This window comes from Coregonus lavaretus (assembly GCF_964263955.1).
Source record: "Coregonus lavaretus genome assembly, chromosome: 31".
Classification (NCBI taxonomy): Eukaryota; Metazoa; Chordata; class Actinopteri; order Salmoniformes; family Salmonidae; genus Coregonus; species Coregonus lavaretus.
Window position 1 is genome coordinate 25,668,100 of NC_140018.1, and position 72,089 is coordinate 25,740,188.

General features: G+C 43.1%; 1 protein-coding gene and 1 pseudogene across 2 annotated transcripts; both read left to right on the forward strand.

Annotated features, from left to right (window-relative positions):
- Positions 1-23,342: 23,342 nt before the first annotated feature.
- Positions 23,343-39,268, forward strand: LOC311106820 (trace amine-associated receptor 1-like; annotated as a pseudogene). The gene is made up of 2 exons: positions 23,343-24,356; positions 39,056-39,268. The product of its transcript is annotated as a trace amine-associated receptor 1-like (transcript).
- A 1,023-nt stretch (positions 39,269-40,291) lies between these two features.
- On the forward strand, positions 40,292-41,317 carry LOC311106416 (trace amine-associated receptor 1-like; the record flags this gene model as incomplete). Its single annotated transcript, XM_084148744.1, has 1 exon — positions 40,292-41,317. The coding sequence occupies one exon, from the start codon at positions 40,292-40,294 to the stop codon at positions 41,315-41,317; it is 1,026 nt and encodes a 341-aa protein (XP_084004870.1).
- Between the last annotated feature and the right edge of the window lie 30,772 nt (positions 41,318-72,089).

The window sequence follows — 72,089 nt, forward strand, 5'->3', positions numbered from 1 at the left end:
ATATACTCCCCTGTGATCCCTGTTAGTTAATGCTTGTCTATGTTTACTTTACAATGTTTTCCTGAGTCAAACTCTGTCCTGCATGTGGGCTTGGGGTTCACAGAGTTTACTGACTGTGCTGCTGTTAAATGTGTGTGCAGCATAAACGTACAGTTTATGTAACCGTGGATGATGTGCTGCCTGACCCTTGAACATAGGCATAGAACACTTATTTAACGGGGGAAATCACTGTTGTATAAGGCAGATCAAGTTTTTGATTAACCATAGAACACATATTTATTCAGTGATGCAATAAACATAAAGTTGTCCAAACAACTTTCAAAAAGCCTTTGGGAAGCATCAGCCTCAGGAGTGAGACTAGATGTCTGTTCATTAAGCTTCTGTAGTACACAGAGAGCATTCAATTGTGTTGTATAAAATGTGGCTAATGCACCTGGTTGTCAAAACAGCCAGTTAGACATCAGGCTGTGTTAGGAGCTAATGAGTCCCCTGGTTGGGAAGGTGTGAACAGTATGACTGGTGAGTGCCAGAGGTTGAGTTTACCACTGGAGAAACTGCACACAGGGACTGACAGGAAAAGCAGTCATAATGAGTGGGCTCAAGTTACGGTCTGTCTAATTTGACACTTTCTTCTGCGTCAGACCATTACATTAGTCTCTGAATAACAAACACATATTAAGACTACGTTGATAGAGAAGAAAGAATACATAACATGTTTATTTCAAAATGTCATATGAAGGAGTTTACCTATACTGTACATATCAACCACTGAAGGTGTTTTAAGAATGTGTTCAATGCCTTTGGCATGTACAATGATGTAACTGTGACATACAGTACCAGTCAAAAGTTTGGACACACCTACTCATTCAAGGGTTTTCCTTTATTTTTACCATTTTCTACATTGTAGAATAATAGTGAAGACATCAAAGCTATGAAATAACACATATGGAATCATGTAGTAACCAAAAAAGTGTTAAACAAATCAAAATATATTTTAGATTTTAAATTCTTCAAAGTAGCCACCATTTGCCTTGATGACAGTTTTGCACACTCTTGGCATTCTGTGGAGTTCCCACATATGCTGAGCACTTGTTGGCTGCTTTTCCTTCACTCTGCGGTCCAACTCATCACAAACCATTTCAGTTGGGTTGAGGTCAGGTGATTGTGGAGGCCAGGTCATCTAAAGCAGCACTCAATCCCTCTCCTTCTTGGTCAAATAGCCCTTACACAGTCTGGAGGTGTGTTTTGGGTCATTGTCCTGTTGAAAAACAAATGATAGTCCCACTAAGCCCAACCAGATGGGATGGCTTATTGCTGCAGAATGCTGTGGTAGCCATGCTGGTTAAGTGTGTCTTGAATTCTAAATAAATCACAGACAGTGTCACCAGCAAAGCACCATCACACCTCCTCCTCCATGCTTCACGGTGGGAACCACACATGCAGAGATCATCCATTCACCTACTCTGTGTCTCACAAAGACACGGCGGTTGGAACCAAAGATCTCAAATTTGGACTCATCAGACCAAAGGACAGATTTCCACCGGTCTAATGTCCATTGCTCGTGTTTCTTGGCCCAAGCAAGTCTCTTCTTATTATTGGTGTCCTTTAGTAGTGGTTTCTTTGCAGCAATTCGACCATGAAGGCCTGATTCACGCAGTCTCCTCTGAACAGTTGATATTGAGATGTGTCTGTTACTTGAACTCTGTGAAGCATTTATTTGGGCTGCAATTTCTGAGGCTGGTAACTCTAATTAACTTATCCTCTGCAGCAAAGGTACTCTGGGTCTTCCTTTCCTGTGGCGGTCCTCATGAGAGCCAGTTTCATTATAGCGCTTGGTGGTTTTTGCGACTGCACTTGAAGAAACTTTAAAAATTCTTGAAATTTTCCGGATTGACTGACCTTCATGTATTAAAGTAATGCTGGACTGTCATTTCTCTTTGCTTATTTGAGCTGTTCTTGCCATAATATGGACTTGGTCTTTTACCAAATAGGGATATCTTCTGTATACTACCCCTATCTTGACACAACACAACTGATTGTCTCAAACGCATTAAGAATGAAAGAAATTCCACAAATCACTTTTAACAAGGCACACCTGTTAATTGAAATGCATTCCAGGTGACTACCTCATGAAGCTGGTTGAGAGAATGCCAAGAGTGCGCAAAGCTGTCATCAAGGCAAAGGGTGGCTACTTTGAAGAATTTGTTTAACACTTTTTTGGTTACTACATGATTCCATATGTGTTATTTCATAGTGTTGATGTTTTCACTATTATTCTACGATGTAGAAAATAGTAAAAAGAAAGAAAAACCCTGGAATGAGTAGGTGTGTCCAAACTTTTGACTGGTACTGTATCTAATTGTGACTTATAGATCACTGAGATTCACTAACATTCCCCCCACAGAAAATCTACTTTGATAATTCATAAGTCAAAATTCATAACATACCAAATGACTCTGTAGCCTAAATTTGGTCCCCATTTAAATTACGTTCAGCTTATAAAGGCTTTATAAAGCCTTCACAATGCCTTCATAAGCACTACATAAATGTGTTAAAGCATCTATAACCGTATGTCATGCTTTATAAAGGGTTCATAAATGTGTCTTAAATGTGTGACATAATCACCAATGTCAAATGTGACTAACATAACCCACTAGGTTGAATATGATATAAACATGTGCTTTATAAGGGGTGACATGTTGTGCTGAAGGATGGTATGCGCTCTAAAGTGAAGTTATGTTAGTCACATTACACCTAATTTCGTTCCCAGACACTTCAGCCCAAATGCACAGAAGGTCTGCTTGGCCTTCATTAGTTAGGGTTAGGTTTAAAATCACATTTTAAGAAGATACATTGTGGAAATGGGCAGGGTTTAGTCATAATTATGACTTTTTGACTGTGTTTACTGGTGACGATGACAAATACTTTACTCAGAAAGGTCACTCCTATAGAATTCTATGGTCACTCCCACTAAGGCCAACTTTTAATGGTTGAAAAAATGGAAAGTATTTAGACCCCTTGACCTTTTCCACATTTTGTAACGTTACAGCCTTATCCTAAAAGTGATTAAATTGTTTTTTTGCCTCATCAATCTACACACAATACCCCATAATGACAAAGCAAAAACAGGTTTTTAGACGTTTTTTACAAATGTATTAAAAATAAAAAACGGAAATATCACATTTACATAAGTATTCAAACCCTTTACTCAGTACTTTGTTGAAGCACCTTTGGCAGCGATTACAGCCTCGACACTTCTTGGGTATGACGCTACAAGCTTGGCACACCTGTATTTGGGAGTTTCTCCCATTCTTCTCTGCAGATTCTCTCAAGCTCTGTCAGGTTGGATCAGGAGCGTCGCTGCACAGCTATTTTCAGGTCTCTCCAGAGATGTTTGATCGGGTTCAAGTCCGGGCTCTGGCTGGGCCACACAAGGACAATCAGAGACTTGTCCCGAATCCACTCCTGCGTTGTCTTTGATGTGGGCTCACTCAGGGTCATTGTCCTGTTGGAAGGTGAACCTTCACCCCAGTGTGAGGTCCTGAGCGCTCTGGAGCAGGTCTTCATCAAGGATCTCTCTGTACTTTGCTCCGTTCATCTTTCCCTCGATCCTGACTAGTCTCCCAGTCCCTGTCGCTGAAAAACATCCCCACAGCATGATGCTGCCACCACCATGCTTCACCGTAGGGATGGTGCCAGGTTTCCTCCAGACGTGACGCTTGGTATTCAGGCCAAAGAGTTCAATCTTGGTTTCATCAGACTAGAGGACCTTGTTCCTCATTGTCTGAGAGTCCTTTAGGTGCCTTTTGGCAAACTCCAAGCGGGCTGTCATGTGCCTTTTACTGAGGAATGGCTTCCATCTGGCCACTCAACCATAAAGGCCTGATTGGTGGAGTACTGCAGAGATGGTTGTCCTTCTGGAAGGTTCTCCCATCTCCACAGAGGAACTCTGGAGCTCTGTCAGGGTGACCATCAGGTTCTTGGTCACCTACCTGACCAAGGCCCTTCTCCCCCGATTGCTCAGTTTTGCTGGGCGGCCAGCTCTAGGAAGTATTAGTGGTTCCAAACTTTTTCCATTTAAGAATGATGGAGCCCACTGTGTTCTTGGGGACCTTCAATGCTGCAGAAATGTTTTGGTACCCTTCCCCAGATCTGTGCCTCGACACAATCCTGTCTCGGAGCTCTACGGACAATTCCTTCTACCTCATGGCTTGGTTTTTTCTCTGACATGCACTGTCAACTGTAGGACCTTATATAGACAGGTGTGTGCCTTTCCAAATCATGTCCAATTAATTGAATTTACCACAGGTGGACTCCAATCAAGTTGTAAAAACATATCAAGGATGATCAATGGAAACAGGATGCACCTGAGCTCAATTTCGAGTCTCATATTAAAGGGTCTGAATACTTCTGTTTTTAATTTTTAATAAATGTGCAAACATTTCAAGAAACCTGTTTTCGCTTTGTCATTATGGGGTATTGTGTATATATTGATGATTAAAAAAAAAGAATATTTAATCAATTTTAGAATAAGGCTGTAACGTTTAAAAAATTTCAAGGGGTCTGAATACTTTCCGAATGCTGTGTATATACAGGGATCACCAGTACTGAGTCGATGTGCAAGGGTACGAGGTAATTGAGGTAGCTATGTACATATAGGTAGGGGTAAAGTGAATAGGCAACAGGATAGATAATAGACAGTAGCAGCAGTGTGTGGTGAGTGTGAATGTGAGTGTGTGTGTGTATTTGGCATCAGTCTGCATGTGTACAGTAAGTTAAGCCAGCTTGTGTGTGTTTCTGTTCAACCAAACAGGATTTTCTGGTTTATCTTCAAGAAGAATATGTGTTCCAGAGATGTGGTCGTTCGGTTTCTCTAGGCTAGAGAAACCAAACGACCACATCTCTGGAAACCGAACGACCACATCTCTGGAACACATATTCTTCTTGAAAATAAACCAGAAAATCATGTTTGTTTGAACAGAAACACACACACACACAAGCTGGCTTAACACAAGGTACAAGTTTGAAATTTGGTTGTACATCAGCAATTTTTCTCTTGTTATGTTAGTCATGTCAGCTAACAACGGGCTCGGGAGAGGCGAAGGTTGAGTCATGGGTCCTCCGAAACATGACTCGCCAAACCACGCTCCTTAACACCCACCCACTTAACCTGGAAGCCAGCTGCACCAATGTGTCGGAGGAAACACTGCTCAACTGACGACCAAGTCAGCCTGCAGGCGCCCAGCCCGCCACAAGGAGTCGCTAGAGCACGATGAGCGGCCAAACCCTCCCCTAACCCAGACGACACTGGGCCAAATGTGCGCCGCCCTATGGGACTCCCGTTCACGGCCGATTGTGACACAGCCTGGGATCGAACATCGGGTCTGTAGTGACACCTCAAGCACTGTGATGCAGTGTCTTAGACTGCTGCGCCACTCTGGAGGCCCAGCCAATGAATTTTACTCATGAAGAAGAAAATTATGACCAACCACCTCGATTCGTCCTATGTAGCAACATTATATATATACAGTGAGGGGAAAAAAGTATTTGATCCCCTGCTGATTTTGTACGTTTGCCCACTGACAAAGAAATTATCAGTCTATAATTTTAATGGTAGGTTTATTTGAACAGTGAGAGACAGAATAACAACAAAAAAATCCAGAAAGACGCATGTCAAAAATTTTATAAATTGATTTGCATTTTAATGAGGGAAATAAGTATTTGACCCCCTCTCAATCAGAAAGATTTCTGGCTCCCAGGTGTCTTTTATACAGGTAACGAGCTGAGATTAGGAGCACACACTTAAAGGGAGTGCTCCTAATCTCAGTTTGTTACCTGTATAAAAGACACCTGTCCACAGAAGCAATCAATCAATCAGATTCCAAGCTCTCCACCATGGCCAAGACCAAAGAGCTCTCCTAGGATGTCAGGGACAAGATTGTAGACCTACACAAGGCTGGAATGAGCTACAAGACCATCACCAAGCAGCTTGGTGAGAAGGTGACAACAGTTGGTGCGATGATTCGCAAATGGAAGAAACACAAAATAACTGTCAATCTCCCTCGGCCTGGGGCTCCATGCAAGATCTCACCTCGTGGAGTTGCAATGATCATGAGAACGGTGAGGAATCAGCCCAGAACTACACGGGAGGATCTTGTCAATGAATCCAAGGCAGCTGGGACCATAGTCACCAAGAAAACAATTGGTAACACACTACGCCGTGAAGGACTGACATCCTGCAGCGCCCGCAAGGTCCCCCTGCTCAAGAAAGCACATATACAGGCCCGTCTGAAGTTTGCCAATGAACATCTGAATGATTCAGAGGAGAACTGGGTGAAAGTGTTGTGGTCAGATAAGACCGAAATCGAGCTCTTTGGCATCAACTCAACTCACCATGTTTGGAGTAGGAGGAATGCTGCCTATGAACCCAAGAACACCATCCCCACCGTCAAACATGGAGGTGGAAACATTATGCTTTGGGGGTGTTTTTCTGCTAAGGGGACAGGACAACTTCACCGCATCAAAGGGTCGATGGACGGGGCCATGTACCATCAAATCTTGGGTGAGAACCTCCTTCCCTCAGCCAGGGCATTGAAAATGGGTCGTGGATGGGTATTCCAGCATGACAATGACCCAAAACACACGGCCAAGGCAACAAAGGAGTGGCTCAAGAAGAAGCACATTAAGATCCTGGAGTGGCCTAGCCAGTCTCCAGACCTTAATCCCATAAAAAATCTGTGGAGGAAGCTGAAGGTTCGAGTTGCCAAACGTCAGCCTCGAAACCTTAACGACTTGGAGAAGATCTGCAAAGAAGAGTGGGACAAAATCCCTCCTGAGATGTCTGCAAACCTGGTGGCCAACTACAAGAAACGTCTGACCTCTGTGATTGCCAACAAGGGTTTTGACACCAAGTACTAAGTCATGTTTTGCAGAGGGGTCAAATACTCATTTCCCTCATTAAAATGCAAATCAATTTATAACATTTTTGACATGCGTTTTTCTGGATTTTTTGTTTTGTTGTTCTGTCTCTCACTGTTCAAATAAACCTACCATCAATATTATAGACTGATCATGTCTTTGTCAGTGGGCAAACGTACAAAATCAGCAGGGGATCAAATACTTTTTTTCCCTGACTGTATATATATATTTTTTTTTTACATTGGATAAAAGTAGAGAGTCAGAGCTAGAATATTGTATATCATACACTGCAGTTGAGGAACAATGGGAAAGTAATTCTGCTTTGAAAGTTGATGAACTTGTAACCCCACTTTTGAGAAAATGGCCCTTGAATGTTTTGATGCACCTACTGGAGAGCTCTTCTTTGTCTACACCCATTCAGCATTGTTCACACCCTCTTAAGCCTTAGCCCCACCCATCTCTTTAAGGATTCACGTGAGGCCATGTGCTAAACAGAGTGAGTGAGGTAGTGTAGTAAACTAAACAACCAAAAATGTCAAGACTAAAAGTGGTGAAAGTAGTAGCAAAATGTAGTAGTAAAAATACACTTCATCTAGTCCTTGGCCTATATCCTAATCTGACTTTGGTGCAGGTCATGTTGTTCTTCACGTTACCGTTTCTGGTAAACACACACTATATCAAATCAAATCAAAGTTAATTTGTCACATGCACAGGATACAGAAGGTGTAAACGGTACATTGAAATGGTAACTTGCGTCGTGGAGTCTTTTGTTTAGACATGTAGCTAGCTAGCTAGCTAGCTAAACAATGAACCATAATCCCAACCAATGCTCCCTCTAAACTGTGCGCGTGCGCGGTCGCGCATGTCCTCCAGGACTGCCGCACAGAGGAAATGCCATGCCACGCAGAGACGAAAGAGATTGAACTTGACTGAGTTCGCCCCATTAGTTTGCACTATATCAACTTTTATTCTGTGATCGAATCAACATTATATCAGCCCCATTTCAATACAACAAACCAAACAAAATCTAACTTTGCAAAATTGAGTCTGGGATTTTGTTGTTGGCAGAGCCAGAGCGCAACGGAGTAGAATTCTATTGGTGGGTCTTTCAATAACCCGTGAGTGAATGCGTTTTTCAGATCAGTTCAGATCAGAGTGCAGAGCTGCGCGTGTGCACATTTGTTGATATTCCTTGCTAGTTAGCGAGTTATTAGCCTAGTTACAGATAAGTATAGGTCAGCAATGGGGAGTTACTGCTTAAGTAGGCTACAGTTCAAGCTGTCTTTGAAAACGTGTAGGCTACATTTCAAGCTGTCTTTGAAAAGCCAGTCAGGTAAAAAGCTAATGTCTTAATTAAAGGGGTAGTGTTGTATTTTGAGACAGGCTTGAACATGCAAATAAGCCAATAGGCAGAGAGGTAGCCTACTGTACATTGTCTAATTCTCTGTATGGTAATAATAATACATTTTATTTTTTAAAGTGGTTTCTTGCATCATACAACACAATACATTGCAATTTACAGTCACCTATTTGGCCCAAGGCATTACAGACCAAGTAAAACATCATTAATTAATGTCAAACCATTCATAATTGTCACGACTTCCTCCGAGGCTGCCTCCCTTCCTTGTTTGGGCAGGCTTCATCGTTCGTCGTCACCGGCCTACTAGCCACTGCCGCTCCATATCTCATCATTCCATTTGTCTTGTCTTGTTAATTACACACACCTGGTTCATATCCCCCCATTAGTATGTGTATAAGTGTTCCCTCTGCCCCCTTGTCCTTGTGGGTGATTGTTTTATGTGAGTTGAGTGTAGCTCGGTGGAGCTACCCGTACCTTGTATTGCCGGGGTATATTGTCCCCGTGTGCCTGTATTTTGTTGACGCTATCCAGCGCAACTGTGTACTACAGAATAAACTCTTTTTTCGGTGATTTACCCTCCTGCGCCTGACTCCTTCAAATCACACTCTCACAGAATCACCCACCTGCTATGGAGTCAGCGGGAGAGGAGCGCATGCCTGGAGTCGTGGTACGGGTCCAGGAGCATTCCACGATGCTAGCCAGCTTGGGAGAAGCGATGGATCGGGTTCTTCAGGTCGTCCAACGCCTGGAGAGGAGAGGACCCGGTCTGTCGAGACCAGCTGGCCAACCGGATCCAGCCACCCACACCCCAGCACCCGGAGGGATCCGAATATCCCGACCACGGGAGTTTGACGGGATGGCGGCTCTCTGCCAAGGATTCCTCCTCCAACTGGAGCTCTACTTCTCCAGCATCAGGCCGGCCCCATTGGAGCGGGAGAATGTGTCCGCCCTCGTCTCCTGCCTCTCAGGGAAAGCCCTGGAGTGGGCCAACGCGGTTTGGAACGAAGGAGGAGCCGCATTGGAGAACTACGGGGAGTTCGCTCGCCTCTTTCGGGCTGTCTTCGATCACCTGCCCGAAAGTCGAGAGGCAGGCGAGCGGCTGGTCCACCTGATGCAGGGGACAAGGACCTTCACTTTGGAGTTTCGGACTCTTGCAGCGGGGTCTGGGTGGAACGAGCGGGCCCTTATCGACCATTTCCGGTGCCATCTGCGGGAGGATGTCCGACGGGAGCTAGCCTGCCGGGACACCATGTTGTCCTTCACGCAACTGGTGGACATGGCCATCCGTTTGGACAACCTGCTGACAGCCAGAGGACGTCCTGGAAGGGGTCTGCCCGTTCCCACCCCGGCCGGCTTGGATCCCGAGCTGATGGAGCTGGGTGGAGCCACCATCCGAGAGAGTGGAGGACGACAGCGACAGTGTCACTCTGGTGGCACGAAGGGACAGTACACCACATGTGGTCATCAACGCTCTTTTGGGTCTGGAGGTGGCAGGCAGGGCACTCTTGCATCACCCCAGGTATCGAACACCCACACTCGTTCAGAGCCCTCTGCTGCGCACTGTACCCTACCCATCTACTTTCCCGATCACATGGTAGTTCCCCAGTGTAAGGCGCTAGTCGATTCAGGCGCAGCTTGGGAACTTTACGGAGAGGGCATTCTCATACCTTCTAGGCATTTCATTGGTTCCCCTATCCATTCCACTCCCCATCAGAGCACTTGATAGTCGACCATTAGGGTCCGGGTTTATTCAGGAAGTTACTGCATCAGTCACCATGATTACCCAGGAGACTCATTGTGAGCAGATAATTTTTTTCATTATTGACTCCCCTGCTTTCCCTGTGGTATTAGGTATCCCTTTGTTAGCACTCCACAACCCCACCTTCTCATGGCCGCAGAGGGTTCTCACGGGGTGGTCGCGAGAGTGTCAGGGTAGGTGTCTAGGTGTTTCCGTTGGTGCAACCATGGTGGAAAGTCCAGACAGTACCTCCACCGTGCGCATTCCCCCCGAATACCTCGATTTGGCGCATGTGTTTTCAAAAACGCAGGCTACCAAGTTACCACCTCATCGGGCGGGGGATTGCGCGATAAACTTCCAGGTAGATGCTGTACCTCCCAAGATTCATGTGTACCCCCTGTTGCAGGCTGAAACGGCGGCTATGGAAACATACGTCACCGAGTCCCTGCACCAGGGGTATATACAGTGAGGGAAATAAGTATTTGCTCCCCTGCTGATTTTGTACATTTGCCCACTGACAAAGACATGATCAGTCTATAATTTTAATGGTAGGTTTATTTAAACAGTGAGAGACAGAATAACAACAACAAAATCCAGAAAAACGCATGTCAAAAATGTTATAAATTGTTTTTGCATTTTAATGAGGGAATTAAGTATTTGACCCCTCTGCAAAACATGACTTAGTACTTGGTGGCAAAACCCTTGTTGGCAATCACAGAGGTCAGACGTTTCTTGTAGTTGGCCACCAGGGTTGCACACATCTCAGGAGGGATTTTGTCCCACTCCTCTTTGCAGATCTTCTCTAAGTCATTAAGGTTTCGAGGCTGACGTTTGGCAACTCGAACCTTCAGCTCCCTCCACAGATTTTCTATGGGATTAAGGTCTGGAGACTGGCTAGGCCACTCCAGGACCTTAATGTGCTTCTTCTTGAGCCACTCCTTTGTTAACTTGGCCGTGTGTTTTGGGTCAGTGTCATGATGGAATACCCATCCACGACCCATTTTCAATGCCCTGGCTGAGGGAAGGAGGTTGTCACCCAAGATTTGACGGTACATGGCCCCGTCCATCGTCCCTTTGATGCGGTGAAGTTGTCCTGTCCCCTTAGCAGAAAAACACCCCCAAAGCATAATGTTTCCACCTCCATGTTTGACGGTGGGGATGGTGTTTTTGGGGTCATAGGCAGCATTCCTCCTCCAAACACGGCGAGTTGAGTTGATGCCAAAAGCTCGATTTTGGTCTCATCTGACCACAACACTTTCACCCAGTTCTCCTCTGAATCATTCAGATGTTCATTGGCAAACTTCAGACGGGCTTGTATATGTGCTTTCTTGAGCAGGGGGACCTTGCGGGCGCTGCAGGATTTCAGTCCTTCACGGCGTAGTGTGTTACCAATTGTTTTCTTAGTGACTATGGTCCCAGCTGCCTTGGAATCATTGACAAGATCCTCCCGTGTAGTTCTGGGCTGATTCTCACCGTTCTCATGATCATTGCAACTCCACGAGGTGAGATCTTGCATGGAGCCCCAGGCCGAGGGAGATTGACAGTTCTTTTGTGTTTCTTCCATTTGCGAATAATCACACCAACTGTTGTCACCTTCTCACCAAGCTGCTTGGCGATGGTCTTGTAGCCCATTCCAGCCTTGTGTAGGTCTATGATCTTGTCCCTGACATCCTTGGAGAGCTCTTTGGTCTTGGCCATGGTGGAGAGTTTGGAATCTGATTGATTGAGTGTGCTCCTAATCTCAGCTCGTTACCTGTATAAAAGACACCTGGGAGCCAGAAATCTTTCTGATTGAGAGGGGGTCAAATACTTATTTCCCTCATTAAAATGCAAATCAATTTATAACACTTTTGACATGCGTTTTTCTGGATTTTTTTGTTGTTATTCTGTCTCTCACTGTTCAAATAAACCTACCATAAAAATTATAGACTGATAATTTCTTTGTCAGTGGGCAAATGTACAAAATCAGCAGGGGATCAAATACTTTTTTCCCTCACTGTACGTCCCTCCACTTCACCCGCCTCCTCGAGAAGAAAGACGGCGGTCTGCGCCCGTGCATTGATTATCGACCACTGAACAAGGAGACGATCAGATTTAGTTATCCTCTCCCCCTCATTCCGTCAGTGATCGAGTCAATGCATGGGGCACGCTTCTTAACCAAATTAGATCTCAGGAGTGCATACAACCTGGTGCGTGTTCGGGAGGGGGATGAGTGGAAGACAGCATTCAGCACAACCACGGGGCATTAGGAATACCTGGTGATGCCCTACGGTTTGATGAATGCTCCATCAGTCTTCCAGTCCTTTGTGAACGAGGTGTTTCGGGACATGCTGGGTCGCGGTGTAGTAGTCTACATCGATGACATTCTGGTGTATTCCGCTACGCGCGCCGAGCATGTGTCCCTGGTTCGCAAAGTGCTGGCCCGACTGTTTGAATATGACCTTAATGCCAAGGCAGATAAGTGTATGTTTTTCCAGCAGTCCGTCTCCTTCCTCGGATACCGCATTACCACCTCAGTGGTGGAGATGGAGGGGGATCGCATTTCAGCTGTGCGTAATTGGCCGACTCCCACCACGGTTAAGGAGGTGCAGCCCTTTCTGGGCTTCGCCAACTACTATCGGAGGTTTATCCGGGGTTTTGGCAAGGTTGCAGCTCCCAATACATCTCTGTTGAAGGGTGGGCCGTCCCGGCTCCGCTGGTCTGCTGAGGCTAACCTGGCCTTCAGTAAACTGAGGGGTCTGTTCACCTCAGCCCCGGTACTGGCCCACCCCGATCCATCACTACCGTTCGTAGTGGAGGTGGATGCGTCCGAGGTAGGGATAGGCGCTGTCCTATCTCAACGCTCGGGCACGCCACCCAAGCTCCACCCCTGTGCCTTCTTCTCTAAGAAGCTCAGCCCGGTGGAGCATAACTACGACGTTGGTGATCGGGAGCTGTTGGCTGTTGTCCGAGCCTTGACCTTGTGGAGGCATTGGCTCGAAGGGGCGAAACACCCTTCCCTCGTCTGGACGGACCACCATAACCTGGAGTACATCCGGGCAGCGAGGAGGCTGAATCCTCGCCAGGCCAGGTGGACCCTATTCTTCACCCGGTTCGAATTTACACTGTCATACATCCCGGGTATGAAGAACATGAAGGCAGACGCATTGTCACGTCTGTATGACACAGAGGAGAGGCCCAGAGACAACACCCCCATACTCCCGGCCTCCTGCATTGTGGCGCCGGTAGTATGGGCGATGGACGCGGATATAGAGCAGGCATTACGCACAGATCCATCTCCACCTCAGTGTCCAGCTGGGCTGTGGTACGTGCCTGCTCTTATCCGTGATTGTCTGATCTACTGGGCACACACGTCACCCTCCTCTGGTCACTCAGGTATCGGTCGTACAGTGCGCTGCCTGACCGGAAAGTACTGGTGGCCTACCTTGGCTAAGGACGTGAGGGTGGACGTCTCCTCCTGCTCAGTGTGCGCCCAGAGTAAGGCACCTAGGCACCTCCCAGCGGGAAAGTTACAACCTTTACCAGTTCCACAACGACCATGGTCTCACCTAAGTGTTGATTTCCTGACTGTTCTTCCCCTCTCCCAACGTAACACCACCCTCCTGGTCGTTGTGGACCGCTTTTCCAAGGCCTGCCGCCTCCTTCCTCTGCCCGGTCTCCCCACGGCCCTGCAAACTGCGGAGGCCCTGTTTACACACGTCTTCTGGCACTACGGAGTACCAGAGGATATAGTGTCTGACCGAGGTCCCTAGTTCACATCCAAGTCTGGAAGGCGTTCATGGAACGTCTAGGGGTCTCGGTCAGCCTTACCTCTGGGTTCCACCCCGAGTCTAATGGGAAGGTGGAACAGGTAAATCAGGATGTGGGTAGGTTCCTGCGGTCCTACTGCCAGGACCGGTGTGGTCGATGTTCTTGCCATGGGCCAAATATGCCCAGAACTCTCTCCATCACTCCTCCACTAACCTGGCGCCATTCCAATGTGTTTTAGGTTACCAACCGGTTCTGGCACCGCGGCACCAGAGCCAGACCGATGTTCCTGTGGTGGATGACTGGTTTCGGTGCGCGGAGGAGACGTGGGACGCTGCCCACGTCCACCTCCAACGCACCGTGCGTCATCAGAAGGCCAACGCTGACCGCCACCGCAGTGAGGCCCCGGTCTTCGTACCGGGTGATCGGGTCTGGCTCTCGACCCGGAATCTGCCCCTCCACCTGCCCTGCCGGAAGCTGAGCCCGCGGTTTGTGGGGCCGTTCAATGTCCTGAGGAGAATCAACAAGGTCACTTATAGGTTATTACTTCCCCCTGATTACCGCATTAACCCCTCGTTTCATGTGTCTCTCCTCAGGCCGGTGGGGGCTGATCCGCTCCAGGAGTCTGAGGTGCGGGAGGTCCCTCCGCCTCCTCTGGACATCGAGGGGGCCCTGGCGTACTCCATCCGTTCCATCCTGGATTCGAGGCATCGGGTGGGGGGCCTTCAGTACCTCATGGAGTGGGAGGGGTACGGTCCAGAGGAATGGTGTAAAAATATAAAGCTATTTCCATGTGAAAATGTTATGGGATTTGCTCCATTGGTTTTGTTGGTAGGACTACATTATGCTCAAATAGCCACAATAGCCTATTGGCTACTGTCTAAAACTGTAAGACTACATCCTCCGTGTTCACAGTAAATGAGCTCCGGAAGTTGCACAAAATTCTCACAATGTTCAAGTTTCCGCTCACGAGACCTAAAATTTGCTCAGTGCCCCCCAAAATTAGAGGGAACATTGATTCCAACCCATACTACCATGCACCATGCATGAATCTGCAGGTAGCTCAAGCTAACCAACTAGGTTCAATATTAGCTAGCTAACATTAGGCTATAACTAGCAATAAAAATGGCTTTCTGACATACAAATAATATTACTACACAGATCATACACAGATCATAGCGAGCCAGTCAGTCAATGTTAGCTAGCTAGCTAACCGTAAACTTGAATTTGCAATGAAAACTTTCTGACAAAATTTGAAACGTATAGTATCTGAAAATGTAGCTAGACTCTTACCCGTATACATGGATGAACGCTTCTCCCTCTCTGTCATGGATGCCATGGTTGCCCTTATTTTGAAGATGTAATCCATAGACGGGTGATTTATACAACAGCCTTCTGTGTTCTCTTTTCGACTCCCTCCACTTTTGCAATCATACTCTGCTTCCACAGGGCATTCCACTGATTTCAAAACTTGGAAAACTTCTTCCGTGACAACAACACTGATCGCCGTTTCTTCCCCATCACTGCCATCAGAAGACAGCTCCCACAATCTTTTTATCATCAATTTCTCTCAGCCAATCATCAGTCATTTGTGTAAGTGCCGTGCTTGTTGAATGTCCTTCTCTATTAGCGTGCTGAAAGTCTGTTGTCAATTTGTTTACAGTAAAACACAATTTAAAAAAAAAGTTTACTAAGGGTTGGTAACAGGCTGATTGGTCGGCTATTTGAGCCAGTAAAGGGGGCTTTACTATTCTTGGGTAGCGGAATTACTTTTTCTTCCCTCCAGGCCTGAGGGCACACACTTTCTAGTAGGCTTAGATTGAAGATATGGCAAATAGGAGTGGCAATATCATCCGCTATTATCCTCAGTAATTTTCCATGATAGACACAAATATTTTTTTCACCTCTTCCACATTCACTTTAATGAATTCAAAATTACAATGCTTGTCTTTCAGAATTGTATCAATTATACTTGGATGTGTGGTGTCAGCGTTTGCTAATCTTGCCCATTAAAAAATAATTAAAGTAATTGGCAATATCAGTGTGTTTTGTGATGAATGAGCCATCTGATTTAATGAATGATGGAGCTGAGTTTGCCTTTTTGCCCAACATTTCATTTAAGGTGCTCCAAAGCTTTTCACTCTCATTCTTTATATAATTTATTTTTGTTTCATAGTAGTAGTTTCTTCTTCTTTTTATTTAGTTTAGTCACATGATTTCTCAATTTGCAGTATGTTTGCCAATTGGTTGTGCAGCTAGACTTATTTGCAATTCCTTTTGCCTCATCTCTCTCAACCATACAATTTTTCAATTCATCATCAATCCACAGGGATTTAATGGGGTGCATGCACATCCACAGGGGTGCATGCTTATTAGTAACTGGAATAAGTAATTTCATAAATATGTCAAGTGCAGCGTCTGGTTGCTCCTCATTACACACCACAGACCAACAAATATTGTAACTACCCTGGTAGGTTGACTGATAACCTGAACCAGGTTACAGGCACTGGTTACAGTTTGAATCTTTCTGTTGTGTGGGCAGCTTGATGAAAGCCAGTCAATATTTTAATCACCCAGAAAATATATCTCTCTGTTGATATCACATACATTATCAATCATTTCACACGTTATCCAGATACTGACTTTTAGCACTTGTTGGTCTATAGCATCTTCCCACAAGAATGGGCTTTAGGTGAGGCAGATGAACATGTAGCCATATTACTTCAACAGTATTTAACATGAGATCCTCTCTAAGCTTTACAGGAATGTGGTTCTGAATATAAACAGCAACACCTCCACCATTGGCATTGACATACGCCTAGCTTCCTGAAACGGGTCCTCTCTAAGCTTTACAGGAATGTGGTTTTGAATATAAACAGCAACACCTCCACCATTGCTACTGACATACGCCTAGTTTCCTGAAACGGGTCCCAATTGACTATTTCAAGATGAGATGACCTCAATGGTGCTGCCCATGCTCTCACAGACACCATCATGACACAGCTACAGAGCTGTTATGTCTATCCAAGTCTATGGTCCTGGACCATCACCTTATGTATTACTGCCTCCCAGTGGCAAGAAGTGACATCCTAAAAAAACTAACTATAGCCCTACAACAAATAAATGGGTCCTAGCCTCCCACGCATAGGCTACTTTCTGTTCCTAACACTGAAACTAAAACTGAAACTAAATTATATAAAAGCTAAATCAAATGTTTTTATTAAACAGACACTAAATAAAAATTAGTAAATCAAGTCTGAAATCGAACTGAAACTAAACAGAATTAACCTTTTCACGTGTGAGTTCCAAATATCTGTGAGTTCCAAATATCTCTAATGATCGCTCAACGTGATTTTTTTTATGTGTGTGATGTCAGAATGCACTCACTGGTCCAAAATGTGATTGTTACACAAAAGGACAGTTAACCCACACTGACCTCAAACTAAGGCACGCTGCCTGCTAATTATCTGTAGGCTATGTTTCAACTTGTCAATTTCAAATTATTTTCTAATGAGTTTTATTTTCTAACAACAGTTTGAATTGAGATGTATTCCTCCTCATTAATTCACATAAGAAGTAGCCCATTTAACTGTTGCGGACAATTTATTTTTTAGGCTTTACTGAGCCAGACAAACTTCTCTCTTCGACACAAACTTTTCCCCCCTGGTAAATTTTCTGGCTGGCGCCCACATTGCCTTCATTGTTGTTTTCCTTACAAATAATAACTTTGGACATGTGTGCGTTCCTATCAAAGTAAGTGCCTTATTTTCTGTATATCGTGTTGTCGTTTCTACTGTAGCATACCGCATACATTTATGTATGGAACATAATGTATTTACTGTTTTATTCACGTTTTCAAGTACTGATGACAAATAATGCATTCCGATTCTTGCATAGATTGTAATGGACAAATATGATGTGTGTAAAATATTTATTTGAAGGTTGGACTGAAAAAACACTAATAGAAATAAAAATTAGTATTCAATCACACAATTATAATAACCTTACTTTGAACCCCTGGAGACAGTGGAGCTTAAGACTGTCTTATAAGACGGCCTTGTTGCCAAGGCCAACCGCATTAGTGACCTTTATGCACTCTCAGTTCATCCTTCATGTACTCAGTTTGCCCCCGACTTCTCCAAGGTTATGATACGTCCTAACCCAGCGTTCGTTCCTAAAGTCATTCCTAAGACTTACAGTGGTCAAGCCACTGACCTCTTCCCTTTCTACCCTCTGCTGTTCTCTTCCCCAGAGAAGCGGCGCCTGAACACGTTGTGACTGGTATGCGCCCTGCGCGTCTACATGGACAGGACTAGGCTTTTCCGCAGGTGTGACCAACTATTTGTTTGCTTTGCCAACCCTGCTCGGGGTAGGGATTTGTCCAAACAATGCCTCTCTCACTGGGTAGTGGAGGCTACTGCCAAGGCATACAGTTGTAGGGGGTTGCAGTCTCCCCTGGGTGTCCGGGCGCATTCCACTAGAGGAATTGCTACTTCATGAGCACTGTTCAGGGACATCTCCATCTTGGAGATTTGTGCAGCGGCTAGTTGGGTTTCCCCACACACCTTTGTGAGGTTCTATCGTCTGGGTGTCACTTGGCCTTCTCTGGTGCACACAGTCCTCGGCGCTAGAGCTGTTTGATGGATCAGGCACATTACAATGTACCACAACAGACTTCTCCAGAAACGGGCTATTGGCAATCGGGGCATGCCATAGTGAGATGTCGAACCGGGTCGACTAAAAGAGAACTTTGGTTAACGGTATGTAACCCCGGTTCTCTGAAGGAGAGGAGGGAGACATCTCACCAGATTTCCCCTCTTGCACGACTTGTGTAAGAGGTATTTCTTAGAATGAGGAGATCAGAGTATTGCGGGGTGCTACATAGACATGTGGGGTGTACACCCACAAAGCTCTGATTGGCCTGTTAGGCATGATTGAACACGGCTTCAACTTATGAGACGCTAGAGAGGGCATGTCCCATAGTCCCATTTCCTCCTAGAGAAATCCGGGGTTACATACCTTAACCAAAAGTTACTTGTCCATGGGACCGACTGACATTCGCTCACCCATTCACACTCTTTCCCTCACTCACTCCCTCGTTCCCTCATTCACTCACTCCCTTACTCACAATCTACCTCTTTCACTCACTCACCAGGGGTGGAAAGAGTATTGAAATATCCTACTCAAGTAGAAATACTGTTACTTTAATAAACTTTTACTCAAGTAAAAGTAAAATGACTGACTTTTAAAAATACAAAAAAAAGTACAAGTACTCTGAAAAGCTACTCAATTACCGGGGGCAAACTACCCGCCCTCCAAGACACCTACAGCACCCGATGTCACAGGAAGGCCAAAAAGATAATCAAGGACATCAACCACCCGAGCCACTGCCTGTTCACCCCGCTATAATCCAGAAGGCAAGGTCAGTACAGGTGCATCAAAGCTGGGACCGTGAAAATGAAAAACAGCTTCTATCTCAAGGCCATCAGACCGTTATATAGCCATCACTAGCACATTAGAGGCTGCTGCTGCCTATTTAAATTACTGGCCACTTTAAAAAATGGAACACTGGCCACTTTAATAATGTTTACATATCTTGCACTACTCATCTCATATGTATATACTGTATTCTATTCTATAATATTCTACTGTATCAGTCCATGCCGCTCTGTCATTGCTTGTCCATATATGTATATATTCTTAAATTCCATTCCTTACTAGATTTGTGTGTATTGGGTATATGTTGTGAAATTGTTAGATATTACTTGTTAGATATTACTGCACTGTCGGAGCTAGAAGCACAAGCATTTCGCTACACCCGCAATAACATCTGCTAAACACGTGTATGTGACAAATAAAATGTGATTTGATTTGATTACAGTAACGAGAGTAGTTGTAATTACACAGAAAATATAAATGGAAAATGCATCAATTTCAAAGATTTTACTGCGTAACAGTTCATATAGGGAAATCAGTCAATTTAAATGAATTCATTAGGCCCTAATATATGCATTTCACATGACTGGAAATACAGATATGCATCTGTTGGTCACAGATACCTTATAAAAAAAGGTGGGGGCATGGATCAGAAAAACAGTCAGTATCTGGTGTGAATACCATTTGCCTCATGCAGCGAGACACATCTCCTTCGCATAGAGTTGATCAGGCTGTTGATTGTGGCCTTTGGAATGTTGTCCCACTCCTCTTCAATGGCTGTGCAAGTTGCTGGACATTGGTGGGAACTGGAACACGCTGTCGTACATGTCGATCCAGAGCATCCCACACATGCTCCAATGGGTGACATGTCTGGTGAGTATGCAGGCTATGGAAGAACTGGGACATTTTCAGCTTCCAGGATTTGTGTACAGATCCTTGCGAAACATGAAGTGATGGCGTTGGATTAATGGCACGACAATGGACCTCAGGGTCTCGTCACGGTATCTCTGTGCATTAAAATTGCCATCGATAAAATGCAATTGTGTTCGTTGTCTGTAGCTTATGTCTGCCCATACCATAACCCAACCGCCACCATGGGGCACTCTGTTCACAACGTTGACATCAGCAAACCGCTCACCCTCACGACGCCATTCTTTAAAACGATGTTGGAGGCGGATTTTGGTAGATAAATTAACATTACATTCTCTGGCAACAGCTCTGGTGGACATTCATGCAGTCAGAATTCCAATTCCACACACCCTCAAAACTTGAGAGATCTGTGGCATTGTGTTGTGTGACAAAAATGCACATTTTAAAGTGGCCTTTTATTGTCCACAGCACAAGGTGCACCTGTGTAATGATCATGCTGTTTAGTCTAGTCAGCTTCTTGATATGCCCCACCTGTCAGGTGGATGGACTATCTTTGCAACGAAGAAATGCTCACTGACAGGGATGTTAACAAATTTGTGCACAACATTTGAGAGAAATAATCTTTATGTGCGTACGGAAAATGTCTGGGATCTATTATTTCAGCTCATGAAACATGGGACAAACACTTTACATTTTGCGTTTATATTTTTGTTCAGTATCGTTACTTTACACTTCTGTTAGCTATGCTGTTGAAGATTTGATTATGTTCTCCTTCTGACATCTGCCTCTTACTAACAAGTAGTAGAATTAGCCCATAATTTTTCCCTAACAGTGAGAGAGACATATGACAGATCCAACTAAATAATAGCCTCCTACCAGCATTCAAGTCTCCCCACACAGCATCTGCAGCCAGTGGCCACTTCATGTTAGTCAAACAGGCGCGCTCTTAGGGCAGGTGAGGGGGCCATTTTCTGAGATTTAAGAGCTTATGAAATTACAGTTGAAGTCGGAAGTTTGCATACACCTTAGCCAAATACATTTAAACTCAGTTTTTCACAATTCCTGACATTTAATCCTAGTAAAAATTCCCTGTCTTAGGTCAGTTAGGATCACCACTGTGAAATGTCAGAATAATAGTAGAGAGAATTATTTATTTCAGCTTTTATTTCTTTCATCACATTCCCAGTGGGTCAGAAGTTTACATACACTCAATTCGTTTTTGGTAGCATTCCCTTTAAATTGTTTAACTTGGGTCAAACGTTTCAAGTAGCCTTCCACAAGCTTCCCACAATAAGTTGGGTGAATTTTGACCCATTCCTCCTGACAGAGCTGGTGTAACTGAGTCAGGTTTGTAGGCCCCCTTGCTCGCACACGCTTCTGCTCACAAATGTTCTATAGGACTGAGGTCAGGGCTTTGTGATGGCCACTCCAATACCTTGACTTTGTTGTCCTTAAGCCATTTTGCCACAACTTTGGAAGTATGCTTGGGGTCATTGTCCATTTGGAAGACCCATTTGCAACCAAGCTTTAACTTCCTGACTGATGTCTTGAGATTTTTCTTCAATATATCCACATAATTTTCTTCCTCATGATGCCATCTATTTTGTGAAGTGCACCAGTCCCTCCTGCAGCAAAGCACCCCCACAGTATGATGCTGCCACCCACGTGCTTCATGGTTGGGATGGTGTTCTTCGGCTTGCAAATTCTCCCCTTTTTCCTCCAAACATAACGATGGTCATTATGGCCAAACAGTTCTATTTTGGTCCCCATGTGCAGTAGTCCCCATGATGTCAAGCAAAGAGGCACTGAGTTTGAAGGTAGGCCTTGAAATACGTCCACAGGTACACCTCCAATTGACTCAAATGATGTCAATTAGCCTATCAGAAGCTTCTAAAGCCATGACATCATTTTATGGAATTTTCCAAGCTGTTTAAAGACACAGTCATCTTAGTGTATGTAAACTTCTGACCCACTGAATTGTGATACAGTGAATTATAAGTTAAATAATCTGCCTGTAAACAATTGTTGGAAAAATTACTTGTGTCATGCACAAAGTAGATGTCCTAACCGACTTGCCAAAACGATAGTTTGTTAACAAGAAATTTGTGAAGTGGTTGATAAACGAGTTTTAATGACTCCAACCTAAGTGTATGTAAACTTCCGACTTCAACTGTAGCTAGTTTGATGTGCAATTTGTTAGATTAAAAATGTAAAATTAAAAGAGACAAACTTTTTTTCTTTATTATCCATACAATTGTTTACAAATCCACTGAGCTGCAAGCGTACTTTTTCATAGGCAAAAGAGCAGCTGCTTGGGCACTGGTTGCTTGGACACAAGAGCTGAGCAATGATGTCTCGTTAAAATGTCTCTGTGTTCTGTGTAATCTACTACCATGTCAGAAATACAAATAATTCATGACCAAGGTGCATTTGGATCACCAATATTTGGAAGGAGGAGGAGGTTACTGTAGGTATTATAACCCTATCAACTATTTATCTTACGTGTAACCACAAGTCTGGTCTTGACGGGGTAGTGCTGGATTCATTCCTTGTTGCCGAAATTCTGCGCTGTAGCGAGCTTAAAATGTAAAGGTAATTCCCGATAATGCCGAGAATGGAACATTGCCTTTAAATGTAAATTGGGCTGCAATGCGGAACTTCTGCGATATGGATTGAATCCAGCCCCATAACTCAAATTATTGTAGCAATTTAGGCAAAAAGAGTCAAATGTGTAATAAACTAACTGATTGGATGGCCTTGTGGCCGATGAAAGAGACTATCATATCCCCTTGAAGGGAGCGGTTACAAATATGAAATAATCAACTTTAGTGCTCTGCTACAGATTTTTTATGTAGAGTTGAATGTAGTAATGTCTGATTGGTCAACATTATATTGTGATCATCATTATGGTAATAGACTATAGGTACAAAAGTAAAGTTCACATCTGTATCACATTACGACCAGAGAAAAGGGATTCACATGTGATACATCACCATCTGCATGGCTGAGAAGTAAGGTATGCTGTATTGAACAGAAAAATGTACTTAACCATCTTTTGAAATGGCAAAACACTTTCCTTTCGGTATTTGTGGAAATATTTCCAATGAATAAACAACAGTAAAGTACCTTTTAATACATTTTATTAAGTGACAAAAATACAGCATTTGAATTTTTTTCATTAAATCATCCAGCATAATGTAATAATTTCCAACTAATATTCTGTAATTGATGTTTACATTTTTTATTTCAGAAAATATTCTTTCAATCACGACCATGGAACCAGGAATCAGTCTCAGCAAGGCTGATATTGTTGAGAATATACTTCTATGTTTTGAATCAGTGAATGGGTCTTGCAAAAGATCAATCTTTCCTCCAACAATACGAGTATTACTTTATCTCTTCCTTGGCTCAATGTCTGTTCTCACAGTGTGTGGCAACCTTCTTGTAATCATCCCCATCATTCACTTCAAACAGCTCCACACCCCAACCAACTACCTCATCCTCTCTCTGGCTGTGTCAGACCTCCTCTTGGGGGCTTTAGTGATGCCTCCCAGAATGGTATATTCAGTGGAAAGCTGCTGGTATTTTGGAGATTTATTCTGTAAAATCCAAACCAGCACTGATGTTATGTTGTGCAATACATCCATTCTTCATTTGTGTTTTATTTCTATTGACCGGTATTATGCAGTGTGTCACCCTCTCCTTTATAGAACTAAAATAACTTTTCACGTTGTTCTGATTATGATGTTGGTCACCTGAACTGTTTCTGGCATAGTAGGGTTTTGTATGATATTTCTGGAGTTCATTATTTGGGGCATTGAGGATATTTACTATAAAAATATTGCACGTGAGGGAGTATGTATTTTGTTTCAAAACAAAGCATTGAGTACTGCGTCTTCAGTGCTCTCATTCTACATCCCAGGAGTAGGGATGCTTAGCGTCTACCTAAAGATCTTCCTTATAGCACGGAGACAGGCACGCTCAATTCAGGGTACAACCAATCAGAACTCTGTAGGCAAATCACAGAGGAAGGCCACCAAAACACTTGCTGTCATTATGGGGGTATTTCTATCATTCTGGACACCCTTTTTTGTCGTCAACTGTATTGATCCTTTTATTAGTTACTCTACCCCACCCGTTTTGTTTGTAACGTTTGTATGGATTGGCTATTTGAATTCAACTATTAATCCCATGGTGTATGCATTCTTTTACAGTTGGTTCAGGAGGGCGTTTAGAATGATCATTTCTGGTAAAATATTTCAACCTGACTCTTCAGAAATACAATTGTTTTCAGAATAAATACAGTGAGCTCCAAAAGTACTGAGAGAGTGACACATTTGTTGTTGTTATGACTCTGTACTCCAGCACTTTGAAATGATACAATGACTATGAGGTTAAAGTGCAGACTGACAGATTTAATTTGAGGGTATTTTAATCCATATTGGGTGAATTGTTTAGAAATTACAGCACTTTTTGTACATAGTCCCCCCATTTTAGGGGACCAAAAGTATTAGGGCTAATTCACTTATATGTGTATTAAAGTCCCACTAAGCCCAAAATAGATGGAATGGCTTATCACTGCAGAATGCTGTGGTAGCCATGCTGGTTAAGTGTGCCTTGAATTCTAAATTAATCACAGACAGTGTCACCAGCAAAGTACCCCCAAACCATAACACCTCCTCCTCCATCCTTTACGGTGGGAAATACACATGCAGAGATCATCGGTTCACCCACACGCGTCTCACAAAGACACAGCGGTTGGAACCAAAAATCTTCAATTTGGAATCCAGACCAAAGGACAACTTTCCACCAGTCTAATGTCCATTGCTTGTGTTTCTTGGCCCAAGCAAGTCTCTTCTTCTTATTGGTGTCCTTTAGTAGTGGTTTCATTGCAGCAATTTGACCATGAAGGCCTGATTCACACAGTCTCCTCTGAACAGTTTTATGTTGAGATGTGTCTGTTACTTGAACTGTGAAGCATTTATTTGGGCTGCAATTTCTGAGGCTGGTAACTCTAATGAACTAATCCTCTGCAGCAGAGGTAACTCTGGGTCTTCCATTCCTGTGGCGGTCCTCATGAGAGCCAGTTTCATCATGGCCCTTGATGGTTTTTGTGACTGCACTTGAAGAAACTTTCAAAGTTCTTGAAATGTTCCATATTGACTGAAATTCATGTCTTAAAGTAATGATGATTTGAGCTGTTCTTGCCATAATATGGACTTGGTCTTTTACCAAATAGGGCTGTCTTCTGTATACCACCCCTACCTTGTCACAACACAACTGTTTGGCTGAAACGCATTAAGAAGGTAAGAAATTCCACAAATTAACTTTTAAGAAGGAACACCTGTTAATTGAAATGCATTCCAGGTGACTACCTCATGAAGCTGGTTGAGAGAATGCCAAGAGTGTGCAAATCTGTTATCAAGGCAAAGGGTGGCTATTTGAAGAATCTCAAATATAAAATATATTGTGATTTGTTTAACACTTTTTTGGTTACTACATGATTCCATATGTGTTATTTCATAGTTTTGATGTCTTCACTATTATTCTACAATGTAGAAAATAGTAAAAAATCAAGAAAAACCCTTGAATAAGTAGGTGTACTAAAACTTTTGACCGGTAGTGCATATTTTTTATTCAAGAGCACAAAAAGAACATGTGCAGAACATACAATAAATAACTCAGCATTCTGTTCATAAGAGCATAATGAGGTTCACATACCAATATGAAGGCCGGTTTACCCCATACATTAAAACTGCATGTATAAATACATTTTAATTTACTCGTTTTGTGCTGTCCAGTGGCACCACAAGTGGGCATTTGATTTGCGAACTCATCAAGTGTGCTTATTGTGCTACAGAAATAGTGCAGGGCATGCCCACTGAAATAAAGGGCAACTACACTCAAAAATCTAAGTTTCTTAGATTTTTCCCAGACCTCAAAAGTCGTCCCCTGATGTGGTTTAAGCATTGTTGTGAACACAATTCAATATGATTTACCAAGCCTTTATTGAGTGGTGCTTATGCCACCCTTTATAAAACACATGTTTATATCATATTTGACATTGGTGGTTATGCCACACAGTTATGCCACATTTATGAACCCTTTATAGAGCATGACATATGGTTATAGATGATTTATGACACATTTATGTTGCTGTCTCTGCCTGGCCGGTTCCTGTCTCTCCATTGGGATTCTCTGCCTCTGACCTTATTACGGGGGCTGAGTCACTGGCTTACTGGTGCTTTCCATGCCGTCCCTAGGAGAGGTGCATCACTTGAGTGGGTTGAGTCATTGACGTGATCTTCCTGTCCGGTTTGTCGCTCTCTCGGGCTCGTGCAGTGGAGGAGATCTTCGTGGGCTATACTCAGCCTTGTCTCAGGGTAGTAGGTTGGTGGTCTGTTGATATTCCTCTAGTGGTGTGGGGTCTGTGCTTTGGCAAAGGGGGTGGGGTTATATCCTGCCTGGTTGGCCCTGTCCGGGGTTATCGTCGGACGTGGGCCACAGTGTCTCCCGACCCCCCCTGTCTCAGCCTCAAGTATCTATGCTGCAATAGTCTATGTGCCGAGGGGCTAGGATCAGTCTGTTATATCTGGTGTTATTCTCCTGTCTTATCCGGTGTCCTGTGTGAATTTAAGTATGCTCCCTCTAATTCTCTCTCTCGCCCCCTCTCCCTCCCATCCCGGAGGACCTGAGCCCTAGGACCATGCCTCAGGACTACCTGGCCTGATGACTCCTTGCTGTCCCCAGTCCACCTGGTCGTGCTGCTGCTCCAGTTTCCATTCTTCTGCCTGTGGCTATGGAATCCTGACCTGTTCACCGGACGTGCTACCTTGTCACAGACCTGCTGATTTCAACTCTCTCTCTCTACCGCACCTGCTATTTCAACCTCTAAATGCCTGGCTATGAAAAGCCAAGTGACATTTATTCCTGATGTACTGACCTGTTGCAACATCTACAACCACTGTGATTATTATTTGACCCTGCTGGTCATCTATGAACGTTTGAACATCTTGGAGAAAAATCTGGCCTTAATGGCCATGTACTGTTATAATCTCCACCCGGCACAGCCAGAAGGGACTGGCCACCCCTCAGAGCCTGGTTCCTCTCTAGGTTTCTGCCTTTCTAGGGAGTTTTTCCTAGCCACCGTGCTTCTACATCTGCATTGCTTGCTGTTTGGGGTTTTAGGCTGGGTTTCTGTATAACACTTTGTGACATCTGCTGATGTAAAAAGGGATTTATAAATACAATTTGATTGATTGATTGATTTATGAAGCCTTTCTAAACTGCACATCATTTTTGTTTTTTTTACCCTTATTTTAACAGGTAAGTTGACTGAGAACACATTCTCATTTACAGCAACGACCTGGGGAATAGTTACAGGGGAGCGGGGAGATGAATGAGCCAATTGGAAGCTGGGGATGATTAGGTGGCCATGATGGTATGAGGGCCAGATTGGGAATTTAGCCAGGGCACCAGGGTTAACACTCCTACTCTTACGATATGTGCCATGGGATCTTTAGTGACCACAGAGAGTCAAGACACCCGTTTAACGTCCCATCCGAAAGACGGCACCCTACACAGGGCAATGTCCCCAATCCCTGCCCTGGGGCATTGGGATATTTTTTTAGACCAGAGGAAAGAGTGCCTCCTACTGGCCATCCAACACCATTTCCAGCAGCATCTGGTTTCCAATCCAGGGACCGACCAGGACCAACCCTGCTTAGCTTCAGAGTCAAGCCAGCAGTGGTATGTTTTAATGTGATCTTATTTGAAGTTAATGTGATAACATGTGACAACATGCAAAGCAACAAGTGATAACATGAAACTACACATACGTGATCACATGTGAAGAGTTCCAAAAACACATTTTCACATCATTTCACATGTGAAATTTAATGTGAAATTGGGATTTTCCACGTGAAATCATGTGTTTTTCTGTAAGGGACAGTCCCACCCAGATATTATATACTGCCAAAAACAAACAATCTGTGAGTAATGCAAGATCCTTTCAGAATTGTTATTTTCGTTGAGTTGTCCTCAGTGGTGCTGTAAGGAGACATTTGAATCCTGCTCTGCCCACCCGCTGAATCCCGCTATGCGCTGTGGATCTATGATTTCTGATTTCTACACCTGGAATCTTTCACCTAGTACAGACTTTGATGACAGTTATATTTTCTCCTCAGTCATCTCTCTGTACATGTTTGCTAACTCTGTGTTCCTGGGTATTAGTCAGTCTGTTTTCAGACCAAGGGCAGTTGATATTTGGCTCAAAGCCCAACAGGCTGTGTAAGGTCATTGAAGTTGTGATTGATTATGATTAATAATTTTCATCTAAAAATGTAATCAAACACCATATGTGTGCTTTCTGTTTTACAAATGAGGCATATTATTTTAATCAATTTATTCATCTATTTATTTATGGTCAGTTCTTGCATTTATGGCTCAGTCTATGAATTGAAGAGTGGTTATATTTCTCTAGCCCCATTCCTCAGCTGTTTACCAAAACTAAAGGCGGGGTCACCTCTGTTGTTTTTTAAATCCCAGATTGCTTCTTTAAAGTTGCATTATCAGAGAGCCTAATCAAAATGAGTACAAACTGCCAAACATGACATCACCCCTATTGTTTATCAACAATAGTGCCTAGACACCTCTGGGAATGGGATCATCATTAAAGGTGTTAACAGAGCCCTGTGGATCCTCCATTTGTCCACGTTTACCAGAATCAACATGCTCATCTGATGCATTGAAGTGGTTACCATGGGCACCTCAAAGCACAGGTCATTAAGGTCACATACTCAGTACATGAAGTGACCTACCTCTTCTGTACTAGTGTGGTTTTTAAATCAGCTTTATGCAAAATAATGTAAAATCTTCTAATTACGACACACTGCAGGAATTTTACCAATGTTTATGTACATGCTTGGTCATCATCACAGTTAACAGTTACATTCTCAAAATACACAGGGAAGTATTCCAGTTTTTGATTGGTTGTGTCTGAACATTGAAAGACAGTTGTCATGGTTCATTTTTTTGCTTCCAGAAGTCAATCATCCAGAAGTCAGTTTGTCAATCAATGTCAATGCATTTGTCAGAAAGCTCCTGTAGGGGATACATAAGCAGCATGGCAAGACATTATTGTAGTTAGTGTACAAACAGATAGAGTTACAGCCATTACATCACAGGACCTGTAAAGCAGGGGTTTGTGGGATGGCCTGAGTAGCTCAGCTGGTAGAGCACGGCGCTTGTAACGCCAAGGTAGTGGGTTCGATTCCCGGGACCACCCATACACAAAAATGTATGCACGCACGACTGTAAGTCGCTTTGGATAAAAGCGTCTACCAAATGGCATATTATTATTATAAGGCGCTGCAGACTCACTGATGTACAACTCACTTTGCAGTCCAAAACACTCATTAAAAGGCACAATCTGTAGATTTCCTCTTGCTCAATTGTTATTTCAATTAAGGATGCAGTATACCCATTGATTGCTGAAGAATGAAGGGCTAGATTCAATCCGTAGTTGCGGTACGGCGCGATAGAAATGTAAAGGCAATGTTCCCGCGGTAACGGAGACTGCATACACGGTAAGCGCTGCATATGTCGACTCAACGATGGTGGTCCTCTGTAGCGCAATTGGTAGAGCATGGCGCTTGTAACGCCCGGGTAGTGGGTTAGATCCCCGGGACCACCCATACGTAAAAATTTATGCACGCATGACTGTAAGTCGCGTTGGATAAAAGCGTCTGCTAAATGGCATATGATTATATGTCAGCTCAATTAGAAATTACATTTAATATGCTCTATAGAGCAGATCTTCAGTGTTATGGATTGAATTGAGACGAAAATGTGTGATCTTCGCTTAATGCTTGATTCCTATTTCAGATTTAAAGATAATATTGCATTGTTACATTGCTCATTGTTTATTACAACTGGGCCCATGATTGATGAATATCTGTTGCCAACTGAATCATGTGGACTCATCAGACACAGTGAACAACGTACAGTAGGAGTCTTACCTAACTAATCGTCTGATTTCTCCCGAGTGGCGTCTGATTTCTCTTTAGTGGTCTAAGGCACTGCATCGCTGTGATCCTGGTTCGAATCCAGGCTCTGTCGTAGCCGGCCGCGACCGGGAGACCCATGGGGCGGCGCACAATTGGCCCAGGGTAGGGGAGGGAATGGCCGGCAGGGATGTAGCTCAGTTGGTAGAGGATGGTGTTTGCAACGCCAGGGTTGTGGGTTCGATTCCCACGGGGGGCCAGTATGAAAAAAAGAATGTATGCACTGACTAACTGTAAGTCGCTCTGAATAAGAGCGTCTGCTAAATGACTCAAATGTAAAATTTCATTGGCTGTGGAGCAGCCAGAATATTAAATAGTTCAGAAATTATGTTGTGACCAGGGGGTGTCCTTTAATGGTATCCCATATATGTTTATGCTAGGCTAGTTAATGCTAAAGCAGCCCACTGGATTCCGTGAAAATGCAACACCTAGCGTTGGGGTGAGTAGCTACTTGAAGTGTAGTGGAATCCAATGGATTGCGTTAGCATTAGCTAGCCTAGCATGCTGACGAAAAAAGTAGTTTAATTAAAAAAGATAAATATTTCAATCTTCTCAATTTTCCACATCGGATAATGGGACAATTAGGAGTACAGCGACACCTTTCATCAATGGATTGAGGTATGTTTTGAAGCCACATCCTGCATTAGTCACCGGGGTGCTAATCTCATTCCCAGACACTTCCGCCCAAATGCGCGAATAGTCTGGTGCACCAATACGTCAAACTTGGCTTTTTTTAGCCAATACAGAAATACAGGGAGAAACTGCAGGCGCATAGGCATTGGTTTAATCATCTTAATCTACCAACCAATCATCTCCCACAACACCTTCTCCCTAACCCTCCCCCGTACGCTAGCACACCACAAGCACAGAGCCACGGCTCGCAGTCGTGTGATTCGCTAAAATTAAATGATGACAAATACTTTACTCAGTAAAGTCAATCCCATAGAATTCTATGGTCACTCCCACTAAGACCAAGTTTGAATCGTTGATGTACCAGGTTTACATAAACTGTGTGCAATAGCCTGGGGACGAGGTTACCGTGGTGCAAACATAATGGCTTAACATGGTTGGCTAGGTTACTTTCTAAATGTAATCAGTTACAGTTACTAGTTATCTATAAAAAAATGTAATCAGTAACGTAACTTTTGGATTACCCAAACTAAGCAATGTAATCGGATTACTTTCAGTTACATTTAGAACACTTTCACCTCAAGAGGCATTAGAATAAATGCATTTGGTGTGTTATCATAGTGGTGTCTGACTTGTGGTCACTCGCTCAAGTGGAACTTGCGCCTTGTCATAATGTATTGTTTCGCAAACATCCTTTCTGAATTTAAAAGTAATCCAATAAGTATCTGTAGTCCGATTACAATATTTTAGCTGGTAACGTAACTGATTATAGTTATTTTTTTGTAATCAGATTACCTGTTACTGATTACATGTAATCAGTTTCTCCCCAACCCTGTGTCTTAGCATCGTTTCGACTTGAAGGGAGATGTACTTACTGCTGAACCCGGCTCAAATTGACAAATATCGGCTAGTGATTAGCTCTACCTTGAATGTCTCTTTGTTTTGTTTTTAGTGATCGATATCTCATCCCAATAAGCAAAATGACGTTGAAAAGACGTCTAAAATATGTACTTTTCCAGACTTTAAAGTTAAGTTCATATTATGTTCTGAATCAAAAGTGAAAATACGTTTTTCCGGACGTTGAAATCAGGTTCATTTTTGGTTCTGAATGAAAGTCGAATAGACATTTGTGACTCGTTTCAGGAAACTAGGCGTATGTCGCGTGTCACTACTTCACAGTAAAGTCATTTGAACGTAAACTTTTTTTTCAAAATCAAAATGCGTTTTTTGGCAGAAATGCAATCTGGAACATTTGAACTTTCATGTGCCTTAATAACAAACTTGTATGCCATCTGTAAATATGAATAGCCACAGAAAAAGACAGCAACCTTCCCGCTAGCCATGGTTGGCTGAGAGAATGTGTGGGCTGGACATGCCGAGAGATGAGTTCGGATTGGTCTGTCATGTACCACGCTTCTGTCTAATTGAACTGGTCAGTATGTGTAGATAATAGGGGTGTAACGATTCGTTTTAACAACGATTCGATTTGTATCACGATTCGTGGTTGTCGATACGATTCAAGGACGATATTGGTTCATTTAGAACGATACGATCCGAAACGATTCAGTGACTTGAAATCGATTCAGTAACCTTTTAGCCAAAAATTCAACCAGTGTGACTGAAATAAATACCTGGTAACCAGTTGCATTTTAATGGCTGGCAATAGTCTTGATATTTTTAACAGTGTTTCATGACTCCATGCAGACCATCTGGTATTATGAAACTTACCAAAAGTCTCACAAGTCCGTCTGTTATGGCCTGTGCGGTTCGGTCAGCACCCAATTCAATCAGTCCAATAAAGTCCGAAGTAAACTCTCCGTTGCTGGACACAGACACAATGTAAACTATTTCCTGCTCAGTTTTTGTGATGTCCTCAGATCCATCAAAAAGCATTCGGTAAATGAACATCCTCAGAATAGGAAGACATGGGACGTGCGTGTTTAGCTTTATGGAAAGAGAAAAATATTAAACAGAGCTTGCCGCTGTTCTTCATTCAGCTTGTCTCGCCATCTGGCAAGTGGGCGACTGGACATTTATTCTCGGCTAGCTTTTAGCAATGGCTTGCGCCACATTCGTGTGCTCCTTGCTCTTTTCATGTTTGTCAAATAAAGGATGGTTGAAATTCTTTGAGCCTTTATAAAATGCACCTGTTTTGTCTGCTAGATGTGGATTTGAGCGGCAAATCTTGCACCACATTTCAGTGCGCTCATCGTTAGCTTCAAGCCACTTTTCCGAAAAAAGTATTTTCTTCGGCTCTGGCTCCAGTTGGCGTTTCTTTGTAGGTGGCGAAACGTCAAAGAAGCTTCTTAATGTCTGTTGCTTTTTGGACATCCCTGACAGTAGTTGACAAGCAACATGTCATGTGTAAGGTTAGATGAGAAGATCGGTCAAGTACGCAAAGGCGCGTAGTAACACAAGTGGCATTACGCATTCCTGATTTTTGTCGCGCTTGCGTATCTGCGTACCAGTTATGTGCACCCCTGCATATAAAGTCTGACGTGCTTAAATCCAATGGGTTATTTCCTAGTATCGATACAATCGATTTATTACATTTAAAAAGATGTTAGATCGATATATGTTGTCCAAAAGGCCAACTCGCCGAGCACAGATCGATGTAGTTGGATCATATGAATATAAATCGATACATCGATGTAGTAGATGGATCGTTACACCCCGAGTAGATAATCCTGTCTAACGCGGCTTTTAACAATATATATCGCTTAGTAGAACTGCATAAGTGTTGCTCTCCACTTTCTGGAGGACTGAGTTTTGAAATCAGTGGAATTAGAGTATGATAGCTAAGGAGATGGAGAAAACACCTGTCTCCGGATTATATCTTCAAACTAAGGACAACCATGGCACCCAGGGTATTGGGTTCGATCCCCGGGACCACCCATACGTAAAAATGTATGCACACATGACTGTAAGTCGCTTTGGATAAAAGCGTCTGCTAAATGGCATATTATTATATTATTATTATATTATTTCCAGATATTACACGTTTCTAATTTGGTCAGAAAGTCGTTTTCATTTCAAGTTAAAGTGTACTGTTAGCTAGCTAGCTAACATTAGCTGTCTGGCTCGCTCGCTAGCTAACGTTACGTGTATAATCTGTGTAATAATATTATTCGTATCTCAGAGCCATTTGCTTTGCTATTTATAGCCTAATGTTAGCTAGCTAACATTGAGCCTGATTGGTTAGCTACCTGCAGATTAATGCAGGGTAGTAACGTCATTAGTTGGGATTATGGTTAATTGTTTAGCTAGCTAGCTACTTGTCTTAACAAAAGACTCCACTGTGCAAGTACCCATTTTGTTAGAAATTGCGTAATTCAAATCTGGTATTGGAATAAGAGAAAACATAATCAAGAGATATTCAATCCAAGCTAAATTTATTATATGCAAAATATATGTATGATAAGTATGTTGGTTCGTATACGGGCTCACTGAAATACCACGCAGGGCAGACATGAATCACAGCTGGTTATGTGAAACAATTTATATCAGTATAGTACAAACCTTCTATGCTTATCATTAATGCATTCCTTCTAAGCTATTCATCACATACAGATCCAATTATGAGAAAATAGAACCCCACAATTTCAATAGGGCGAGTAAAATGGTCAGAGTGAGCTGTTCTCTCATTTGTGTCTGGAAGTAGCTAGCAAGCTAGCCAACATTAGCCAGTTAGCTTGGGTGCTTGACTGCTGTTGTTAGGTCAGCTAGCTAACGTTATGTGTATGATCTGTGTAGTAATATTATTCGTATCTCAGAGCCATTTGCTTTGCTAGTTATAACCTAATGTTAGCTAGCTTACATTGAACCTGGTTTGTTAGCTACCTGCAGATTCATGCAGGGTAGTAACGTCATGAGTTGGGATTATGGTTCATTGTTTAGCTAGCTAGCTTGCTACATGTCGTAACAAAAGACTCCGCTATGCAAGTAACCATGTTAATGATGTAACTGCGACAACTGTTGATAGACGTAGCTGGTAAATTCGCTCTGGCTATCTACGATTTCAGAGCACTCTCTTCTGAGTGTGCCAGAGCGCAGAATAACTGACGAATTTACGAACGCTCAACATCCGTTGAATATGGCCGGCGTCAGTAAACGTTGGCAAAAAAGCGTAAATTGTTGCCTGCAGCACAGTTGCAGTCACCAACGCTCTGGATAACATAAAATTAGCCTAACCAGCTCTGCTTGGGCGAGTAAAATGGTCGGAGTGAGCAAGCTAGCCAATGTTAGCCAGTTAGCTTGGGTGCTTGTCTGCTGTTGTTAGGACAGAACACCCGGATCAACCCTTAAAGAAATGGGTGGGGCTAAAGCTTAAGAGGGTGTGAACGATGCTGAATGGGTGTAGACAAAGAGAGGTGTCCAGTAGGTGTACCAAACATTCAAAGGCCATTTTCTCAAAAGTGAGGTTACAAGTTTATCAACTTTCAAAGCAGAATTACTTTCCCATTGTTCCTCAACTCTAGTGTGTGATATACAATTATCAAGCTCTGTGTCTCTACTTTTATCCAATGTAAAAAACACAATTTCAAATTTTAAGCTGGTCGGTCACATTTACAAGCATAGAAAATATGTATTTTCTGGTCATTTATTATATGGCCAAATTTCAACTGCTCATACGTTCTCAATTAAGTAAGCATTATATCACAATTACTTTTAAATCCATTTAAAATAGGAGCCAAATTGAAAGATTGCAACATGTAATATCTATTATTGCTCCCATCTGTCACATGCACTTATTTTAGCTTTTTCAAAAGCTTCGAAACTGGCAGTGATGATGTTCAAAGTGTTCCAACCTACAGCATTAACCAACAGACCACTTAAACTAAACTGAATAAAAATATAAACGCAACATGTAAAGTGCTGGTCCCATGTTTCAAGAACTTAAATAAAAGTTCCCAGAAATGTTCCACAAGCACAAAACACTTATTTCGCTAAAATTTTAAACACACATTTGTTTACATCCCTGTTAGTGAGCATTTCTCCTTAGGTGGATGGATTATCTTGGTAGACAAGTGTGGCATATCAAGAAGCTGATTAAACAGCATGATCATTACACAGGTGCACCTTGTGCTGGGGACAATAAAAGGCCACTCTAAAATGTGCAGTTTTGTCACACAACACAATGCCACAGATGTCTCAAGTTTTGAGTAAGCGTGCAATTTGCATGCTGACTGCAGGAATGTCCACCAGAGCTGTTGCCAGCGAATTGAATGTTAATTTATCCTCCATAAGCCGCCTCCTACGTCGTTTTAGAGAATTTGGCTGTACTTCCAACCGGCCTCACAACCGCAGACCACGTGTAACCACGCCAGCCCTCCACATCCGGCTTCTTCACCTGCGTGATTGTCTGAGACCAGCCACCCGGACAGCTGATGAAACTCGGGGTTTGCGCGACCAAAGAATTTCTGCCAAACTGTCAGAAACCGCCTCATGGAAGCTCATCTGCGTACTCGTCATCCTCATCAGGATCTTGACCTGAATGCAGTTCGGCGTCTTAACCGACTTCAGTGGGCAAATTTTCACCTTTGATGGCCACTGGCACGCTGGATAAATGTGCTCTTCACGGACGAATCCCAGTTTCAACTGTACTGAGCTAATGGCAGATGGCGTCGTTTGGGCGAGCGGTTTGCTGATGTCAACATTGTGAACAAAGTGCCCCATTGTGGTGGTGAGGTTATGGTATGAGCAGGCATAAGCTACGGGCAACGAATACAATTGCATATTATCGATGGCAATTTGAATGCACAGAGATACCGTGACAAGATCCTGAGGCCGATTGTCGTGCCATTCACCTCATGTTTCAGCATGATGATGCACGGCCCAATGTCGCAAGGATCTGTACACAATTCCTGGAAGCTGAAAATGTCCCAGTTCTTCCATGGCCTGCATACTCACCAGACATGTCACCCATTGAGCATGTTTGGGATGCTCTGAATAGACTTGTACGACAGCATGTTCAAGTTCCCGCCAATATCCAGCAACTTCACACAGCCATTGAAGAGGAGTGGGACAACATTCTACAGGCCACAAACAACAGCCTGATCAATATGTGAAGGAGATGTGCCGCACTGCATGAGGCAAATGGTGGTCACACCAGATACTAACTGGTTTTCTGATCCATGCCCCTACTTTTTTTTTAAGTTAACTGTGACAGATGCATATCTGTATTCCCAGTCATGTGAAATCTATAGATTAGGCCAAATGCATTTATTTAAATTGACTGATTTCCTTATATGAACTGCAACTCAGTAAAATCTTTAAACGCATGTTGCGTTTATAATTTAGTTTAGTTTACAATAACATTCTCAGTAACAGTTACAGAAATAATATTTTCTTGCTATGACTGATATGTTGTTGTCACGCCCTGACTCAGGGGACGTTTATTTGTTGAGTCAGGGTGTGTATATTCCGGGTTATGTTGTGTTTTTCTATGTTTAGTTCTAGATCGTTTAGATCTGTGTTGGCCAGGGTGGTTCCCAATCAGAGGCAGCTGTAGTTCGTTGTCTCTGATTGGGGACCATACTTAGGCAGCCTTTTGGCACCAGTCAGTTGTGGGATCTTGTTCTGTATATGTTTGTTTGGTGTAACCTTAAGACTTCACGTATCGTTTGTTTGTTGTTTTGTCGTGTGTCTAATCGTTTAATAAAATGTACGCTTATCACGCTGCGCCTTGGTTCCACAAATCTTTAAACGATCGTGACAGAAGATCCCACCAACTAAGAACCAAGCAGCGTGTCCAGGAGCAGACAGCCTGGACCTGGGAGGAGATCCTGGACGGGAAGGGATCCTGGACTTGGGAGGAGACTGTGGAGGCGCTATAGAGAGGAGCAGCGGCAACGCAGAGGGTGCCGGCCGAGGAGGAAGCCCGAGAGACAGCCCCAAGATAATTTTTTTGGGGGGGCTAAAAGGGTGGTTGGCGGAGCCTAGGGTTAGAGCAGAGCCAACTCCCCGTACTCATGCTAGGAAGCGTGTGACTGGGCAGGCTCCGTATTATGCGGAGCCACGTACTGTGCCGCGAGTGTTCGGCACAGTCCTGTACGTCCTGTGCTAGCACCACGCACGTGTCGTGCGAAGATGGGCATTCAGCCAGGACGGGGTGTGCCGGCTCAACGCTCGTGGTCTCCAGTACGCCTCCTCGGTCCCGTATATCCTGCGCCCGTACGTCCTGTGCTAATGCCTCACACATATTGTGTGGAAGTAGGCATTCAGCCAGGACGGGTTGTGTCAGCTCTCCGCTCCAGACCTCCAGTCCGCCTCCACAGTCCGGTACGGCCCGTCCCTGCTCCCCGCACCAAGCCAGTGGTGCGTGTTCCCAGTCCGGCCCGGCCCGTTCCTGCTCCCCGCACCAAGCCAGTGGTGCGTGTTCCCTGTCCGGCCCGGCCCGTTCCTGCTCCCCACACCAAGCCAGTGGTGCGTTTTCCCAGTCCAGCCCGGCCTGTTCCTGTCCCTCGCGCCAAGCCAGTGGTGCGCGTCGCCAGCCCGGTCCGGCCTGTTCCTGCCCCTCGCACCAAGCCAGTGGTGCGCGTCGCCAGTCCGGTACGGCCCGCTCCTATTCCCCGCACCAAGCCAGTGGTGCGCGTCGTCAGCCCGGTCCGGCCCGTTCCTGCTCCCCGCACCAAGCCAGTGGTGCGCGTCGTCAGCCCGGTCCGGCCCGTTCCTGCTCCCCGCACCAAGCCAATGGTGCGCGTCGTCAGCCCGGTCCGGCCCGTTCCTGCTCCCCGCACCAAGCCAGTGGTGCGCGTCGTCAGCCCGGTCCGGCCCGTTCCTGCTCCCCGCACCAAGCCAGTGGTGCGTGTCGTCAGCCTGGTCCGGCCCGTTCCTGCTCCCCGCACCAAGCCAGTGGTGCGCGTCGCCAGTCCGGTATGGCCCGTTCCTGCTCCCCGCACCAAGCCAGTGGTGCGCGTCGTCAGCCCGGTCCGGCCCGTTCCTGCTCCCCGCAACAAGCCAGTGGTGCGCGTCGTCAGCCCGGTCCGGCCCGTTCCTGTTCCCCGCACCAAGCCAATGGTGCGCGTCGTCAGCCCGGTCACGCCCGTTCCTGCTCCCCGCACCAAGCCAGTGGTGCGCGTCTTCAGCCCGGTCCGGCCCGTTCCTGCTCCCCGCACCAAGCCAGTCGTGCGTGTGTCCAGTCCGGCACGGCCCGTGCCTGTTCCACCGGTGCCTGAAAAAGATGTCCAAAAGACGTCGCCGTCTGTCCGTGTGTCGCCGTCGCCGTCGGTCCTAGGTTACCCAGGATCTAATGCCTCCTGCACCATGCCTCCTTTGCTTCAAATAAATTAGCTCCATATGCTAACTCACATGTTTATACTGTCTCTGGCACCATCTGTTTCAATTTTTCACCTGGTCTTCATTGCCATAGATCGATATGAGGCTGTGTACAATCTACTTCACTATTCCACCAAGATTACTATACCAATTGCATGGCTCATGGTTTTTGCCAATTGCTGCATTGTACTCCTATGGCATACTATCTTAAAAGGCAAATGTCAGTGACCTGGATAAATTCCTTGCATCCCATATACTGCCTGGGAAGTCAGAATATTTTATTTATTACATTGTGGGGCTCCATAGACACATTGATAGACTAAAATGACAGATGTGGTGTTTTGTGCTAGTGCACATAATTACATTACCCGACCTCCCCCAGTAAAACTAAATAGAACTGAATTGAAGCATTTGAGAAATATATTTTGCACATTATACTGCTCTCAAAATGTGGCTGTTTCTTTTTGTGTAACAGTGTTTAACTGAAAATCTGAATTTGAGTCCTTTATAAAATGGCATGATACTTGTCAAGGTTTAACAATTATCCTCAATGGTGCTGCTGAGGTGAGAGGTTACACCCATATGACATCATCAGCTTTAGTGCCCTGTAGAGTTGAATGTAGTGATGTCTGATTGGTCAAAAGGATATTGTAATCATCATTATGGTAATAGACTATGGGTACAAAAGCATGAGATTCAAGTTCCGATTTTTGTATCACATTGTGACCAGGGAAAAGGGATTCACATGTGATGCATCACCATCTGCATCGCTGAGAGGTAAGGTATGATGAAGCACCATGAAAACAATAATATGCTATTTAGCAGACGCTTTTATCCAAAGCGACTTACAGTCATGCGTGCATACATTTTTGTGTATGGGTGGTCCCGGGGATCGAACCCACTACCTTGGCGTTACAAGCGCCGTGCTCTACCAGCTGAGCTACAGAGGACCGTCATACTTGCTGAATTGGAAACACTTACATTGTATGTCACACCTTTTGAAATGGAAAAAACATGTCTCTGGATATTAGTGAAAATATTTCATATGAATAAGCAACAATAATTTAATAAATTAAACTAAGTGACACTATACTGTGTCGAAAAACATAGCTTTTACATTTTAAATTAAACCATGCATAATGTAATTATTTCCAACTAATATTCTGTAATTGATCTTTAAATCTATAGTAATAAATAATGTGACAATAATGTATATTTTTTATTTCAGATAAGATTCTTTCAACCACGACCATGGAACTAGGAATCAGTCTAAGCAAGGCTGATATTGTTGAGAATATACTTCTATGTTTTGAATCAGTGAATGGGTCTTGCAAAAGATCAATCTTTCCTCCAACAATACGAGTATTACTTTATCTCTTCCTTGGCTCAATGTCTGTTCTCACAGTGTGTGGCAACCTTCTTGTAATCATCCCCATCATTCACTTCAAACAGCTCCACACCCCAACCAACTACCTCATCCTCTCTCTGGCTGTGTCAGACCTCCTCTTGGGGGCTTTAGTGATGCCTCCCAGAATGGTATATTCAGTGGAAAGCTGCTGGTATTTTGGAGATTTATTCTGTAAAATCTACACCAGCACTGATGTTATGTTGTGCAATACATCCATTCTTAATTTGTGTTTTATTTCTATTGACCGGTATTATGCAGTGTGTCGCCCTCTCCTTTATAGAACTAAAATAACTGTTCACGTTGTTCTGATTATGATGCTGGTCACCTGGATTGGTTCTGCTATAGTAGTGTTTTCTATAGTATTTCTGGAGCTCAGTATTTGGGGCATGGAGGAGTTTTACTATAAATATTTTGCCTGTGAGGGAGGATGTATTTTGTTTCAAAACAAAGCATCGAGTACTGCGTCTTCAGTTCTCTCGTTCTACATCCCAGGAGTAGGGTTGCTTAGCATCTACCTAAAGATCTTCCTTATAGCACGGAGACAGGCACGCTCAATTCAGGGTACAACCAATCAGAACTCTGTAGGCAAATCACAGAGGAAGGCCACCAAAACACTTGCTATCATTATGGGGGTATTTCTATCATTATGGACACCCTTTTTTGTCGTCAACTGCATTGATCCTTTTATTAGTTACTCTACCCAACCCGTTTTGTTTGAAACACTTATATGGATTGCCTATTTGAATTCAACTATTAATCCCATGGTGTATGCATTCTTTTACAGTTGGTTCAGGAGGGCGTTTAGAATGATCATTTCTGGTAAAATATTTCAACCTGACTCTTCAGAAATACAATTGTTTTCAGAATAAATACAGTGAGCTCCAAAAGTATTGAGACAGTGACAATTTTGTTGTTGTTTTGGCTATGTACTCCAGCACTTTGGATTTGAAATGATACAATGACTATGAGGTTAAAGTGCAGACTGACAGATTTAATTTGAGGGTATTTTCATCCATATTAAGGGAATATTTAGAAATTACAGCACTTTTTGTGCATATTCCCCCCATTTTAGGACACCAAAAGTATTGGGACGAATTCACTTATATGTGTATAAAAGTAGTAAAAAGTGAGGTTCTTGGTCTCATATTCATAGCACGCAATGACTACATCCAGCTTGTGACTGTACAAATTCTACCAATATAAATAAATGGTAAATAATGTATTGTGTAATTTTGAAGTCACTTTCACTGTAAATAAGAATATAATATGTTTCTAAACACTTCTACATTAATGTGGATGCTACCATGATTACGGACAATCCTGAATGATTCGTGAAAAATTATGAGTGAGAAAGTTACAGACGCACAAATATCATACCCCCAAGACATGCTAACCTCCCCTGTTATTGTAATGGTGAGAGGTTAGCATGTCTTGGGGGTATGATATTTGTGCGTCTGTAACTTTCTCACATCATTTTTCACGAATCATTCAGGATTATCCATAATCATGGTAGCATCCACATTAATGTAGAAGTGTTTAGAAACATATTCTATTCTTATTTACAATAAAAGTGACTCCAAAATGACACAATACCTTATTTACCACTCATTTCTATTGGGCACAAAATAATCTGAAACACAACTGAAAAAAACAGCAAATGCATCCACAAATTTGTAGAATCACAAGCAATGTAGTCATTGCGTGCTATGAATATGAGACCAAAAACCTAACTTTTTACTACATTAATACACATATAAGTGAATTTGTCCCCTAAAATGTGGGGACTATGTACAAAAAGTGCTGTAATTTCTAAACGGGTCACCCCATATGGATGAAAATACCCTCAAATTAAATCTGTCAGTGTGCACTTTAACCTCATAGTCATTGTATCATTTCAAATCCAAAGTGCTGGAGTGCAGAGCCAAAACAACAAGAAATGTGTCACTGTCCCAATACTTTTGGAGCTCACTGTATTTCTAAAATCAGTACTGACAAAGAAGTGTGACAAATATGTGCCTTGCTCTCAGTTCTTTATTAAACCATATCAGACACAGGTGTGTAGTTTAAAAAAACAAGTACAACCAGTTGGCCCCAAAACATTAAATCAACCCACGTCCACTAGTAGGAGTTAGCCTCTCCTCTCCCATATTTTTACATACATACATACATACATACATACATACATACATACATACATACATACATACATACATACATACATACATACATACATACATACATACATACATACATACATACATACATACATACATACATACATACATACATACATACATACATACATACATACATACACACATACACACACACATACACGCATACATACCTACAGTACATAGGGAGCAGAGACAGTAACACATCGCTAGTGGCCTCGAGTGGATGTAGTCATACAGATTTTTATAGGATCTCTGTGGATGTAGTATCCTTTCAGTTTTTTGATTCATTGTTTTGCAACTCCAGCTGATGAAATTATGTTGTCTAAATGGCATGGTGAAAACATGTTTGCACTTACGTGATATTATTGAAATAAAGATGATTTGTTTTGATAATGTGTAATGTTTTCTGTGTTACTGACTATTTTGCACATTTTAAAGTGGCCTTTTATTGTCCGCAGCACAAGGTGCGCCTGTGTAATGATCATGAAGTTTAGTCTAGTCAGTTTCTTGATATGCCACACCTGTCAGGTGGATATATTATCTTGGCAACGGAGGAATGCTCACTAACAGGGATGTTAACAAATTTGTGCACAGAATTTGAGTGAAATAAGCTTTTTGTGCGTATGGAAAATGTCTGGGATCTTTTATTTCAGCTCATGAAACATGGGACCAACACGTTACATGTTGCGTTTATATTTGTGTTCTGTATAGTTACTTTACACTTCTGTTAGCTATGCTGGTGAAACAAACTAGTTTTACTTGATTTGAGTTTGTTCTGCTTCTGACATCTGCCTCTTACTAACAAGTAGTAGAATTAGCCCATTCTTTGTCCCTAACAGTGAGAGACACATATGACAGATCCAACTCAATAATAGCCTCCTACTAGCATTCAAGTCTCCCCACCCGTCATCTGCAGCCAGTGGCCACTGCATGCAAGTCAGACGAGTGTGCTCATAGGGCAGGTGAATGGGACATTTACTAAGATTCAAGAGCTCATGAAATTAGCTAGTTTGATGTACAATTCGTTGCATAAAAAATTTAAAGAGACAATTTATTTTATTTTTATTATTCATACAATTGTAAAAAGTCCACCGAGCTGCAAGGGCAATTTTTCATAGGCCGGCAAAAGAGCAGCTGCTCGGGCACTGGTTGAGCCCTATCTGTGCACTTGCCTGAACATGATGACTACCTAGTAACTCGAAAGAGCTGAGCAATGATGTCTTGTTAAAATGGCTCTGTTCTGTGTAATCTACTACCATATCAGCAAACAGGGGCGGTGTGTTCAATAGGGCGATATGGGCGACGCACTGCCAAACGGGAAAAGGAAGGGATTTTTTTTCTAATCAATTATATCACGGCAACAGTAGTTATCAGTGTTGTAATCTAGACATCTGATCTGCCACAGTTCCACTAAATGTCCAATCAGGCTAAAGTCGTGCTTCAAATGCCCCCCCCCCCCTTTTGGGGCGATTTCAGTCAGGTTGAAAATCGCCCAGAAGTCTGTCATAGACTCCCATGTAAAATCTATTTTTTTCAAATATCAGAGCTTTCAATACAATCTCTATGGGTTTCTGAGGGCTTGCACTTACGCGCTTTCGTCATACGTAACATAACCATGAACGTAACTAAGAAAAGAGCGGGTAGCAGCGTCAATCAATTCACTACTATCAAAATGGCTAGGCTTCAGTGCAACTCGATTGTGTCTTTGAAAGAAGTTCCTTTTTGTCGGCGAACAAATGAAGATAAATTGGCAACGAAACAATTAGGACCTCCCAGACCAAATTTAATAATTCAACAGGTTTCTACTAAAGGGGGGAAGTCCTACACCCGAGGATTTTCCAAAAATTGGTACGAACGAAAAACCTGGCTAGCAGGCTGCGATGTAGCTAATGCAGTCTTCTGCTACCCCCTGCTTACTCTTTCACCCTGAAGGCGGCACGGCAGACAGCACCGCTTGGACAGCGACTGGTGTGTAACGGACATGCACCATCTTTCAGGAAAGATTAGGAAACATGAGCTGTCAAAGACCCACATGGATAGCTGTTTGAGATGGTCTGCTTTGGGGAGAGTGAACATTCCCACTCAACTGGATGAGGGATACAGGCTAGCTGTCCGCCGCCACAACGATGAGGTTAGTGTTGATAATCACAAGTTTACTGGAGAACTGAAACTGACAAGGCTGACAAGATAGGACCCTTTTGTCCATTGTTATTGGATAGGAACATAACTTATAACCAGCTCCTGACCTAAATAGATCTTAGCACAACATTTTACTCAACATATCATATTCCATATTCACTATAACAAATATATTTACTACGACATTAGCAAGAACCGCCACATCCTCAGCCGGCTAATCCAGTGTGTGAAGTTTTGCGGAGTGTTTGAGTTAGCTTTGCGAGGCAAAGATGAAACTGAGGGCTCCACCAACCCTGGTAAGCCAACACTTTTGAGATCAGTCAATAAATGCTTCTGGTATTGACTTATATGCTGCCCCTGTCTTCATGTTGTTGCTGGACATATCTTTTTTAAAATGTGTGTAGGTCACCTAAATCATCAGAAAAATTGCCCCCCCTGAGAATTTTTTCAGGAGCCGCCACTGTCAGCAAATACAAATAATTCATGACCAAGGTGCATTTGGATCACCAATATTTGGAAGGAGGAGGAGGTTACTGTAGGTATTATAACCCTATCAACTATTTCTCTTACGTGTAACCACAAGTCTGGTCTTGACGGGGTAGTGCTGGATTCAATCCTTATCGCTGAAATCCTGCGCTGTAGCGTGCTTAAAATGTAAAGGTAATTTCCGATAATGCCATGAATGGAACATTGCCTTTAAATGTCAATTAGGCTGCAATGCGGAACTTCGGCAATACGGATTGAATCCAGACCCTTAGATCAAATTATTGTAGCAATTTAGGCAAAATCAGTAAAATATGCAATGAACTAATTGATTAGATGGCATTATGGCCGATGAAAGAGACTATCAAATCATCTTGAAGGGAGTGGTTATAACTATGACATCATCAACTTAAGTGCTCTGCTACAGATTTTTTTATGTAGATTTGAATGTAGTAATATCTGATTGGTCAACATTATATTGTGATCATCATTATGGTAATAGACTATAGGTACAAAAGCACAAGAGTCAAGTTCACATTTGCAAGCAATGTAGTCATTGCGTGCTATGAATAGGATACCAAAAACCTAACTTTTTACTACTTTAATACACATATAAGAGAGAATGTACAAAAAGTGCTGTCATTTCTAAACGGTTCACCGCATATGGATGAAAATACCCTCAAATTAAATATTTCAGTTGGCACTTTAACCTCATAGTCATTGTATCATTTCAAATCCAAAGTGCTGGAGTGCAGAGCCAAAACAACAAGAAATGTGTCACTGTCCCAATACTTTTGGAGCTCACTGTATTTCTAAAATCAGTACTGACAAAGAAGTGTGACAAATATGTGCCTTGCTCTCAGTTCTTTATTAAACCATATCAGACACAGGTGTGTAGTTTTAAAAAACAAGTACAATCCAGTTGGCCCCAAAACATTAAATCAACCCACGTCCACTAGTAGGAGTTAGCCTCTCCTCTCCCATATTTTTACATACATACATACATACATACACACATACACGCACGCACGCATACATACCTACAGTACATAGGGAGCAGAGACAGTAACACATCGCTAGTGGCCTCGAGTGGATGTAGTCATACAGATTTTTATAGGATCTCTGTGGATGTAGTATCCTTTCAGTTTTTTGATTAATTGTTTTGCAACTCCAGCTGATGAAATTATGTTGTCTAAATGGCATGGTGAAAACATGTTTGCACTTATGTGATATTATTGAAATAAAGATGATTTGTTTTGATAATGTGTAATGTTTTCTGTGTTACTGACTATTTTGCACATTTTAAAGTGGCCTTTTATTGTCCGCAGCACACGGTGCGCCTGTGTAATGATCATGAAGTTTAGTCTAGTCAGTTTCTTTGTCACGGTTTCGGCCGAGGCTGCTCCTCTTCCTTGTTCGGGCAGGCTTCGGCGGTCGTCGTCTCCGGAGTACTAGCTGCCACCGTTCTATGTTTCTTGTTCGTTTGGTTTTGTCTCTTTGTAACACCTGTCCCTTGTTTGTGTTTGATGATGTTCCCTATTTAGTTTCGTTTGTTTGGGTCAGGTGTTATGCGTGATTGTTTATTGTCAGACTGCCTCTGTATGGTTACATTTCTCTCGTTGTTGCTTGTCCCGAGAGTTCGCACTGCGTGCGCTTTTCTTGTGTATTTCGCACTGTGTTTGTGCGTAATTGTTTTGCGCCACCCGGTTGGGTTGGCGACTATTTTGTTCACGTGTTTGAACGTTACTAAAAAGACGGTTGAAGTCATCCTGGTTCCTGCGCTTGATTCCTTCCACTCATCTACACACACCACTCTGACAGAATCACGCATCCGTCCATGGAATCAGCAGGAGCGACCGCGCCAACAGCCGGGATGGAGGAACGTCTTCGTGGACAGGAGGATCGTATTAACCAGGTCTGTCATGCCCTGGAGGGGGTGATGAACACTCTTCACCGATGGGAAACCAGCGGGGTACCCACGCCCCCACGAACCGAACCATCCCCATCGGTCAGTCCTCCTGCCTCATCTCCGGAACCCAGTGGGATTCGGCTCTCGCTCCCGAGGGCGTACGACGGCTCCACTGCCGGGTGTCAAGGGTTCCTGCTGCAAGTGGAGCTCTACCTCGCCACCGTACACCCGGCGCCCTCGGGACACGAGAGCGTCTCAGCCCTCATCTCCTGTCTCACCGGCAAGGCGTTGGAGTGGGCCAACGCTGAATGGAGGAGAATGGACGCCGCTACCACTAACTATGCGGAGTTCTCCCGCCGCTTCCGTGCTGTGTTTGACCATCCACCAGAGGGGAAGGCGGCGGGGGAGCGTCTGTTCTACCTCCGACAGGGGATGAGGAGCGCCCAGGACTTTGCATTGGAGTTCCGGACCCTAGCGGCCGATGCAGGGTGGAATGAGCGGGCCCATATCGACCACTTCCGCTGCAGCCTCCGGGAGGACGTCCAGCGAGAGTTGGCGTGCAGGGACACCTCGTTGACCTTTGACCAGCTTGTCGACATGGCCATTCGGCTGGATACCCTGCTCGCCACCCGTGGACGTCCCGGGGGGGGTTCGCCCATTCCACTCTCCAGCACCTCCGAGCCGAGCCCTATGGAGCTCGGGGGTGCTGGCGCTAGGGAACGGAGGAGTAGGAACCCGAGGGGGCCCGGTCCCTGCACTAACTGTGGCCGTGGAGGGCACACCGCGGCTAGGTGTTGGGGAGGGTCCCCCGGTGAGGGAGAAGGCAGGTCACGCATTGGGGGGTCCCCCCAGGTGAGTAGGCGCCCTACTTACCCAGAGCTTTCTGTCGTGCACCTAACCTTGCCTGTTTGTTTTCCACAGGTTGCACCTCGTTCCCAGCATAAGGCGCTGGTAGATTCAGGCGCAGCTGGGAATTTTGTAGATCGCCAGTTCTGTATAGAGTTAGGGATTCCCCTCCTTCCAGTTGATAAGCCTTTTCCCGTTCATGCCCTAGATAGCCGTCCGTTAGGGTCTGGGTTGATTAGGGAGGTCACAGCACCCCTTCAGATGATGGCGCAGGAGGGTCATGAGGAGATAATTCAGCTCTATCTGATTGACTCTCCTGCGTATCCGGTAGTGCTGGGTCTTCCCTGGTTGATGACCCATGACCCTACTATTATGTGGCGAGAGAAAGCTCTTAAAGGGTGGTCTGCCCAGTGTGAGGGGCGGTGTCTGGGTGTTTCCATAGGGGCGACCTCGGTGGAAAGTCCGAATCTAATGACAGCACTGCATATTCCCCCCGAGTATGAGGATTTGAAACTGGCGTTTAGTAAGACTAGGGCGGCGCAGCTGCCGCCTCATAGACGGGGGGATTGTGCGATAGATCTCCAGTCAGGAGCAGCTCTCCCGTGGAGCCATGTGTATCCCTTGTCTCAAGAGGAGAGAAAGGCAATGGAGACGTACATCGCTGAGTCTCTTAGACAGGGATACATACGGGCCTCCACTTCACCCGCTTCCTCGAGTTTCTTTTTTGTGAAGAAAAAGGATAGAGGTCTGCGCCCGTGTATTGATTACCGCGGTCTCAATCAGATCACAGTGAAGTACAGCTATCCACTGCCTCTGATTGCGACTATGACGGAGTCACTGCACGGTGCGCAGTTCTTTACAAAATTGGATCTCAGGAGCGCATATAACTTGGTGCGCATTAGAGAGGGCGATGAATGGAAGACAGCGTTTAGCACGACTTCCGGACACTACGAGTATCTAGTCATGCCATATGGGTTAATGAATGCTCCCTCAGTCTTCCAATCCTTCGTCGATGAGATTTTCCGGGACATGCAGGGACAGGGAGTAGTTGTGTACATCGACGACATTCTGGTGTACAGTCCTACCCGTGCAGAGCATGTAGCCCTGGTGCGCCGAGTATTGAGGAGGCTGTTGGAGCATGACCTATATGTCAAGGCAGAGAAATGTCTGTTTTTTCAGAAGTCGGTCTCCTTTCTGGGTTACCAGTTGTCTGCGTCAGGGGTGAAGATGGAGGTAGACCGGGTGTCAGCTGTGCGTAATTGGCAGACCCCAACCACTGTGAAGGAGGTGCAACGGTTCTTGGGTTTTGCGAATTATTACCGGAGGTTTATCCGGGGTTTTGGACAGGTGGCAGCTCCCATAACGTCTCTGTTAAAGGGGGGTCCGGTGCGCTTGCGGTGGTCAGCTGAGGCGGACAGGGCATTTGGGAGACTGAAGGACCTGTTTACCTCGGCGCCGGTGTTGGCGCATCCGGATCCCTCTTTACCGTTCCAGGTAGAGGTGGACGCGTCAGAGGCCGGGATAGGGGCCGTTCTTTCCCAGCGTTCTGGCACTCCACCTAAACTCCGTCCCTGTGCATTTTATTCAAAGAAGCTCAGTCCGGCGGAGCGGAATTATGACGTAGGAGACAGGGAGCTGTTAGCCGTGGTACAGGCCCTAAAGGTGTGGCGGCATTGGCTCGAGGGGGCTCAACACCCTTTCCTCATTCTAACTGACCATCGTAACCTGGAGTACATCCGGGCAGCTAGGAGACTGAATCCTCGCCAGGCCCGCTGGACTATGTTTCTAGCCCGGTTTGTGTTTAAGATCACATACATCCCTGGGTCCCAGAACGGGAAGGCAGATGCTCTGTCTCGGCGGTATGACGCGGAGGAGAGGTCCGTTGAGCCCACGCCCATACTACCAGAGTCTTGTCTGGTTGCACCGGTGGTGTGGGAGGTTGATGGCGAGATCGAGCGGGCGTTACGCACCGACCCGAGTCCTCCACAGTGTCCAGTGGGTCGGACGTACGTTCCGCTCGAGGTACGCGATCGCCTCATTTGTTGGGCTCATACGTCCCCCTCCTCTGGCCATCCGGGTATCGGCCGGACAGTGCACTGCCTTAGCACGAAGTACTGGTGGCCAACGTTAGCTAGGGATGTGAGGATTTATGTCTCCTCCTGTTCGGTGTGTGCCCAGTGTAAGGCGCCCAGACATTTGCCCAGGGGTAAGTTACAACCCCTGCCTATTCCACAACGACCCTGGTCCCACCTCTCGGTGGATTTTGTTACCGACCTTCCCCCCTCACAGGGGAATACTACCATCCTGGTCGTTGTGGATCGGTTCTCGAAGGCCTGTCGTCTCCTTCCCATGCCGGGTCTACCCACTGCCCTACAGACCGCAGAGGCTCTGTTCACCCATGTCTTCCGGCATTACGGGGTACCCGAGGATATAGTGTCTGACCGAGGCCCCCAGTTCACCTCCAGAGTGTGGAGAGCATTTATGGAACGGTTGGGGGTTTCGGTAAGCCTTACCTCGGGTTACCACCCGGAGAGTAAAGGGCAGGTTGAACGTGTGAACCAGGATGTGGGTAGGTTTCTGAGGTCATACTGTCAGGGCCGGCCGGAGGAGTGGGCGAGATATGTGCCCTGGGCCGAGATGGCACAGAACTCTCTTCGCCACTCCTCCACCCAACTAACCCCTTTTCAGTGTGTATTAGGGTACCAGCCGGTTCTGGCACCATGGCATGAGAGCCAGATCGAGGCCCCCGCTGTGGATGAGTGGGTGCGGCACTCGGAGGAGACGTGGGACGCTGCACACGTCCATCTGCAGCGTGCCATACGTCGACAGAAGACGAGCGCCGACCTACACCGCAGTGAGGGGCCAGTGTACGCACCTGGAGATCGAGTCTGGCTCTCAACCAGAAACCTGCCCCTCCGCCTGCCCTGCCGGAAGCTGGGTCGGCGGTTTGTGGGGCCCTTTAAAGTCCTGAGGAGATTGAACGAGGTGAGTTACAGGTTAGAACTACCTATTGATTACAAGAATATTAACCCCTCGTTCCATGTGTCTCTCCTCAGGCCGGTGGTAGCTGGTCCACTCCAGGACTTTGAGATTGAGGAGACTCCTCCACCCCCGTTGGACATCGAGGGGGCTCCGGCGTACACCGTGAGGTCCATCCTTGATTCGAGACGCCGGATGGGGGGTCTTCAATATCTCGTGGAGTGGGAGGGGTACGGTCCGGAGGAGCGGTGCTGGGTGCCAAGGAGGGACATATTGGACCAGTCCCTGCTGACCGAGTTCCATCGGGGTCATCCTGCGCGCCCTGCTCCGCGTCGTCCGGGTCGTCCCCGAGCCCCGGGTCGGCGCACGGCTGGAGCCGCGCGTCAAGGGGGGGGTACTGTCACGGTTTCGGCCGAGGCTGCTCCTCTTCCTTGTTCGGGCAGGCTTCGGCGGTCGTCGTCTCCGGAGTACTAGCTGCCACCGTTCTATGTTTCTTGTTCGTTTGGTTTTGTCTCTTTGTAACACCTGTCCCTTGTTTGTGTTTGATGATGTTCCCTATTTAGTTTCATTTGTTTGGGTCAGGTGTTATGCGTGATTGTTTATTGTCAGACTGCCTCTGTATGGTTACATTTCTCTCGTTGTTGCTTGTCCCGAGAGTTCGCACTGCGTGCGCTTTTCTTGTGTATTTCGCACTGTGTTTGTGCGTAATTGTTTTGCGCCACCCGGTTGGGTTGGCGACTATTTTGTTCACGTGTTTGAACGTTACTAAAAAGACGGTTGAAGTCATCCTGGTTCTGTCGTAGTAAATATTAAAATGTTATAGCTTGGTCTGACTAAAATCTTGTGCATGACCCATTTTAATGTTAGGAGCTTGTTTTCAATCAATGCTGTTCCTATGCAAGAACAATGGACAGAGCCAATATCTTCTCAAGGACAACACCCACGCCACAGGCCACAATCTGGTTACTCCCCACGAGTCTTTCCTTTGAGAACATACACACATTCACACACACATCTCCATGCATACGCACACTCATCCTCATGCCTCACGAGTTACGCACACACACAACTGCACTTCTTTCTACTGGTCGGGTGCCTAGGGCAGAGGACTCTGCCGTGCACAAAATGGGGCTTCTACTCTGGACAGAGCAGACCCGCCTCCTACGCCTCCGGAACCAATCAAGGGACTAGAAGAAGGACCCCTTCCTTTGTGTTGCATTGTATAAAGTAATGCTGAAAACTCTGTTTTTGATCCCTTTTCAACTGTCTCCATAAGAGGCAACTGAAATGGGTCCATGCATGTAGCTTGAGCAGATACCAGCTATCTCTGTGTTTAATAAACTGCCTTTTGCTTAAACATATTCCTCTCCGTCTAGCGTCGTTGGTTCTGTACTTCCTCTCCTGTATGGTTTCACCAACAGTTCCTGCACTTGATTCCTTCCACTCATCTACACACACCACTCTGACATTCTTGATATGCCACACCTGTCAGGTGGATATATTATCTTGGCAACGGAGGAATGCTCACTAACAGGGATGTTAACAAATTTGTGCACAGAATTTGAGTGAAATAAGCTTTTTGTGCGTATGGAAAATGTCTGGGATCTTTTATTTCAGCTCATGAAACATGGGACCAACACATTACATGTTGCGTTTATATTTGTGTTCTGTATAGTTACTTTACACTTCTGTTAGCTATGCTGGTGAAACAAACTAGTTTTACTTGATTTGAGTTTGTTCTGCTTCTGACATCTGCCTCTTACTAACAAGTAGTAGAATTAGCCCTTCTTTGTCCCTAACAGTGAGAGACACATATGACAGATCCAACTCAATAATAGCCTCCTACTAGCATTCAAGTCTCCCCACCCGTCATCTGCAGCCAGTGGCCACTGCATGCAAGTCAGACGAGTGTGCTCATAGGGCAGGTGAATGGGACATTTACTAAGATTCAAGAGCTCATGAAATTAGCTAGTTTGATGTACAATTCGTTGCATAAAAAATTTAAAGAGACAATTTATTTTATTTTTATTATTCATACAATTGTAAAAAGTCCACCGAGCTGCAAGGGCAATTTTTCATAGGCCGGCAAAAGAGCAGCTGCTCGGGCACTGGTTGAGCCCTATCTGTGCACTTGCCTGAACATGATGACTACCTAGTAACTCGAAAGAGCTGAGCAATGATGTCTTGTTAAAATGGCTCTGTTCTGTGTCATCTACTACCATATCAGCAAATACAAATAATTCATGACCAAGGTGCATTTGGATCACCAATATTTGGAAGGAGGAGGAGGTTACTGTAGGTATTATAACCCTATCAACTATTTCTCTTACGTGTAACCACAAGTCTGGTCTTGACGGGGAAGTGCTGGATTCAATCCTTATCGCTGAAATCCTGCGCTGTAGCGTGCTTAAAATGTAAAGGTAATTTCCGATAATGCCATGAATGGAACATTGCCTTTAAATGTCAATTAGGCTGCAATGCGGAACTTCGGCAATACGGATTGAATCCAGACCCTTAGATCAAATTATTGTAGCAATTTAGGCAAAATCAGTAAAATATGCAATGAACTAATTGATTAGATGGCATTATGGCCGATGAAAGAGACTATCAAATCATCTTGAAGGGAGTGGTTATAACTATGACATCATCAACTTAAGTGCTCTGCTACAGATTTTTTTATGTAGATTTGAATGTAGTAATATCTGATTGGTCAACATTATATTGTGATCATCATTATGGTAATAGACTATAGGTACAAAAGCACAAGAGTCAAGTTCACATTTGTAAGCAATGTAGTCATTGCGTGCTATGAATAGGATACCAAAAACCTAACTTTTTACTACTTTAATACACATATAAGAGAGAATGTACAAAAAGTGCTGTCATTTCTAAACGGTTCACCGCATATGGATGAAAATACCCTCAAATTAAATATTTCAGTTGGCACTTTAACCTCATAGTCATTGTATCATTTCAAATCCAAAGTGCTGGAGTGCAGAGCCAAAACAACAAGAAATGTGTCACTGTCCCAATACTTTTGGAGCTCACTGTATTTCTAAAATCAGTACTGACAAAGAAGTGTGACAAATATGTGCCTTGCTCTCAGTTCTTTATTAAACCATATCAGACACAGGTGTGTAGTTTTAAAAAACAAGTACAATCCAGTTGGCCCCAAAACATTAAATCAACCCACGTCCACTAGTAGGAGTTAGCCTCTCCTCTCCCATATTTTTACATACATACATACATACATACACACATACACGCACGCACGCATACATACCTACAGTACATAGGGAGCAGAGACAGTAACACATCGCTAGTGGCCTCGAGTGGATGTAGTCATACAGATTTTTATAGGATCTCTGTGGATGTAGTATCCTTTCAGTTTTTTGATTCATTGTTTTGCAACTCCAGCTGATGAAATTATGTTGTCTAAATGGCATGGTGAAAACATGTTTGCACTCATGTGATATTATTGAAATAAAGATGATTTGTTTTGATAATGTGTAATGTTTTCTGTGTTACTGACTATTTTGCACATTTTAAAGTGGCCTTTTATTGTCCGCAGCACACGGTGCGCCTGTGTAATGATCATGAAGTTTAGTCTAGTCAGTTTCTTGATATGCCACACCTGTCAGGTGGATATATTATCTTGGCAACGGAGGAATGCTCACTAACAGGGATGTTAACAAATTTGTGCACAGAATTTGAGTGAAATAAGCTTTTTGTGCGTATGGAAAATGTCTGGGATCTTTTATTTCAGCTCATGAAACATGGGACCAACACGTTACATGTTGCGTTTATATTTGTGTTCTGTATAGTTACTTTACACTTCTGTTAGCTATGCTGGTGAAACAAACTAGTTTTACTTGATTTGAGTTTGTTCTGCTTCTGACATCTGCCTCTTACTAACAAGTAGTAGAATTAGCCCATTCTTTGTCCCTAACAGTGAGAGACACATATGACAGATCCAACTCAATAATAGCCTCCTACTAGCATTCAAGTCTCCCCACCCGTCATCTGCAGCCAGTGGCCACTGCATGCAAGTCAGACGAGTGTGCTCATAGGGCAGGTGAATGGGACATTTACTAAGATTCAAGAGCTCATGAAATTAGCTAGTTTGATGTACAATTCGTTGCATAAAAAATTTAAAGAGACAATTTATTTTATTTTTATTATTCATACAATTGTAAAAAGTCCACCGAGCTGCAAGGGCAATTTTTCATAGGCCGGCAAAAGAGCAGCTGCTCGGGCACTGGTTGAGCCCTATCTGTGCACTTGCCTGAACATGATGACTACCTAGTAACTCGAAAGAGCTGAGCAATGATGTCTTGTTAAAATGGCTCTGTTCTGTGTAATCTACTACCATATCAGCAAATACAAATAATTCATGACCAAGGTGCATTTGGATCACCAATATTTGGAAGGAGGAGGAGGTTACTGTAGGTATTATAACCCTATCAACTATTTCTCTTACGTGTAACCACAAGTCTGGTCTTGACGGGGTAGTGCTGGATTCAATTCTTATCGCTGAAATCCTGCGCTGTAGCGTGCTTAAAATGTAAAGGTAATTTCCGATAATGCCATGAATGGAACATTGCCTTTAAATGTCAATTAGGCTGCAATGCGGAACTTCGGCAATACGGATTGAATCCAGACCCTTAGATCAAATTATTGTAGCAATTTAGGCAAAATCAGTAAAATATGCAATGAACTAATTGATTAGATGGCATTATGGCCGATGAAAGAGACTATCAAATCATCTTGAAGGGAGTGGTTATAACTATGACATCATCAACTTAAGTGCTCTGCTACAGATTTTTTTATGTAGATTTGAATGTAGTAATATCTGATTGGTCAACATTATATTGTGATCATCATTATGGTAATAGACTATAGGTACAAAAGCACAAGAGTCAAGTTCACATTTGCAAGCAATGTAGTCATTGCGTGCTATGAATAGGATACCAAAAACCTAACTTTTTACTACTTTAATACACATATAAGAGAGAATGTACAAAAAGTGCTGTCATTTCTAAACGGTTCACCGCATATGGATGAAAATACCCTCAAATTAAATATTTCAGTTGGCACTTTAACCTCATAGTCATTGTATCATTTCAAATCCAAAGTGCTGGAGTGCAGAGCCAAAACAACAAGAAATGTGTCACTGTCCCAATACTTTTGGAGCTCACTGTATTTCTAAAATCAGTACTGACAAAGAAGTGTGACAAATATGTGCCTTGCTCTCAGTTCTTTATTAAACCATATCAGACACAGGTGTGTAGTTTTAAAAAACAAGTACAATCCAGTTGGCCCCAAAACATTAAATCAACCCACGTCCACTAGTAGGAGTTAGCCTCTCCTCTCCCATATTTTTACATACATACATACATACATACACACATACACGCACGCACGCATACATACCTACAGTACATAGGGAGCAGAGACAGTAACACATCGCTAGTGGCCTCGAGTGGATGTAGTCATACAGATTTTTATAGGATCTCTGTGGATGTAGTATCCTTTCAGTTTTTTGATTCATTGTTTTGCAACTCCAGCTGATGAAATTATGTTGTCTAAATGGCATGGTGAAAACATGTTTGCACTTATGTGATATTATTGAAATAAAGATGATTTGTTTTGATAATGTGTAATGTTTTCTGTGTTACTGACTATTTTGCACATTTTAAAGTGGCCTTTTATTGTCCGCAGCACACGGTGCGCCTGTGTAATGATCATGAAGTTTAGTCTAGTCAGTTTCTTGATATGCCACACCTGTCAGGTGGATATATTATCTTGGCAACGGAGGAATGCTCACTAACAGGGATGTTAACAAATTTGTGCACAGAATTTGAGTGAAATAAGCTTTTTGTGCGTATGGAAAATGTCTGGGATCTTTTATTTCAGCTCATGAAACATGGGACCAACACGTTACATGTTGCGTTTATATTTGTGTTCTGTATAGTTACTTTACACTTCTGTTAGCTATGCTGGTGAAACAAACTAGTTTTACTTGATTTGAGTTTGTTCTGCTTCTGACATCTGCCTCTTACTAACAAGTAGTAGAATTAGCCCATTCTTTGTCCCTAACAGTGAGAGACACATATGACAGATCCAACTCAATAATAGCCTCCTACTAGCATTCAAGTCTCCCCACCCGTCATCTGCAGCCAGTGGCCACTGCATGCAAGTCAGACGAGTGTGCTCATAGGGCAGGTGAATGGGACATTTACTAAGATTCAAGAGCTCATGAAATTAGCTAGTTTGATGTACAATTCGTTGCATAAAAAATTTAAAGAGACAATTTATTTTATTTTTATTATTCATACAATTGTAAAAAGTCCACCGAGCTGCAAGGGCAATTTTTCATAGGCCGGCAAAAGAGCAGCTGCTCGGGCACTGGTTGAGCCCTATCTGTGCACTTGCCTGAACATGATGACTACCTAGTAACTCGAAAGAGCTGAGCAATGATGTCTTGTTAAAATGGCTCTGTTCTGTGTAATCTACTACCATATCAGCAAATACAAATAATTCATGACCAAGGTGCATTTGGATCACCAATATTTGGAAGGAGGAGGAGGTTACTGTAGGTATTATAACCCTATCAACTATTTCTCTTACGTGTAACCACAAGTCTGGTCTTGACGGGGTAGTGCTGGATTCAATTCTTATCGCTGAAATCCTGCGCTGTAGCGTGCTTAAAATGTAAAGGTAATTTCCGATAATGCCATGAATGGAACATTGCCTTTAAATGTCAATTAGGCTGCAATGCGGAACTTCGGCAATACGGATTGAATCCAGACCCTTAGATCAAATTATTGTAGCAATTTAGGCAAAATCAGTAAAATATGCAATGAACTAATTGATTAGATGGCATTATGGCCGATGAAAGAGACTATCAAATCATCTTGAAGGGAGTGGTTATAACTATGACATCATCAACTTAAGTGCTCTGCTACAGATTTCTTTATGTAGATTTGAATGTAGTAATATCTGATTGGTCAACATTATATTGTGATCATCATTATGGTAATAGACTATAGGTACAAAAGCACAAGAGTCAAGTTCACATTTGCAAGCAATGTAGTCATTGCGTGCTATGAATAGGATACCAAAAACCTAACTTTTTACTACTTTAATACACATATAAGAGAGAATGTACAAAAAGTGCTGTCATTTCTAAACGGTTCACCGCATATGGATGAAAATACCCTCAAATTAAATATTTCAGTTGGCACTTTAACCTCATAGTCATTGTATCATTTCAAATCCAAAGTGCTGGAGTGCAGAGCCAAAACAACAAGAAATGTGTCACTGTCCCAATACTTTTGGAGCTCACTGTATTTCTAAAATCAGTACTGACAAAGAAGTGTGACAAATATGTGCCTTGCTCTCAGTTCTTTATTAAACCATATCAGACACAGGTGTGTAGTTTTAAAAAACAAGTACAATCCAGTTGGCCCCAAAACATTAAATCAACCCACGTCCACTAGTAGGAGTTAGCCTCTCCTCTCCCATATTTTTACATACATACATACATACATACACACATACACGCACGCATGCATACATACCTACAGTACATAGGGAGCAGAGACAGTAACACATCGCTAGTGGCCTCGAGTGGATGTAGTCATACAGATTTTTATAGGATCTCTGTGGATGTAGTATCCTTTCAGTTTTTTGATTCATTGTTTTGCAACTCCAGCTGATGAAATTATGTTGTCTAAATGGCATGGTGAAAACATGTTTGCACTTATGTGATATTATTGAAATAAAGATGATTTGTTTTGATAATGTGTAATGTTTTCTGTGTTACTGACTATTTTGCACATTTTAAAGTGGCCTTTTATTGTCCGCAGCACACGGTGCGCCTGTGTAATGATCATGAAGTTTAGTCTAGTCAGTTTCTTGATATGCCACACCTGTCAGGTGGATATATTATCTTGGCAACGGAGGAATGCTCACTAACAGGGATGTTAACAAATTTGTGCACAGAATTTGAGTGAAATAAGCTTTTTGTGCATATGGAAAATGTCTGGGATCTTTTATTTCAGCTCATGAAACATGGGACCAACACGTTACATGTTGCGTTTATATTTGTGTTCTGTATAGTTACTTTACACTTCTGTTAGCTATGCTGGTGAAACAAACTAGTTTTACTTGATTTGAGTTTGTTCTGCTTCTGACATCTGCCTCTTACTAACAAGTAGTAGAATTAGCCCATTCTTTGTCCCTAACAGTGAGAGACACATATGACAGATCCAACTCAATAATAGCCTCCTACTAGCATTCAAGTCTCCCCACCCGTCATCTGCAGCCAGTGGCCACTGCATGCAAGTCAGACGAGTGTGCTCATAGGGCAGGTGAATGGGACATTTACTAAGATTCAAGAGCTCATGAAATTAGCTAGTTTGATGTACAATTCGTTGCATAAAAAATTTAAAGAGACAATTTATTTTATTTTTATTATTCATACAATTGTAAAAAGTCCACCGAGCTGCAAGGGCAATTTTTCATAGGCCGGCAAAAGAGCAGCTGCTCGGGCACTGGTTGAGCCCTATCTGTGCACTTGCCTGAACATGATGACTACCTAGTAACTCGAAAGAGCTGAGCAATGATGTCTTGTTAAAATGGCTCTGTTCTGTGTAATCTACTACCATATCAGCAAATACAAATAATTCATGACCAAGGTGCATTTGGATCACCAATATTTGGAAGGAGGAGGAGGTTACTGTAGGTATTATAACCCTATCAACTATTTCTCTTACGTGTAACCACAAGTCTGGTCTTGACGGGGTAGTGCTGGATTCAATTCTTATCGCTGAAATCCTGCGCTGTAGCGTGCTTAAAATGTAAAGGTAATTTCCGATAATGCCATGAATGGAACATTGCCTTTAAATGTCAATTAGGCTGCAATGCGGAACTTCGGCAATACGGATTGAATCCAGACCCTTAGATCAAATTATTGTAGCAATTTAGGCAAAATCAGTAAAATATGCAATGAACTAATTGATTAGATGGCATTATGGCCGATGAAAGAGACTATCAAATCATCTTGAAGGGAGTGGTTATAACTATGACATCATCAACTTAAGTGCTCTGCTACAGATTTTTTTATGTAGATTTGAATGTAGTAATATCTGATTGGTCAACATTATATTGTGATCATCATTATGGTAATAGACTATAGGTACAAAAGCACAAGAGTCAAGTTCACATTTGCAAGCAATGTAGTCATTGCGTGCTATGAATAGGATACCAAAAACCTAACTTTTTACTACTTTAATACACATATAAGAGAGAATGTACAAAAAGTGCTGTCATTTCTAAACGGTTCACCGCATATGGATGAAAATACCCTCAAATTAAATATTTCAGTTGGCACTTTAACCTCATAGTCATTGTATCATTTCAAATCCAAAGTGCTGGAGTGCAGAGCCAAAACAACAAGAAATGTGTCACTGTCCCAATACTTTTGGAGCTCACTGTATTTCTAAAATCAGTACTGACAAAGAAGTGTGACAAATATGTGCCTTGCTCTCAGTTCTTTATTAAACCATATCAGACACAGGTGTGTAGTTTTAAAAAACAAGTACAATCCAGTTGGCCCCAAAACATTAAATCAACCCACGTCCACTAGTAGGAGTTAGCCTCTCCTCTCCCATATTTTTACATACATACATACATACATACATACACACATACACGCACGCATGCATACATACCTACAGTACATAGGGAGCAGAGACAGTAACACATCGCTAGTGGCCTCGAGTGGATGTAGTCATACAGATTTTTATAGGATCTCTGTGGATGTAGTATCCTTTCAGTTTTTTGATTCATTGTTTTGCAACTCCAGCTGATGAAATTATGTTGTCTAAATGGCATGGTGAAAACATGTTTGCACTTATGTGATATTATTGAAATAAAGATGATTTGTTTTGATAATGTGTAATGTTTTCTGTGTTACTGACTATTTTGCACATTTTAAAGTGGCCTTTTATTGTCCGCAGCACACGGTGCGCCTGTGTAATGATCATGAAGTTTAGTCTAGTCAGTTTCTTGATATGCCACACCTGTCAGGTGGATATATTATCTTGGCAACGGAGGAATGCTCACTAACAGGGATGTTAACAAATTTGTGCACAGAATTTGAGTGAAATAAGCTTTTTGTGCATATGGAAAATGTCTGGGATCTTTTATTTCAGCTCATGAAACATGGGACCAACACGTTACATGTTGCGTTTATATTTGTGTTCTGTATAGTTACTTTACACTTCTGTTAGCTATGCTGGTGAAACAAACTAGTTTTACTTGATTTGAGTTTGTTCTGCTTCTGACATCTGCCTCTTACTAACAAGTAGTAGAATTAGCCCATTCTTTGTCCCTAACAGTGAGAGACACATATGACAGATCCAACTCAATAATAGCCTCCTACTAGCATTCAAGTCTCCCCACCCGTCATCTGCAGCCAGTGGCCACTGCATGCAAGTCAGACGAGTGTGCTCATAGGGCAGGTGAATGGGACATTTACTAAGATTCAAGAGCTCATGAAATTAGCTAGTTTGATGTACAATTTGTTGCATAAAAAATGTAAAGAGACAATTTTTTTATTTTTTTTTATTCATACAATTGTAAAAAGTCCACCGAGCTGCAAGGGCAATTTTTCATAGGCCGGCAAAAGAGCAGCTGCTCGGGCACTGGTTGAGCCCTATCTGTGCACTTGCCTGAACATGATGACTACCTAGTAACTCGAAAGAGCTGAGCAATGATGTCTTGTTAAAATGGCTCTGTTCTGTGTAATCTACTACCATATCAGCAAATACAAATAATTCATGACCAAGGTGTATTTGGATCACCAATATTTGGAAGGAGGAGGAGGTTACTGTAGGTATTATAACCCTATCAACTATTTCTCTTACGTGTAACCACAAGTCTGGTCTTGACGGGGTAGTGCTGGATTCAATCCTTATCGCTGAAATCCTGCGCTGTAGCGTGCTTAAAATGTAAAGGTAATTTCCGATAATGCCATGAATGGAACATTGCCTTTAAATGTCAATTAGGCTGCAATGCGGAACTTCGGCAATACGGATTGAATCCAGACCCTTAGATCAAATTATTGTAGCAATTTAGGCAAAATCTGTAAAATATGCAATGAACTAATTGATTAGATGGCATTATGGCCGATGAAAGAGACTATCAAATCATCTTGAAGGGAGTGGTTATAACTATGACATCATCAACTTAAGTGCTCTGCTACAGATTTTTTTATGTAGATTTGAATGTAGTAATATCTGATTGGTCAACATTATATTGTGATCATCATTATGGTAATAGACTATAGGTACAAAAGCACAAGAGTCAAGTTCACATTTGCAAGCAATGTAGTCATTGCGTGCTATGAATAGGATACCAAAAACCTACTTTTTACTACTTTAATACACATATAAGAGAGAATGTACAAAAAGTGCTGTCATTTCTAAACGGTTCACCGCATATGGATGAAAATAGCCTCAAATTAAATATTTCAGTTGGCACTTTAACCTCATAGTCATTGTATCATTTCAAATCCAAAGTGCTGGAGTGCAGAGCCAAAACAACAAGAAATGTGTCACTGTCCCAATACTTTTGGAGCTCACTGTATCTCTAAAATCAGTACTGACAAAGAAGTGTGACAAATATGTGCCTTGCTCTCAGTCCTTTATTAAACCATATCAGACACAGGTGTGTATGTTTAAAAAACAAGTACAATTCAGTTGGCCCCAAAACATTAAATCAACCCACGTCCACTAGTAGGAGTTAGCCTCTCCTCTCCCATATCTTATACATACATGCAGTTGAAGTTTATGTTTTATGTTTTGTCATTTAGCAGACGCTCTTATCCAGAGCGACTTACAGGAGCAATTAGGGTTAAGTGCCTTGCTTAAGGGCACATCAACAGATTTTGCACCTAGTCGGCTCGGGGATTAGAACCAGCAACCTTTCGGTTACTGGCACAACGCTCTTACCCACTAAGCTACCTGCCGCCCCACTTAGGTTGGAGTCATTAAAACTAGTTTTTCAACCACTCCACAAATTTCTTGTTAACAAACTATAGTTTTGGCAAGTCAGTTAGGACATCTATTTTGTGCATGACACTAGTAATTTTTCCAACATTTGTTTACAGACAGATTATTTCAGATATAATTCACTGTATCACAATTCCAGTGGGTCAGAAGTTTACATACACTAAGTTGACTGTGCCTTTAAACAGCTTGGAAAATTCCATAAAATGATGTCATGGCTTTAGAAGCTTCTAATAGGCTAATTGACATCATTTGAGTCAATTGGAGGTGTACCTGTGGATGTATTTCAAGGCCTACCTTCAAACTCAGTGCCTCTTTGCTTGACATCATGGGAAAATCTAAAGAAATCAGCAAAGACCTCAGAGAAAAGATTGTAGACCTCCACAAGTCTGGTTCATCCTTGGGAGCAATTTCCAAATGCGTGAAGCACGGGGGTGGCAACATCATGCTGTAGGGGTGCTTTGCTGCAGGAGGGACTGGTGCACTTCACAAAATAGATGGCATCATGAGAAAGGAAAAGTATGTGGATATATTGAAGCAACATCTCAAGACATCAGTCAGGAAGTTAAAGCTTGGTCGCAAATGGGTCATCCAAATGGTCAATGACGCCAACTTATTGTGGGAAGCTTGTTGAAGGCTACCTGAAACGTTTGACCCAAGTTAAACAATTTAAAGGCAATGCTACCAAATACTAATTGAGTGTATGTAAACTTCTGACCCACTGGGAATGTGATGAAAGAGATAATAGCTGAAATAAATACTTTTCTCTACTATTATTCTGACATTTCACATTCTTAAAATATAGTGGTGATCCTAACTGACCTAAGACAGGGAATTTTTACTAGGATGAAATGTCAGGAATTGTGAAAAACTGAGTTTAAATGTATTTGGCTAAGGTGTACGTAAACTTCCGACTTCAACTGTACATACATACATACATACGCACACACGCATACATACCTACAGTACATGGGGAGCAGAGACGGTAACACATCGCTAGTGGCCTCGAGTGGATGTAGTCAAACACATTTTTATAGGATCTCTGTGGATGTAGTATCCTTTCAGTTTTTTGATTAATTGTTTTGCAATTATGTTGTCTAAATTACATGGTGAAAACATGTTTGCGCTTAGGTGATATTATTGAAATAAAGATTATTTGTGTTGATAATGTGTAATGTTTTCTGTGATACAGACTATTTATGCAGATCGTACTTTATACTTCACATGATACTGTATATCCCTTAATTTTCTCATAATGTCTCATAACAACTGACCAACACTGCACAAAATATACATATTAATCTGGATCTGTTAAACTGGCCCATAATGTAGGTTATAATGTGACAACGAATTAGTCATATACTATATATATATATTCTTTCCTTTTTTGTTTACCCGGCCCTGTGTTTTCCATCTGTATCTGAGATGCAAACAGGTTATGGTACATTTAGCCTTCTCAGGAAGGATGGCTACGTGAAATGATACATTTGAATGTATTTTAAATACTCCAGGCATGTGCAAGGCCTTTACTGTATCTATTTGTTTTTCCATCTTTAAACTTCCTCAATTGAGCACCTGTCAGTTTTGCAGAGAAAAATATTATCATGATGGATAACTCATTCCAGATGATTAAATAATGATACAGTATGATGTTTTCTTTTCTTTTAATTAATTTTTTCAACATACAGTGCCTTGGGAAAGTATTCAGACCCCTTGACTTTTTCTACATTTTGTTACGCTACAGCCTTATTCTAAAATTGATTAAATTGTTTTTTCGCCTCATCAACCTACACACAATACCCCATAATGATAAAGCAAAAACAGTTTTTTAGAAAAAACAGAAATATTACATTTACATAAGTATTCAGACCCTTTACTCAGTATTTTGTTGAAACACCTTTAGCAGCGATTTCAGCATTGAGTCTTCTTGGGTATGACGCTACAAGCTTGGCACACCTGTATTTGGGGAGTTTCTCCCATTCTTCTCTGCAGATCTTCTCAAGCTCTGTCAGGTTGGATGGGGAGTGTCGCTGCACAGCTATTTTCAGGTCCGGGCTCTAGCTGGGCCACTCAAGGACATTCAGAGACTGGTCCCGAGCCACTCCTGTGTCGTCTTGGCTGTGTGCTTAGGGTTGTTGTCCTGTTGGAAGGTGAACCTTCACCCCAGTCTGAGGTCTTGAGCACTCTGGAGCAGGTTTTCATCAAGGATCTCTCTGTACTTTGCTCTGTTCATCTTTGCCTTGATCCTGAATAGTCTCCCAGTCCATGCCGCTGAAAAACATCCCCACAGCATGATGCTGCCACCACCATGCTTCACCATAGGGATGGTGCCAGGTTTCCTCCAGACGTGACGCTTGTTATTCAGGCCAAAGAGTTCAATCTTGGTTTCATCAGACCAGAGAATCTTGTTTCTCATGGTCTGAGAGTTTTTAGGTGCCTTTTGGCAAACTCCAAGTGGGCTGTCACGTGCCTTTTACTGAGGAGTGGCTTCCGTCTGGCCACGCTACCATAAAGGCCTGATTGGTGGAGTGCTGCAGAGATGGTTGTCCTTCTGGAATGTTATCCCATCTCCACAGAAGAACTCTAGAGCTCTGTCAGAGTGACCATCGGGTCCTTGGTCACCTCCCTGACCAAGGCCATTCTCCCGATTGCTCAGTTTGGCCGGGCGGCGAGCTCTAGGAAGAGTCTTGGTGTTTCCAAACTTCTTCCATTTAAGAATGATGGAGGCCACTGTTTTCTTGGGGACCTTCAATGCTGCAGAAATTTTTTGGTAACCTTCCCCAGATCTGTGCCTCGACACAATCCTGTCTCGGAGCTCTACGGACAATTCCTTCGACCTCATGTCTTGGTTTTTTCTCTGACATGCACTGTCAACTGTGGGACCTTATATAGACAGTTGTCAAATCATGTCCAATCAATTGCATTTACCACAGGTGGACTCCAATCAACTTGTAGAAACATCTCAAGGATGATCAATGGAAACAGGACGCATCAGAGCTCAATTCCGAGTCTCATACCAAAGGTCTGAATATGTTTATAAATCAGTAGAATGTTAATAACCTATTCATTGACACTTTATGTAGTGTCCTGTAATACTTCATTTGAAGTGAGACACCTTCGATCATTCATAACACATCCATAAAGACTCTATATCACATGACGCTGTACTTACTTTAAAGTCAGACCCCTTTGGTTTTTTATAACACATACATAAATGCCTTATATCATATGACGCTGGACTTACTATAAAGTCAGACACCTTTGGTCATTCATTACACATAAAGGATTAATGATGTAAACACAAATGTATTAACACTTAGGGAATTATCACTAATAACTAACATACATTTGTACATTTTTAAAACAATACACCTACATTAAGTTTTAAAAAGTCCAGCAATGCAATTACATTGAACATTACACAGGGCTGTGAACAGTGTAGCGTGTTCCTGAGCTGGCGGATGAATGGTTCTTGCCTCTCTGCCTGGTAGAGGTACTACATGTTGGTTCCAACCTTAAAGTAACAACAAAGAAAGTTAGCAGGTCTGTTAGGAAATGCCTTTGTCAAACCATCTGGATAAGGGCACTTCTGTAAAGGGGAGATGGGAAACTCCATTTGATTCGTACTATTGTATTCCTCTGTGGGTGTATCTTGGGGGATTTTTATTTAGCTGAGCCTGCTAGCTAAATACATGTTGCTAGCTAGCTAACTTAGCTAGCAATTGCTGTGAAGTCACTGAAATTATTTGAAATAATGATTGAGGTACAGTAGCTATGTAATATAACAACACCTAACTGCTACAAACTAATTTAAATTACAATAAAAACATTTTAACATACTCGTTTTATGCTGTCCAGTGGCACCACAAGTGGGCATTTGATTTGCGATCTCATCACGTACACTTATTGTGCTACAGAAACAGTGCAGGGCATGCCCACTGAAATAAAGGCCAACTACACTAAAAAATCTAAGATTCTTAGATTTTTCCCAGACCTCAAAAGTCATCCCCTGATGTGGTTTAAGCATTGTTGTGAAAACAATTCAATATGATTTACAAAGCCTTTATTGAGTGGTGCTTATGCCACCCTTTATAAAACACATGTTTATGTCAGAATTGACATAGTGGGTTATATCACATTTGACATCGGTGGTTATGTCAAACATTTATGCCACATTTATGAACCCTTTATAGAGCATGACATACGGTTAAAGATGTTTATGAAGGCTTTATGAAGCCTTTATAAGCTGCACATATTTTTTTTTATTTTACCCTTATTTTACCAGGTAAGTTGACTGAGAACACATTCTCATTTACAGCAACGACCTGGGGAATAGTTACAGGGGAGCGGGGGGATGAATGAGCCAATTAGAAGCTGGGGATGATTAGGTGGCCATGATGAGGAATTTAGCCAGGGCACCGGGGTTAACACCCCTACTCTTACGATATGTGCCATGGGATCTTTAGTGACCACAGAGAGTCGGGACACCCATTTAACGTCCCATGTGAAAGACGGCACCCTACACAGGGCAATGTCCCCAATAACTGCCCTGGGGCATTGGGATATTTTTTTGACCAGAGGAAATAGTACCTCCTACTGGCCCTCCAACACCATTTCCAGCAGCATCTGGTTTCCAATCCAGGGACCGACCAGGACCAACCCTGCTTAGCTTCAGAGTCAAGCCAGCAGTGGGATGTTTTAATGTGATCTTATTTGAAGTTAATGTGATAACATGTGACAACATGCAAAGCAACAAGTGATAACATGAAACTACACATACAGTGGGGAGAACAAGTATTTGATACACTGCCGATTTTGCAGGTTTTTCTACTTACAAAGCATGTAGAGGTCTGTAATTTTTAGCATAGGTACACTTCAACTGTGAGAGACGGAATCTAACACAAAAATCCAGAAAATCACATTGTATGATTTTTAAGTAATTCATTTGCATTTTATTGCATGACATACAGTGAGGGGAAAAAGTATTTGATCCCCTGCTGATTTTGTACATTTGCCCACTGACAAAAAATGATCAGTCTATAATTTTAATGGTAGGTTTATTTGAACAGTGAGAGACAGAATAACAACAACAAAATCCAGAAAAACACGTCAAAAATGTTATAACTTGATTAGCATTTTAATGAGGGAAATAAGTATTTGACCCCCTCTCAATCAGAAAGATTTATGTCTCCCAGGTGTCTTTTATACAGGTAACGAGCTGAGATTAGGAGCACACTCCTAATCTCAGTTTGTTACCTGTATAAAAGACACCTGTTCACAGAAGCAAAGAGCTCTCCAAGGATGTCAGGAACAAGATTGTAGACCAACATGGCTGGAATGGGCTACAAGACCATCGCCAAGCAGCTTGGTGAGAAGGTGACAACAGTTGGTGCGATTTTTCGCAAATGGAAGAAACACAAAAGACCTGTCAATCTCCCTCGGCCTGGGGCTCCATGCAAGATCTCACCTCGTGGGGCATCAATGATCATGAGGAAGGTGAGGGATCAGCCCAGAACTACACGGAAGGACCTGGTCAATGACCTGTAGAGAGCTGGGACCACAGTCTCAAAGAAAACCATTAGTAAAACACTACGCCGTCATAGATTAAAATCCTGCAGCGCACACAAGGTCCCCCTGTTCAAGCCAGCGCATGTCCAGGCCCGTCTGAAGTTTGCCAGTGACCATCTGGATGATCCAGAGTAGGAATGGGAGAAGGTCATGTGGTCTGATGAGACAAAAATATAGCTTTTTGGTCTAAACTTCACTCGCCGTGTTTGGAGGAAGAAGAAGGATGAGTACAACCCCAAGAACACCATCCCAACCGTGAAGCATGGAGGTGGAAGCTTTTCTGCAAAGGGGACAGGACGACTGCACCGTATTGAGGGGAGGATGGATGGGGCCATGTATCGCGAGATCTTGGCCAACAACCTCCTTCACTCAGTAAGAGCATTGAAGATGGGTCGTTGCCGGGTCTTCCAGCATGACAACGACCCGAAACACACAACCAGGGCAACTAAGGAGTGGCTCCGTAAGAAGCATCTCAAGGTCCTGGAGTGGCCTAGCCAGTCTCCAGACCTGAAGCCAATAGAAAATCTTTGGAGGGAGCTGAAAGTCCGTATTGCCCAGCGACAGCCCCAAAACCTGAAGGATCTGGAGAAGGTCTGTATGGAGGAGTGGGCCAAAATCCCTGCTGCAGTGTGTGCAAACCTGATAAAGACCTACAGGAAACGTATGATCTCTGTAATTGCAAACAAAGGTTTCTGTACCAAATATTAAGTTCTGCTTTTCTGATGTATCAAATACTTATGTCATGCAATAAAATGCAAATTAATTACTTAAAAATCATACAATGTGATTTTCTGGATTTTTCCGTCTCTCACAGTTGAAGTGTACATATGATAAAAATTACAGACCTCTACATGCTTTGTAAGTAGGAAAACCTGCAAAATCGGCAGTGTATCAAATACTTGTTCTCCCCACTGTACGTGATCACATGTGAAGAGTTCCAAAAACACATTTTCACATGATTTCACATGTGAAATATAATGTGAAATTGGGATTTAGCACGTGAAATCATGTGTTTTTCTGTAAGGGACAGTCCCACCCAGATACTATATACTGCCAAAAACATCTGTGAGTAATGCAAGATCCTTTCAGAATTGTTATTTTAGTTGAGCTGTCCTCAGTGGTGCTGTAAGGAGACATTTGAATCCTGCTCTGCCCACCCGCTGAATCACGCTATGCGCTGTGGATCTATGATTTCTGATTTCTACATCTGGAATCTTTCACTTAGTACAGACTTTGATGACAGTTATATTTTCTCATCAGTCATCTCTCTGTACATGTTTGCTAACTCTGTGTTCCTGGGTATTTGTCAGTCTGTTTTCAGACAAAGGGCAGTTGATATTTGGCTCAAAGCCCAATAGGCTGTGTAAGGTCATTGAAGTTGTGATTAATTATGATTAATTATTTCTGAACTGTGATTAATAATCTTCATCTAAAAATGTAATCACAGACCATATGTGTGTAATCCAAATCTGGGATTTTGCATGTTCACTATATCCCATTTTTAGTTCTTGTTTTATAAACCAGAATTAAACCTACTTTTGGATTTATTTAATCTGGGTCTGTGAAACTGTCCATAATGTAGTCTATAATGTGATAATTATGCTTTCTGTTTTACAAATTTGGCATATTATTTTAATATATTTATTAATCTATTTATTTATGGTCAGTCCTTGCATTTATAGCTCGGTCTATGAATTGAAGAGTGGTTACATTTCTCTAGCCCCATTCCTCAGCTATTTACCAAAACAAATGGCGGGGTCACTGCTGTTGTTTTTCGAATCTCAGATTGCCTCTTTAAAGTTGCATGATCAGAGAGCCTAATCAAAATGAGTACAAACTGCCAAACATGACATCACCCCTATTGTTTATTAACAATAGTGGCTAGACACCTCTGGGAATGGGATCATCATTAAAGGTGTTAATAGAGCCCTGTGGATCCTCCATTTGTCCACGTTTACCAGAATCAACATGCTCATCTGATGCATTGAAGTGGTTACCATGGGCACCTCAAAGCACAGGTCATTAAGGTCACATACTCAGTACATGAAGTGACCTACCTCTTCTGTACTAGTGTGGTTTTTAAATCAGCTTTATGCTAAATAATGTAAAATCTTCTAATTACGACACACTGCAGGAATTTTACCAATGTTTATGTACATGCTTGGTCATCATCACAGTTAACAGTTACATTCTCAAAATACATAGGGAAGTATTCCAGTTTTTGATTGGTTGTGTCTGAACATTGAAAGACAGTTGTCATGGTAAATTTTTTTGCTTCCAGAAGTCAATCATCCAGAAGTCAGTATGTCAATCAATGTCAATGCATTTGTCAGAAAGCTCCTGTAGGGGATACATAAGCAGCATGGCAAGACATTATTGTAGTTAGTGTACAAACAGATAGAGTTACAGCCATTACATCACAGGACCTGTAAAGCAGGGGTTTGTAGGAGGGCCTGAGTAAGGCGCTGCAGACTCACTGATGTACAACTCACTTTGCAGTCCAAAACACTCATTAAATGGCACAATCTGTAGATTTCCTCTTGCTCAATTGTTATTTCAATTAAGGATGCAGTATACCCATTGATTGCTGAAGAATGAAGGGCTAGATTCAATCCGTAGTTGCGGTACGGCGCGATAGAAATGTAAAGGCAATGTTCCCGCGGTAACGGAGACTGCATACACGGTAAGCGCTGCATATGTCGACTCAATCAGAAATTACATTTAAATTGCTCTATAGAGCAGATCTTTAGTGTTATGGATTGAATTGAGACGAAAATGTGTGATCTTTGCTTAATGCTTGATTCCTATTTCAGATTTAAAGATAATCTTGCATTGTTACATTGCTCATTGTTTATTACAACTGGGCCCATGATTGATGAATATCTGTTGCCAACTGAATCATGTGGACTCATCAGACACAGTGAACAACGTACAGTAGGAGTCTTACCTGACTAATCGTCTGATTTCTCCCGAGTGGCGCAGTGGTCTAAGGCACTGCATCGCTGTGATCCTGGTTCGAATCCAGGCTCTGTCGTAGCCGGCCGCGACTGGGAGACCCATGGGGCGGCGCACAATTGGCCCAGGGTAGGGGAGGGAATGGCCGGCAGGGATGTAGCTCAGTTGGTAGAACATGGTATTTGCAACGCCAGGGTTGTGGGTTCGATTCCCACGGGGGGCCAGTATGAAAAATATAATGTATGCACTGACTAACTGTAAGTCGCTCTGTATAAGAGCGTCTGCTAAATGACTCAAATGTAACATTTCATTGGCTGTGGAGCAGCCAGAATATTAAACAGTTCAAAAATGATGTTGTGACCAGGGGGTGTCCTTTAATGGTATCCCATATATGTTTATGCTAGGCTAGTTAATGCTAAAGCAGCCCACTGGATTCCGTGAAAATGCAACACCTAGCGTTGGGGTGAGTAGCTACTGGAAGTGTAGTGGAATCCAATGGATTGCGTTA